The sequence below is a fragment of the Amphiura filiformis genome, chromosome 10 (genome assembly GCF_039555335.1).
Source record: "Amphiura filiformis chromosome 10, Afil_fr2py, whole genome shotgun sequence".
In the NCBI taxonomy this organism is placed as follows: domain Eukaryota; kingdom Metazoa; phylum Echinodermata; class Ophiuroidea; order Amphilepidida; family Amphiuridae; genus Amphiura; species Amphiura filiformis.
Genome location: NC_092637.1, coordinates 24713204 through 24774151, shown reverse-complemented (window position 1 = coordinate 24774151; position 60948 = coordinate 24713204). Strand labels below are relative to the sequence as shown.

At 36.3% G+C, this 60948-nt stretch overlaps 2 protein-coding genes across 2 annotated transcripts; one reads left to right on the top strand and one right to left on the bottom strand.

Annotated features, from left to right (window-relative positions):
• Positions 1-24004: 24004 nt before the first annotated feature.
• LOC140161760 (uncharacterized) lies at positions 24005-24784 on the bottom strand. The gene has a single exon (XM_072185057.1). It carries the CDS (start codon positions 24782-24784, stop codon positions 24005-24007), a length of 780 nt encoding a protein of 259 aa, XP_072041158.1.
• Positions 24785-27237: 2453 nt separating this feature from the next.
• LOC140161759 (uncharacterized) lies at positions 27238-52668 on the top strand. Its single transcript, XM_072185056.1, is given in 4 exon segments — positions 27238-27267; positions 50939-51089; positions 51597-51703; positions 52564-52668. Coding segments are annotated over 4 exon segments (393 nt in total).
• The last annotated feature ends 8280 nt before the right edge of the window (positions 52669-60948 follow it).

Genomic DNA, 60948 nt, shown 5'->3' with positions numbered 1-60948 from the left:
ACATGACTGATGTACCTCTTTTTGGCTTCTACCTTGAAAAGCATGTAAGCTACATTGATACTAGACTATGCCATAGTCGAATTTTATTAAAAATATGTTATTATTAGTCATGATGAACCCATTTCGTTGAACTCAAAATTATACTGATGTTTATTAAAATTAAAGTATTCAATAGTAAAATGGTCATAAAGTGTTAAAAATATCAGACGATTAGTGACAATAAAAGTAATTGAATGCAACATTTAATATCTTGCATAATTATAATGGCTCGCTTTAATACTGAACAATTCTTTTGGAATCTACCAGTTTATTGATAGCGAACCCGAAATTTCGACTATGAACTTTGAATTGTAAGCAGAACTTTACCCCCTGGACTTTGCTCTCTAAAAACACACTGTCAAGCATACTTGTCTATCAGTCCATTAACCACAAGTACTAAGCCGGACGCGCTAGATGTTTGATGAGAGATTAACTTTCGCGTCAACACAAAAGCGCCGCAAATACCACAGACAGTTGTTTACGGTGTAGTTAATGGTAATGGCGCGGGCCCAGACGATTTAAACCATAGCGAGGTATGGGCGACCAATCACAAGGCAGATCCATTTAAAGATGCATTACATCATGGACAATTTTAGTTAGGCCAGAAATTGGCCTAACTCTCCATAGAGTCCCGTGTTAAAAATCTTAACCGCAAGGCAATGTCAGTAGTCCACTTGGGAAGCTAACAAACAGAGGGAGTAGGGTGACTGATCAGATGTGAAAATCTATCAATTGTGCACACATTAATTAAATCAGAGTTTTAAGCTTAAATACAATATCCAGAGTATGCACAATGGGCAAATGGACTACGGGGTAGTCTACATTGATACCGATGCCACCAATAGATCGAGAAGATTTGCCCCTTCATTTTGCATACCATTTTGTCCAATTTTTTTCTTATTTTTTCAAAAAATGCAAAACAAAATGCAATGGGTGTAGTACCCTCTTAATGCGGTGATGCAGGTTTCAGGCTTAGTTATATCACGTGACAATATTTCGACATTTAGTAGCATCCGAAATCCATGGGTATTCTTACGCTAATCTAATAGTGTAAATACATAATTATAATGGACCGGTTGAAATGTTTGATTTGTGCTTTGTTTCTCTAGCAATCTCATAATAAAGTGTTTCTTGAAATGCTCAGTGCACGTTATCAAACTTCTGTTTCCTCCTTTTCAGCATGATGCCATAAATTGAGATCGCCACCTTTAGCACGTTTAAAATGTCAATCCCATTGGGATTTTTTAAGCGACTTGTCCATTAAATGTGTCATTTAATTAACTCATATGTGTCACTGAAGGGGTCGGTCACCCACCTTTGCACTGTATTTTTTTGTGGGGCCAGAGAGTACATCAGATATATAGAATTGCATTCTGAATCCGAAGAATGTCCTTTTGATATCAAATATGTTTTTGAAATTCGTGATTTGTATTATACAAATTGGATGGCAAATTATTAAAAATTGATATTTTTGACATTTAACAGTCCTCCAGTAAAATTTATAAATCTAATGATATATACGCAAAGTATATAGCTGGGAGGAAAGGCGGACGATCATTTGAAACTTTTTGACTATATTATAGATATACACTTTTTTTTTCAAAAGACCTAAGAAATTTGGTCTTTTGGGGAAAAAATGTGTATTTCCAATATGAAAGATCTTCGGATTTTCCTCCAGCTGCATACACTTCAAGTACATATCATTAGATTTGTAAATTTTACTTCGAGGACTATTAAATATGAAAAAAAAATATATACATTTTTAATAATTTGCCATGTGCAATTTTGGTCATTTTTTGTAAGGTAAAGGTAAAGGAGTCGAACCTGTATTTTACAGGACGGAGTGCCCATCTCTCTTTCGTTAGCGGTTATGCCAGACTCCGCCGTGAAATGTTGCTGTGGGCGATCACCACACCTCCTCCACAGTGAGTCTGTTACCTTCCCAGCATTTTTAAAAGAATGCCGTTACCTATTTATACACCTGGGTGGAGAGGAGTAATCGCGATAAAGTGCCTTACTCAAGGACACACCACGACGGCGTCGCAAGCGCTCGAACCCGCAACCTTCCGATTGCGGGTCGGAGCCCGTTCCGTTTGGCCATAGTGCTCCTATTTTTTTTGTATGCCAAGTTTAATAAAATGCCTCGACTAACTCACAATTGTCAATGTTAACTACGTAGGCTCTAAGTATACGTAAATGGCCAACTTAAGAACACCATTCTCTATGTAAATCATGTTTATTCACTTGTAACATCGGTATGCAAAGGGCTGGCAATCATTTTAATAATCACACAAGGATGTACGGGGCAACCTACTTTGTGGCAAACTCTCTGCAGTTGCATCAGCACATGGGCGAGGTCTGCTTGTTCTTTGTTGTCAAGGGGAAGTTTTCTGGGAACGGCTCTTTTCAGAGCCATCAGTAAACAACATGATAAAAAACTTACTAACTGTTATGAACTCCCGTCGTAAAAGCCTATCCCACAATCGCTGTTGTTGTATCTCTGAATGTACAGGGTGTATCCAAATGATCGGTACCCATCAGTTTCCAGTGATTTGGACAAGGCTACCACACCAAATGCAACACAGGAGCCGGGCACAGGAGCTACCGTATTTATAGATGAATGTTATGAAAAGTCATAAGACTATAAATAATGGGCATTTCAAAAGGACCCAATGGTGCATATTGAAGAACAGGCTTGTCAATAAACATCAAAAACTGATGTGTACCAAACATTTTGATACAGCCTGCATTCCTCTCATCATAAGGATTTAGAAAAAGTTGCAATAAACTAACAAAATAAACAAACAGACTTTTATTTTGTAATTATCACCTTTAAAAATGATCTTTGTAACAGCGAATATAATAATATAAAGAACTTTGATTTATGCCGTCAATGCTCTAAAATCTATGATAGTTAACCTTGATACATTAAAACCTTGAAAAAACATTTGGAATTGAGCCTTCTAAATGCAAACTAACACTTTGAAATCACTATTCGGTAGAAATAGTATACTGTGAATTGATGTTTGTCAGCGTCACGAACCCTCCGGTCGCGTGTCAAATTTGCAATTGACAGGTACCAGGTCTTTGAGGAAATAATCCAAATTAAAGTAACTGTTTTCCCAAAATGTCCACAGATCTACTTTGAAGATTAAGGCATTGAAAACGTTGTATCCTATACACTAAAAAAACCGCAAGTTTGCCTTTGTAATTGTGCAGATACAATACAATACAATACAATACAATACAATACAATACAATACAATACAATACAATACAATACAATACAATACAATACAATACAATACAATACAATACGATACGATACAATACAATACAACACAACTGAAATTTATAAAGCGCCTAAAACCAAACAATTGTACTAAGGCGCTGATAAACACTTAAACCAAATAAAATTACAGTCCATAGGCAACATTAAACAAATGGCATTTCAAGAGTCTTTTGAAAATGAGAGTTTGCATTTCTGATATGTTTCGGCAGCCGGTTCCATTGACGAGGTGCGTAGCATGTACAAGCACGGTCTGCAAATGTTCTATGGTGAGTTCTAGGTTCGAACAGTAATGGTGCAGAGGAGGAACGTAACGGCCTGCGGTCAGTCTGTATTTGGAGCTTGCTAGAAAGATATTCTGGAGCCTGTTGGTGGAGAGATTTGTTTGTTAGAACCATGATCTTAAAGTCAATTCTTTGCTTAACAGGCAACCAATGCAAGTTGATGAGATTGTCAGAGATGGGGTCGTATTTTTGCTTTCTGGTGATCAACCTAGCTGCAGTGCGTTCTGGAGTCTTTTGAGGAGATTGTTGTTGATACCTGCTAATAAACTGTTGCAATAATCAAGTCTAGATGTGACTAAGGTGTGAACAGCTAATTTGGCGGCGTCCATGGTTAACATTTTCCTCGCCCTACCAATATTGACAAGTTGGAAATTGGCGGACTTGGTGATATTTGCAACTTGAGCAGCCACTGTCAAACCTGGGTCAAACATAACTCCAATGTTCTTCACTGGGTCAGATTTGACAGCTATATCAACACCCGCGATGTTAACATTCGGAAGATGGATCGTGGCCAGTTGGGATCTATAACCAAGCATAATGACCTCGGTTTGATCAGCGTTCAACTTGAGAAAATTTGCAGACATCCATATATTTATATCATTCACACACTGCTCAAGTTTGGACACAGCAAGATTCACACCACTTGAAGATGTGGGGCAGACAGACACATAAACTTAAAGCGTAGATATGAAACTTCATCCCGTGTCTACGAATAATGTCACCAAGAGGAAGGATGTAAATCGAAAACAACAAGGGCCCAAGCACAGACCCCTGTGGTACTCCATATTGCAGATGTTGTGTAGCAGAGAACTTCCCGTTTATGTGTACACATTGATTCCGATCCGAAAGATACGATGAAAACCAGTACCAAGATGGTAGCTTTTACTCCAAGACGATGTTGTAATCTGACAGGTAACACAGCGTGATCGATAGTGTGAAATGAACTGCTAAGGTCCAACAAAACAAGCAAGGTAACACCTTGGTTTTCCATTGCACATAGAATGTCATTGTGCACCGACAGCAAAGCAGACTCTGTGCTGTGGAATTGCTTATATGCCGATTGGAAAGGTTCATTGAGATTGTGATAATGTTTGAGCTGCTTAGTGACAACGCGTTCAAGGACTTTTGACAGGAAGAAGAGATTGCTGACAGGGCGATAGTTTTTCAAGTTGTTAGCATCCAAGTTCTGTTTCTTGATTAACGGCTTAATCACAGCAGATTTCATTGAAGATGGAACATCTCCTTCTTTGAGGGACATATTCACGATGTATGGGATAATACGCAGCAGCGAATCAAGTAATTTCTTGATTAACCAGGTGGGCATGGCATCAAGAAGCCCAGAGGTACTAGAAGACTCCATAATAATGTCCTTAACATCTGTTTCAGAAACCGTGCTGAACTCTGTCCAAGACAACTCCGAAGTTGCTGTTTGATTATTGGAAGGAACAGGATCACTTGACTCAACCTGATTTCCTGTATCTTAGATGAAAAATAAGATGGAAAGCGATTTGCCAACTCATACGAACAGTTGTGATCAAGCAGTTTAGATGATTTCTTATTCTGAAGGATGTCCCCGATGACAGCAAACATCGACTTAAGGGGGTACTACACCCCTGCCCAATTATGTGCCTAATTTTGCATTTTCTTAAAAATTATAGCGCATTGATGACATGTAAGTTATGTATATTATAGGGGCAAGGACTACAACTACTGCACTGAAAATTCAGCAACTCAAGGCAAGTAGTTATTGATTTATTGTTCAAATATTGGTTTTCACTCATTTTTGACTGTAACTCCACAATTGCTGTCTGTGCTGAAATAAAAGTTCCAGTGCAGTAGTTGTAGTCCTTGCCCCTATAATATACATATCTTACTTGTCACCAATGCGCTATAATATTGAGAAAAATGCAAAAATAGGCACAAAATTGAGCAGGTGTAGTACCCCTTAAAGTCATTACCACAATCAAGGATCTTCTGATTGAAGAATTCACATTTTGCAGTGTACAGAGAAGTATTATATTTGTTTTTAAGCTCTTTGAAATGATCAAAATCAACGGTAAGTCCACTCGAGATCTATTTTCGCTCTGCCATACGACGATCACGTTTAGCTTGATGTAAAGAGTCACTGTACCATGGTTGTTTAACACGAGGGACCACGGTTATAGTACATGATGGTGCATGATGATCCAATAAATCTGACAGTACCTTATTGTACTGATCAGCAGCAGCATTAAGATTTTCAGGTAGCGAAGTGGTTTGCTCACTTGCCACAATGTCGCTATTAAGATTATCAGAGTCAATGGATCTGTATTTCCGCGAAGTGATTGTGGTTCTTGGAACAGGAGGCTTACCGACCTTAAGTGTGCACTCAACAAGTGTATGATCTGAAATAAGGTCATGAACACAAGTGTTCTCTACAAGACTGTCGTTTTCGCGCGATATGACAACGTCCAGCGTGTGGCCACAGCGATGTGTTGGTCCAGTAACAGACTGTCTGAGGCCGAGAATGTTCATAAGTTCACTGAACTTGCGAGTACCGGGATCATTAAGGATATCTACATGGAGATTCAGGTCACCAACTACAACTAAATCACCTTGAGCAATGGATAAATCCTGCATGAACTGGGAAAATTCCTCAAGGAACAATCCTTCGTTGAGGCCATTCTTGGGTGATGGATAAGGTCTATAAATAGTGACAACCGTGAAACATTTTGATCCGCAGGTAAAAGCACTACAAGCAGGATACACTCATCACCTGTGTATGTCTGCAATCATAGATTGAATACAATACTGGTCTTTTCAAAGATACTAATCTTACAAGTGCAAGTAATCAGCATGATATGGTTCAATACAGAGGTATCGCGTGAACGTATCATTGCAGCGCGGTATATTCAAATATTGTTTTCACCTATTGCTATGGTAGTTAATCCGATTATTATGTAACTTCGCCAGCGTATTAGCATGATATAAAGCCAAATAGAAACGGGAACTTACTTATTATGAAGTCTTTAGTTGAATTACTATACACTACGAGGAATCTTAAAAGTTTTTAGTAAGTAAGAAGAATTAGATTAGATCTTCGGTTTAAGGATTTGTAAGTTCGATGTTGTTTGGGGATATTAAAAGCACAACAAAAAACATGTTTCTTCCAATTTGGCTAGTTCAAACCATAGATTGACTTGTCTAACAACGGGAATTATCACTTCCCAGCAACCTACAGCAAACCCCAGAACGAGTTTCGTGAATAAGAATGTATTGATTTATATGAAAACAATAGGTTTGATATTGTTTGGTCTCCTTTTGTTTAATCACCAATATAATACGTTCAGATTTAATTGTGCCAAGTAAAGAGAAAACATTTCGACCTCCTGATTAAATTAAGATGGTACGGGGTAGTATAATACCCAAAAGGAGAATCGTGACAAGATCATAACAAATCCTTCATGAACATGCTGATATGAAAATGTTTTTGCGTGTTCTAAATACTCTACCTTGAATTGATCTAAGAGCTCACATGGAGCTCAACAATATTCTAGAAAGGTTTAAATCTCATCCATGCAGGCTGTTTGGTAATTTCTAAAAATCCCAAAAGATTTATTTTAAACATAGTGTGATTGAACAGCAGATCGTTTGCTCGGTCTAAAGTTAAATAAAATTGATTTTGTCAACACGAATGTGATAAATTATTATTAATTTCATTGCTTTTTTTGTTCAAGTAAAGTTATTACGTGTGGGTGAATCGGTTATAATACACGAGAAAAATGGATTATGTATTAAAATTGCTGAAACGATAACACCAAATCTCACATCAACACGCGAACGACGTCTCTAGTGACTTAAACCTCAAGAAATAGAACATCTTCTTATATTATTACAATTTTAGTTATTAATAAGAGCCAAACACGTCGAGCACAAAAGATTTATTATATAATATATCAGTGGCGTCACATGCAAATAAGAAGAGTCATGTATCCCATTTCTAATGAGAACAGAGACACAACGTCAGCCTTTCCAAAACAAAACCACTTTATGTACATATTTAGGGTTGAATATACGTTAAGGTTGGACATGCTTAATTCTAAATACCTTATCAGATTGATAATAATATTGAATAAAATGAATTGTTCCAGATATTTAATGTACAATTAATTGTTACAAATAATATTAATGTTATAAAAAATAATAGATTACATCACAGTGTAACATTATAACTCATCATAAAGCGAGTGCATGACGGTAGGCGTGCGGCATGCGTATTTATTTTCTGCAACCATAATGGGCCGCAAGACGCTAGTTAACGCTAACCCTAACCCTAATCCTAACCATGACCATAACCAAAACCCGAACCCTAAAGTCTATAGGTTAAGCGTGCGGCACACACAGGTAAGAACCGACACAGACCCTAACCTTTAACAGTCCGGTCCGACTGCCTGATCAGGAAATACTGCCGAGTTAGGCAGCATGTTGCCGAGTCAGGCAACACAGGCTTTGGTAACCCTTCCGAATTATTTGACAGACTAAGGACTAAATTGTTCATGGTGATTTTATAAAAGATCGGTGGAAATTTTACTTTGACACACATGAGCTACATGTAAGTTGACAATTTTTCACCGGGCGAAAAAAAATTTCACCGGGAGGAAAATAATTTAAATAACAAAACAATTTCTAACGATTTTTAAAAAATTTGATTTAAATATGCAAATTAACTTTATTTTAACTAAAATGGATGAAAAATACTACTACTAATTGTACATCCATTGATAATTTTATATATTTTACCTACTTCTTTACTCTAAACCAAGAAATAACGGTAAAGTAAAAGATGCTCTATTTGAAATAGAGCATTGCATTGTGGGCTACCATGTTGCATGAGCAGGCAACATGCTGCCTGACTCGGCAGTATTTCCTGATCAGGCAGTCGGACCGGACTGTTTAATGGGCGCTGTGCATAAATCACTCACTGGTAGAGGTTACATATACTCTGATCAGCTCATAATAAAGCCTTTGCATCGGGGCTTGAGATTGGAATTCCAGTTTCCTTGCTCACGAAGCAAGGGCTAAGAGTAAACTTTGTGTTTGGGTGTGGCCTACTCTCCTTTCTCCTTCTCCTTGCTATTTTCTATTTGCTTTGGTTATCAAAGCTATCTGGGCCAGCATGCATTTTATATTAGCCTACACTGGCTATCCAGACTTGTCCATTTTTATTGTATAAGCTTGGAACGGTGCATGTGTCCCTCACGGACCAACCTGGGTAAACAAACAAACAAACAAACAAACCTGTTTGTACCCAAAGGAAGGCCTGAGCGCAAGAAGACCGTAAGTCCACTTGGCCCCTCAACATGTATACACTATTAAAGTTACGTATAGTTTCTTAGGGTTTGATAATGTGTAATACATGTTCCAGGGTCAAAACCTCATGAAAGGTTGTGAAAGATCTGTTTTGGCCCCTGAACATGTATTAAACATTATCAAGAAACTATACGCAGGTTTAGTGTATACATGTTTAGGGGCCAAGTGGACTTACGGTCTTCTTGCACTCAGGTCTTCAAATCTGGACAGAAACAATAACACAGTAACACCCATATGTAATATTACCGGAAGCATTGACGTTTGATGAACACCTTTATTCTGTAGGGAACGTTTCTGAAATAATGTAAAGTTTATTTTAATTCATGTTTACAGCTCGAATTGACAATGAAAACCCATAGGAACAATATGTCCCTTCATCGCGGTTGATTGTCCACCCGTTTTTTGATCAACATTGCTTCTCTGATCCACATTGCTTCTACTAACATACTCACGACTAGCTACTACAAAGAACTGAACAATCTGGAGATGAGAGTAGGAGTGTTGCTGGTTCATCGCATTTAATGAAGTCTTCCGATCGTTACACAAAACGTCTAAAACGTGACTAATTTATTGGACTTGTAAAACACAATTTACCAATTCGTCGGCTGTATTCCATAGTGGCGTATAGTGATTTTTGGTCATTTTTTGGAAAATTGGCACATATGTTTTTAATGATGTTCTCATAAGTCATAAGTCATAATTAACTAATTAAATAGTAATTAATTAATTAAATGTGGCGTATAGTTACAAAGTGACATTTTTGTATTCCATAGTGGCGTATCGACCATACGCCACTTTTTATACACATTTTATAATTATGAAATATCGGCAAAAATGAAAACATCGTATGTCATAGTGGCGTACGCGTATCGGACCTATACGCCACTATGGAATACGAACGACGAAAAGTAACGCCATAGGGATTACACGGCGACCGAGGTGGCGTACGGTTAACGTAAGGTTAGGGTATTGCGTTTTGTTCGTTTTCCATAGTGACGTATAGGTTTATTATCAGTTTGCCAGCAATAGTATGTATTTATTTCTTTTGAAAACTATATAACAATAAAATCTATTTAGTTTACTACAGATATTTCACATCATTTACAAAACATAATGAATGTCTGATTTACACAACTCGATTTTAAATTGGCATTTCTTCAAACCCGATTTTCTCGAAAAGTTGTTTATTCGCGGCGCCCCACTATACGCCACTATGGAATACGGACGACGAATTGTATGATATCTAACAGTCTTGATGAACTTATTCAAGCAGTTAAGAAGTCGTCATGGCCAAGAGGCAGTACGTGATTCCAAGTCTCATTATATAAAAAGCAACATTCTGGGTTATATTCTGTCTCAACACTATCGCTATGATCGACGTCACCATCAGGAATGTTTTTTAAGGGTACGCTCTCTTTTGGTTCAAATTTTTGGCGAGAAATAATCCCACCAAAATATTAAAGTAATATTTTTCCACAACTAAATATCATAGTCATGAAATTAATGATGCATCTGGTAACTTAGATCATAACGTTCATATACTTAGTTGCAATTATCCCAGCTAATTCTCGATTTGTTTTTACAGAGTCTTGAATTGTCGAGGTTTTTGATCAAAAAAGGTGCACTCAGTGTATTTTGAAACTTGAAGCATAACTCTTCTCAAATTTGCCCCAAATCATAATTTATTCTATACGCGTGTAGCAAACCCCAATGGAAATAATTGGACGTTGTTTAGGGATTCGATTTTATTTCACAATATTTCTAGGGTGAGAATTTTGACCCGACATTTTTTTCGGATTTCCCATTCGGATTTTATAAATATGTGATATTTTGAATACATAATGACTGAGTACGCTTACCTTTCTGCAACACTTCCTGATACCATTGGGCATCTGCTGACAGCCAACATTTTAGCTGAAAACAGTCCCTTCCTATCATTTTTGAACAAAATATAGTTCAAAATTACGTACACTACGCGTACACAGCGAGGTAATGATGAGAGCTATTTAAGGTGGGGTATCTATTGTAAGCTATTAGGGTATAGTTTATCTTCCCGCAAGTATAGTATATAGTATATTTTATTCACACACAAATCGTGGCCCTGAGGCCAAATTACAAGTGGTTTACAATATTAAAAACAATTAAACATTAAAAGATACAGTATAAATATTAACAAGGAAAAATACAGCAACTGCTGTTGATAGAAAATAAAATATTGCACTTATTCAAGACATCATTCAACAACATTATAAATACACACCATTAAAAGGCTAAAATTGGCTCAATGTTACATATTTAAAAAAAGTCAGAATATGCAAAACAGTTCAGGGCACTTAGTTATTCAATAAATTGATAAAGTATGGAATAGCGCTGTTTTTGAAACGATCGGTCCTTGCATAAAGTTGAGAGATATGATTTGCATTGCGAAGGACCCTGCCATGACTCTCCAGTCTGGTAGGAGGGATGAGATCTTTTGTTCGGATAGAAGTAGAAAGCCCTTCGGCCAACTTATGACAATGGTCCTCCCTCCTATCAGCTAGAGAGTCTAGCTGGCACATATTAAGAGCGTTGTCATAACCATCATACAATTTGCCCAGAACTATTTTGCAAGCTCTTTTTGCAGCTGCTCCAAAGTATAATCTTGAGTTGTGGTGAGTGAGGAATGCCAAACTACATCGGCGTATTCAAGTAATGGTCTAACATATCCTTTATAAACTGAACATAATTCCTGGGTATTAAATCCAAACCTTTTTAAAATCCTAAGCATATACAACCGACGATTGGTTTTGGACACAATTTCAGCAATGTTTCTATCCCATTTGAGGTTGTCCTGCATCCAAATACCCAAAAGTTTTGCCTCAGAAACAAAGTTGAGAGGAATGTCATTGATTTTGATAACATTATTGGGTGGATTCCTCTTAAAGCAGACCTGTAGGGCTTGACATTTCAAAGGATTAAGTTTCAGATTATTATTGGCAGACCATTCACTGAATTCATCCAAAACATCTTGAATTTGGCTGGATTTGGGGTGGATGCAGTTCTCTACAATTGTCAGATCGTCGACATACTTCCAACATTTTGTTTTAGGCACACTACTTGAAACAGCATCATTGATTATAATCTGAAAGCCTATTGGGCCTAGTTTTGTACCTTGTGGGAGACCTCCATTTACAGTTTTGTAATCAGAAAGAACATGTTTATAACGAACACACTGTTGTCTATTGCTGACAAAGTCAGACAACCATGGCACAATAGACTCACGGACTCCCATATGGATAAATTTCTCCATAAGCAGAGTATGGTCGATCAAGTCAAATGCTTTTGAGAAATCCGTGAGTACCACTGTGCCAACGTTGCCAGCCTTGTCAGCGCCTTGATGAAGAAAGTGAAGCATGCTAATTAAATAATGTGACGTTGACACACCTTTGACATTACCAAACTGTTGGTGGTCAATTTTATGACTTACATCTTCTAAAACCCACTTGGATATAAAACCCTCCCCGATTTTTGCAAAGCAGTCAGTAAGTGAGACAGGACGTAGCTTCTCAATGCTTGGTGGGTTTGTTTTTGTATTGGGACTACGATGGCCTTCTTCCATTGAGAAGGGACTACTCCTCAATGAGGGAGGTGTTCAAAACCTCTGTTAAGGGAACACTCAGCTCATAGGCAAATTCTTTAACTAACCTTGGAGGGATGCCATCAGGCCCACATGCTTTACCTCGATTTACCTTGCTGAGCTCAGCATACACGTCCCAAGGATATAATTGAGGTGGTGATTTGTAAGCTGGTAAATAAGATGGAAGCTTTGTGTTATCCAGAGGATTGATGTTGGAAGACACATTCACAAATAGCTCATTGATGCTGTTAGCAATACTGACATGATCAGAATTCTGAATACCAGGGACATGTATGTTGTGCTCAGCCTTTGTGTCATTAGTCATGACTTTAATTTGTTGGTGCCATTTACGTGGGTCCTTATTTTGTAAATTCCGGACAGAGTTGGCATGATAATTAATTTTAGCTTTAGCAATTTCACGTTGAACTTTATTGCGAAGTTGACGCCACTGAGTTTTGTCTTCAGCCAGAAAGGCTGCTTGGCGTTCCTGAATCAATTTTTTTAATTCGGGGGTAATCCACTTTTATCATTGTCATGGTTCTTTACTTTGACATGTGGGAAGAATGACTCCATTGCACTGTTAAGATGTTCATAAAAAGCATCCACCTTTTCCTGAGTATTGTTGGCTTCAAACACATTAGACCAGTTTTGATCTTGAATCCAAGTGCCGAACTCCCTGATTTGGGAATCTTTAAAGGTGCGGACAACTCTAACAGCATTTTTATGCTTGCAGTGGTGGAAGGATTGGGTTTCCAAACAATGCATATGTGGTCACTCTTACCCACAGGTGACATAGGTAATGGATCTGAATAAAATTTACTAAAGTCAGTCATAATCAAGTCCAGTATAGCTTGTTCACGAGTAGGAAAATTTACAATTTGTTTTAGATTATAAGATCTTGTTATCAGATTAATGTTCATTCTATTGAAATCACCTAAAATGGCGAAACTAATGTCCGGATATTTAACATGTAACAAGTCCATTGATTCAAGTAGGTGTTGTCGAAGAAGGTGTTGGTTGGGGGAGTCGGTGGTGATGTACACGGCACAAAGTGCTATAACAGAAACATCCCTCGGTAACATTTGAGGTTCAAGCAATACCCAAACACACTCAAGTTCATCAGGGACTGTTATGTCTGTAATATGCATGGCAGATATGTGAGATATAACATAAACCGCAACGCCGCCGCCTTTACTTGTATCACGACACTGGGAGAACAGATTGTAACCACTAATTGATGACATGGAGCAAGGTAATTCTGGGTGAAACCAAGACTCTGTGATTACACCAACATCAATATTCTCAAGTTTAAGCATAGTTTCCATCTCATCCATCTTCTTAACCAAGGATCGTGCATTGGTCAGCAGTACAGCAGGAAAGTCATATTTGCGGGGGGTTGACTGTTCAGCAACACATGCAATAGGTGTTAAAATTCTTGGTCTACAAACGGTAGACCTTAGAGTCAAATCAGAATGAGCCCCGGAATCAACACTGGCATTGGGGTCTAAGACAATGTTACTGTCAGAAACGTAATCTTCATAATGGTATGCAGCTATAGGTCTGTGATGTGAAACATGAACAGGAATCTTACGATGAATATGGGAACCTGCTCTGCGACCTCTACTGCGTTTCTGTATGCCAAGTTCTTTAAGTGTACATTTCACACTAGATGTTACTGCTACAGAATTATCTTTAAGTCGCCAAAGTTCATTGCGAGTATAGCTAATAAGGGGCTGTTTATTGTCATTATGAGGGCTATAGTGTTGGGTTGTTGTGCTAACAGGAGATGTTGAAGTCCAACAGTTTGTGGTACTCGAGTTCAAAATTCTGCAGTCTGGTATGCAAGGTAAACAATCACCAGGGTTCCAAATTCTGCAGTTAATATGGTGGATTTCTTGTCCATGATAAGCTTAAGAAATTACAGTTGTTGGTTCAGAGACAGCATTTTCTGACTGGATAGCAACATTATTATGATACTCACTTACTCCATGGTATGTAGATATAAAGTTGATGATGACCAAAAGACAAAATATTTGGACAAAAACAGAGACAGGGTACAACATATTGGCAGCAGCTGCAACAGCGCCCTCGATTAACCAGATGTGACCAGATGTGTCAAGCAGATGCATATTCATATGGTATTCTCTAGATCATTGAGTATCGATCGCGCAAGTATACACATATACGTATGTGCGTGGTCGTTCCCCAGGTTTTGACATGAATTACAATGACGTTGTGAATGACCCAGCGTTTTCATTTTATTATTACAAAATTAATCGTCGTTTGTCACGAGTCCTAAGAGTCATACCAGTTCAATTCATCAAAATTAATTTGTATTAAATGAAAAACAAACAGACAAGTAGAATCATATGTCTTTCTATGACTGTATTTCTACCTAAATCTGATTTTCAATACACTAGAAACGTGTTGATATGTATATCTTTGAAAATCGCCGAATGTTAACCACAGTCACCGTGGCACAGTAGGCATCTTTAGCATACATAGTGCCTTGAGGGAATAAGTTCAGTAGGGTGACGTCATTGGTTCTCAAGGTGTTTAACATCACAACCCAGCTGAAGGTCAGTGGTACTGGCCGCAACGTTGGTTGCTCCAAGGTACGTGAATCTGGTTGAATAGATTGAACTTATTCCCTCATTGTATGATTCCCAGATGATTGAGAGTATTCACAATCTACATAGTGCCTTGGTAGTGGTTCGAACCCGGGTTCGAACCCTGGTGTGAATTTTAGTATTTTTTATTCTTTTTACTAATGCGCTGTGCCGTTTTTCAAACACGCCCCTGAATGAAATTGATGGGCAAGTACCCTTAAGCAAAAAACGTACCCTTTTTGTAAAATATATCTTCTTATTGCCCATTAATCCAAAAAATTATATTATCATTACGTCGATTTTTAAATCCACGTGGGGCCAAAATAGTTGTTTTGGCTAAATTCAACCTGTGCTAAACTTGAAACAATAACTAACCGGTCCTAGCATGGGTCGCAGAGGTCAATGGTTTTATATGAATAGACTTCATGTCTTCTAACAGACGTGACCAGCACAGATCTTAGCTGAAACCGAGACTTGCTTTTTTAATACTCACTCAGATCGTACTCTCAACGTTATTAAATGAAGCTCACGTAGTTTTCTTCCACCAACTTCGTTATTTTAATCTGCATTTTAACAAGTCGCAAAGAAAGTTATCCATACCGCGATTGCAGCCTTACAGAGTGGTGTTACAGGCATGCACGAGTTGTGTAATATGGGTTGGGGGGTACGCATGAGTGAAGTGGATGACGATTGCAGCCTTAGAGAGTGGTGTTACAGGCATGCACGAATTGTGTAATAGGGGTACGCATGAGTGAAGTGCATATTAAACAGGAGCGATTAGTGAATAGGGTACAACTCTACTAGTCTCTAGACCTACCCCATAAACCATAACCTATGCACGAGTTGTGTAATAAGGGTGAAGGGGTACGCTTGAGTGAAGTTGATATTAAACATCTATGGATTTCAAATGAGGTTTGGAATGTTAATGAGCTCACTTGTACAACAAATCCATATATTAACCCTAGAACTACTGAGCCCTATTTTGTAACACGGACTAAGAAAGGGGAAGGGGCTAATTTTCAATTAAAAAACGTCATATAACATTATATTTGGTACCAATACATAGCTATGGGCCTCTTCTATCCAATGATACCAAAACAAGTACAAACATCCATCACATAATGTCGTCATGACGTCATAATACGAGCGCACTCATGCAAATTTGGGAAATTCTGTCCATGTACAAAAGTATAGGCAAAATTGATTTTCGGCTAAAAATTCTACGAACATGCGATTTGGACCAAATTTTCTCCTAAATATAAAAGGAAAGTAAAAAGTCAGTAGCTCTCGGAATATTTATTCGTAATATGTCGGGCATTGTGAAAAATCTAAACATTTTGCTTTGGACCTCGGAATATTCCTCGGTTCCAAAGGCAAAATGTTTAGATTTTTCAAAATGCCCTCCAAATAACCGATGCGCATTTATTAACCTCTAAATAAAATGTCCCTTTTTATAACCTCAAACAAAGTGAATTGCTACAGACATGTATGCAAAGACTTATTGCAGGTCAAAGACATTAAACAGATAAAGAGAAGAATAGAAGAAAAGGAAGATAAAGGTGCATGTGATTTGATATTGACCCTTAGTATTAAGCGTTGATAGCCTTGAAAATGATACATCGTCGGCTGTATTCCATAGTGGCGTATAGTGATTTTTGGTCATTTTTTTGAAAATTGGCACATATGTTTTTAATGATGTTCTCTTTCATTCATAATTAGCTAATTAATTAGTAATTAACTAATTAAATGTGGCGTATAGTTACAAAGTGACATTTTTTGTATTCCATAGTGGCGTATCGACCATACGCCACTTTTTATACACATTTTATAATTATGAAATATCGGCAAAAATGAAAAACATCGTATGTCATAGTGGCGTACACGTATCGGACCTATACGCCACTATGGAATACGAACGACGAAAAGTAACGCCATAGGGATTACACGGCGACCGAGGTGGCGTACGGTTAACGTTAGGTTAGGGTATTGCGTTTTGTTTGTTTTCCATAGTGACGTATAGTTTTATTTTCAGTTTGCCAGCAATAGTATGTATTTATTTCTTTTGAACAATATATAACAATAAAATCTATTTAGTTTACTACAGAAATTTCACATCATTTACAAAATATAATGAATGTCTGATTTACACAACTCGATTTTAAATTGGCATTTCTTCAAACCCGATTTTCTCGAAAAGTTGTTTATTCGCGGCGCCCACTATACGCCACTATGGAATACAGACGACGACATGTACGCTGAATACCCGACTGCATATGGGTAACGCGCAATAGTTTTATGCGATTGAAATTCAAAGCCAAAAGTAAGAATTGAAATTCTACATGCCAAAACACAATCTAGTCCTAAGAAGGGGGTATGGTATCTTGTACCCTCGAAAGTCAACTTCTAATCGACGTCTCTAGATGAGAAAAAGTGGGTAGAAAAAGATAAGCTATGTTATAAGTCCAGAACAAATCTTAAGTGGTAAACAAGGGTCAAAAGTTTTTTATTCTTTTTTTTTCTTGATCCAAATGATATGAAATTTGACCCATGCTGACGCCTCGGGAATTTTTTTTGTGAATATTTTAACATATCTTATCGATTTCTACGCACTTTTTCTGATCTAAAAAGTTGATTGTGCAGGATACCCGATCTTCCAACTAGACTAATACCTGATACTTGCTATATTCTATATCACGCATACGTTATGCGATATTTAAGCAGTGACTCAAGGGAGTGACATTATATTACATAATACGTGCATATATATAGTTTTCTAATTCCAGTGGCGTAGCTACAGGTTGTGGCGCCCCAGGGCTAAAGATACATAATACCACTCCACATTCTTGAAACAAAATAATGCGCGTGGAGCACGCAAAAATTTGGACAAATAGGGCTTACCGCTAAACAATTGATCTTTCAAATAATTGTGTGCCTATATGCGCATGAAGCGCGCGAAAATGTGGATATTCATCTCTTAGAGGGAGCGCAGAATCGATGCTGAATTGGTCAATTCGGCGCCCCTAATGGTGGCGCCCCCCGTTGCAACCTCGTCTCTGTATACTACTGTCTAATCCTAACAAGACCGTAAGCAATAAGTAGGCAATGATTCACCAAAAACGTTTTTAATTAAAATAGGCTCAGCCACAATAGGTCTGTACACTTTACTAAAACCACAGATACCATTGCAAAAGGTGGTCGGTGGTCTGGATATAAAGTCTGCACCAAAAGTAACGCAGCTGTTATAAACACGCCTATACAGTTAGCAGCCTGGACAACCGATTCTTTTGTTTAGCAAGGCTCACTCAGTCATTTAATGTGGCAATACAAACGATCAAATTTGGTGTTGAAACGAGCTAAATTTTGAGTTGCACCTTTTCAATGTAAAATTAATTTTCTCGGCCAAATGAAATGCAATCATTTTCATTTTTTCAGTAAATGTCAGGTCAAATTGTAGTGCTTGATACTTATTTTTTTTCAAATCCTAGTGTTAAACTTAGGCGTGAAATTCAGTCATTTCGTGTAAGATTTTCGATTTTGATAGGCTTAAACTCTGCCCGCGAGCCTTTTCTTGGATCAACCTTTTAGCTTTTCAAAGTAATATAGTACGCTAATGAAGAATTTTTCACAACTTTCTAACGCACATCACCGTGAGCGATATATCATAGTTTTGTCAGAATTTACGTTTTGGTTTCACCATTTTTTCACCGGCTGAAATTTTTTCAAAATCAACGCGTGAAATATAAGGCTAATAATACTAGCATTGTGGATCGATATCCCTGGGTTTAATAGGAATACCGGCATGATACAGTGTTGCCAGAACTTCAATATAGCAACGAAATTCCCAGGCCTAATAGCGCTCCTATACTGATCATGTTTATAGCACGATGAGGATATTTCATCATCACGTGAGTGATTCGGACCAATATGTTGAAATTTGCTTCTCCTCAAAACAACTTTGCCCGAAGGCTTACATGCAATTGGGCAATATTTTAAACAAAACTTTCTTTTACAAAACATTATATTACGCTGTATGTTTTATGATCAAGCAAACTGTTTGGAACACACTTCCAAAGAAATAACCTTCGTAACGCACCGGCGTAACGCCCCAGACTTTCGTTATTTAAACGCCAGAAATAGATTGTCCTTATAAGAACCATCAGAGATTGTGGCTTATAAGAACCGTTCATTATCATTGTTAACTTAAACAGGTTTTGTTTTAAACATCTTTATAAATTGATTGTTTTTATGTTTGTTTGTAAATTTCGTGCTTTACGCGCTTTGAGTTCCTCATCAGAGATTGTGCCTTATAAGAACCATTCATTTTCATTGTTAACTTAAACAGGTTTTTGTTTTTATACAAAAACCTGTTCAAGCAATTATTTAAAATTGCTTGCCTAAAAACAGAATAACTTGGATGTTAATACTTGACGTAGTGTTTCAATTGTCATGAAGGTGACTGGGTATGGTACCTTTTGTTTGTGTTTGTTTGAAACTGCTTTTGGAAACCCACCGAAAGTCATAGGCCCTAATGAAGCAGCCAAAACAATACCAGGTTAAACATGGAAGTTTATAAAAACTTATTAAATATTGAAAGTCATGGTTAAAGTGTGTTGATTACCACACCAAAGTTTCCCTACATACACCCCCACTACCCACCTTACACACCTCTTCACCCACCCCACCCTATAGGCCTACATGTACATGATATTACATAATAATATATAGCATAGCTATACATATAGGTATAGCGCTTAATTATGACAAATATGGTTAGGCCTATATATAGGCCTACATGTCAAATTAAAAACAAACCCGAACACTGATGAATCTCTACAGAAACCCGAACACAAGTCTGAAGGGTGTAATGAAAATGGCAACCCGCGAGGGGGGGGGGGGGGGGTAGGTCATACAAAATTCACATGGAGATAGGAGGGACAGAAGATTAAAATCCCCTATAATAACACGCTAATTTTTCTAGGTTTGGACCGTGGATTTTCATGAACCTCAAGCGTGCGTCTCTTAATACGGACTAACCTAGGTAAACAAACACACAGACAGACAAAATGGTTTTTATAATCATGGAATCCATATAAATTGAAATTGCAGGCTATCACGGGAGCAAATTTTAAAATTCACCTCATTTACCAATTGGGGATTTGGGCTACCAAATCGCTAGTCGGGCAATCTTCATGATCTTTGCTTTTCAATGGAAAATTGCCCTGGATGACAACAATGAAAATATCGACTATTTCTGCTGGTTGCGCACGAGATAAAAGCACCGAGTTTGACATTTTTAGAGCATGAAGGGAAAAAGGGTAAAATAAAACGGAAATTCTGACAAAACTATAATATATAGACCCACACGATGTGCTTTACAGAGGTGGGAAATATCTTTATTTAGCAAACTATATTAGTTTGAGACGCTAAAAAATCAATTCCGTAAAAAGCTCGCAGGCGAACTCAAGGCCTATAAAAATCAAAAATATTACACTAATAGATCCAAATTGATGCTTAATTTTAACACCAGGATTTAAAAAAAATGTATATCCAAGCACTAAGTTTTTAACTGACATTACTGAAGAAAAAAAAATATTGCTTTATATTTGACCGAGAAAATTAATTTTATAGCAAAAAGGTGTATCTCTGAATTGTGCTGATTTTAACATGTATCGATCGACTTTTAGCGCGACTAAGCATTTCTAAAGAATCGGTTGTCCAGGTAGGTGACTGTATAGCTTCAGAACTAATAATTGTTTTCACTATATATCAACATAAAAAGAAGGATGATTTATTTGCGCGCATTTTGATACCAAATTTGTTCAATTTTGTTCAATATTAACAATACATCATACAATATTTTACAAAATGTAAAAAGGCATGTATAGCCCTATTTGTTTTACACATTTGTAGAGTCACACATGATTGCGTTCAATCACAATGGTTAATTGTGTAACAAAAGAGGCCGTTTTAAAAGTTGCACATGAGTGCATAGCAGTCAGGTTTTCTTTAACAAACACATGAATAGACCTGGCTGACAGTATTGTTTGAGAGTTGAATCCTATGGACTCAAATGCAACCTTTAGCTCTGTTAAAAACTGGGTTTTTTTACACAATGAACCATTGTGACCGAACGCAATGACGTGTGACGACGCTATATTATTGGGCCGTATGTGTAAAACAAATAGGACTACCCATACCTTTTTATATGTTTGCATTTCTTCAAATATTTTTCGATTTATTCTAAAAAGTATTTAGGGGGAAATTATAACTTGTGGACCCTATATTACTAACGACGGAAGAACCATCTTCCCATGTTTATCCCCATGTTACTCCATCGATGGGTAATATCAATAAATAACATGTCCCTTTTTGTAACCTCAAACGAAGTGAATTGCTACAGACACGTATGCAAAGACTTGTTGCAGGTCAAAGACATTAAACAGATAAAGAGAAGAAGAGAAGATAAAGGTGCATGTGATTTGATATTGACTAATAGTATTAAGTGTTGATAGCCTTGAAAATGATACATCTATGAATATGTGTATATAATAGCATGTTGTGCGCTGAATATCCGGCTGCATACAGATAATGCGCAATAGTTTGATCGGGAATGCGATTGAAATTCAAAGCCAAAAGTAAGAATTGCAATTTTTTTCATGGGTCTTTGCTGAATGTTGACAAAAGAGAAGTAAAGTATGGGGTCTTGTGCTTGTTTTTGTTGTTGAAAGGGATTCAATCATGTTTCACCGTTGTTCATCACCATTTAACAACGCGCGTCCGGGGTGCCTGGGTGGTAAGTAAACTTCGCTCGAAGTAAACCACGCAGACGACTCGGACGTTGTTAAGCCGTGATGAACAACAGTGATAACAATGATAAACAATTTATGAAAGTTTAAACTGACAATTCAACTCACCTTGAATTTTCGATGTGTGACACACATCTTCATCAGAAGAAGTCTTATGATGTTGTAATGGCCCTTTTGTTGACCATTGGCGACTTTTGGTCGAATGAGGGCGTTGTATGAGGTTGGCAATTCCAGTCCTTGATCACGATTTAGTTCTGGTGATTGATCTGTTTGATCTGGAGAGCCTTCCGCACTAAACTGGGGTACTCTCTATCATTCTTAGCTAAAACTTTAGTGGATTCCCAATTAATGTTGTGGCGAGATTCGTTTTTATACTCTGCGACAGCAGAGGGTTTGCGGCTGGAGGCAGTTGACTGATCCTTCAGTCTCCGAGGTGTCTACCACTACAACATTCAGTTTAAACTTTTAGAAATAAAAAAATCCATTAGTGCTTTCTCCAGACTCAGATAGCAAAAACAAGCAAATTTCGAATTAATTTTGAAAATCTTTTTAAAGTACATATAGAATTCGCAAAAAAATATGGAAAAATTACTTGCTGTGAAATTGTCAAATTTGGTACTTATATATGCATTTTTTTGTATCGTGACGGGTTTGGTGGAGGAGGCTAATTGAAGACCTGAGTGCAAGAAGACCGTAAGCCCACTTGGCCCCTCAACATGTATACACTCAAGTTGCGTATAGTTTCGTATAGTTTGGTAACGTTTTATATAGTTTGGTAATGTTTTATACATGTCCAGGGGCTAAAACAAATCTTTCACAACCTTTCATGATGTTTTCACCCTGGAACATGTATTAAACATTATAAAACCCTAAGAAACTATACGTAACTTTAGTGTATTCATGTTGAGGGGCCAAGTGGACTTTACGGTCTTCTTGCGCTCAGGTCTTCAATTACACCTATTCCTGTTGAAAGGATGTAAGTGTTTGATGTTACAATTTAAAAAAAATCTTTGTCCATGGGTCATTGCTGAATGTTTACAGTAAAGAAGTAAAATTATCTTTCAAATAAGGGATCCGGAGATGCAATATCCATCAAAATATAACCGGCGGGCGGATTAGAGTGTTTTAATTAGTTATTCGTCTATTAATAAATGGAATATTATTAGATCCGAGATAAATGGAAGCATTATCGTTATTTGTGATGTCCATTAACTGTGTAATTTTTAAAACCTTATACGTTCTGAAAGCTGACCCGTATCACAGGCAAAAGTACACATCCGTAATTTAAGATATGATCTGCAGAAATATCCATAATATAATGTAAACTTTTTAAAACCAAACTCGTAATTTTTCAATGCTTTTTAGGGGAGATTGGTTTCATCCCTGATCCGAGCTGCTGAAGTCAATCAGTGTTGTTTTGTGTAAACTGAAGTACGCATTCATTTCAATTAAAAAAATCATTTGTTAATGAATAATAATGTACAGTTTATTTTGAAGATAAATTGAAACTGATTTTCATTAACATAATAAGCTGCTTTTAAGGTATAAACTTAATATGAGAAATAATCTTCGAAAAGATCTAGGCACAGTCACTTTTATTTACTCTGCTGTTTTACCATTACCAAACCATGGATACGAGGGGGAGGGGTATAACACTTTAATACGAAGACCCTGAATGGTAATCATGTTACCGTGCCCAGGGGCCAGTAAAAGGTAAATCCGGCCCCGTTACAAGCGAATAAAATTCTGCGCCCCCAGAAAATAGTCTAGCGACGGCCTTGCCTAATGATGTTATTCACCCGTAGTATACTTAAGTAAGAAAACATTTGTTAACAATTTTACAATTTCAAATTATAAGTTGAGTATACATATATTCTGCAGTATGGATCGATGGAATATAACGATGATTGTTGAGGTATTATATGTTTGATAGATTCAGACCATCTAATAAAGCCAGGATTTCACTCTATCAGCGCAGCAGACCTTGACCTACCTACCTTGACCTATGGCGTTCACTCCAACTTGGGGTTGAGTGGTGCCATCTGCTTCATAATGTCCTGCCACTTCCTTCTGTCTTGAGCTAGCCTGCTAGCGCTGACCAAGGAGCTGATGTGTACTTTGTTACAGTCGGCTTTCAGGCAGTCACTCCATCTTTTTGGTGGTCTCCCTCTTGGGCGTTTGCCATGGATATGTGCCTCAAATGCTAGTTTTGGAAAACGTGATGGTGGCATTCTCTGTATATGGCCGAAGTACCGGAGTCTTTTTGTTGAGATTCTGTCCAGGATGGTAAATTCCATGTCGAGGGTTTTGCGAATGGTGGTGTTTCGGATCTTGTCGAGGCGTGACACTCCCATTATTTTACGAAGGCACATCATTTCAAATGTTGAAAGTCTGTTTTCATCTTCCTTCTTTAGTGTCCAAGTTTCCGCTCCGTACAATAGTATCGAGAGCGTAAGTACCATATAGAGCTCGATCTTTGTGCTTCTCTGGATGTCTTTGGCGCTCCAAATCTTATGGAGTTTTTGAACAGTCCCTATGGCTTTCCCAATGCGTAATTTTACGTCCTCGGTGCAGGATCCAGATTGACAGATCTTCCCTCCTAGGTATGTAAACTCCTCAACTTGGGCTAGTGGTGTTCCATTGATATTTATATTTATTTGTGTGTTCTTTTTGGTGATTGCCTGTACCTTAGTTTTTCCTATGTTGATTTTCAGACCCGGAAAGGCGGATGAGACTAAAGCTACAGTTGACGAACTCGCATGTGGTAGTAATATATATCTTATGTCCAGCATTGTTTGTAACCACTCAATCGAACATAGTCCTTATGCACTAACGCCCTCTTGGTTGAAAGTTGCTAGAGATTTTCAAATAGTTGCGCATGGAATTACCCAGAGGCAAGTGACATAACGAATAGGAGTGGCACAGAGTATCATTAGGAGGTTTTGAACAGGTAGATTGCTGATTACCATACACGAGCTGGAAAAGGTCTCTCATGGAACATAACCCCTGCCCAGGATCGTAACCGGAGAATTCTTAACCTCAGGAACTGGTTCCACACAGCAGTTAAACTGCATTCCGCCTCCACAATGCAACAGGAGTACACGTGATCTAACATGTGGTCGTCGAATGGTTTAAAAAAAAAAAATTTATTTCATTTCAACTCAACGACGTCTTGCTTTAACAATTCGAAACGTATTGGTGTCTGCATATCACATCTTTAGCAGCAGTTCGAAATGGTGCGTTCACGACAAGATGTACGACAACTAAAATTTGAGTGTATACGAACAAGCCCAAAGTTAGTATGAAATGGGTTTCACGTTGAATGAAAGTTAAATTCAGATTCACATATAAACTGTTAAACATTAACACCAAGATCAAGCGAATAAAATTCTACGCCCCCAGAAAATAGTCTGGCGATGGCACTGCCTAATGATGTTATTCACCTGTCGTATACTTAAGTAAGAAAGCATTTGTTAACACTTTTACAATTTCAAATTATAAGTTGAGTATACACATATTCTGCAGTATGGATCGATGGAATATAACGATGATTGTTCAGGTATTATATGTTTGTTTGATAGATTCAGACCATCTAATAAAGCGAGTATTATCCCCCGCCGTCAGTGTGATTTCACTCTATCAGTAGAGAGGTGACCGTATTTGCCGGAATGGGTTAGGGTTAGGGATTCCGGCAAATACGGTCATCGTCACTCTCCTATCCACATAGTGAGTGAAATCAAACTGGCCTGCCGGAAAGGCGGATGACACTAAAGCTATTGTTGACGAACTCACATGTGGTGGTAATATGTATCTTACACCTTGGTCTGGGCGGACATTTTAAAAATGAATTTAGAAGAGCAGCAACGACATCACTTGCATTACATTCCAAATGTTAAATCTACATCATATGCAAAATTTGAGGACATTCGCACGAGTCCATTTTATTTTAGGGCCATTTATCTATAACTGGTCTTTACATGTAGCCCTATGGAGAGAGTGCCCGTGGAGGGCGCTATAACCCCCATTTTAGGAACAAAAATGTGATTTAAAAAAAACGTAGGCGTGCAAATTTTCTAAAATTTTCAGAGTATGTAGTATGAACATGTAGAAATATAAACAAGTAGTTGCACTACCTGCTCTTCTCCGAAAAAATAAAAAGTCCTATACCTCAATGATAATGAAACCTAGGTGCTTATGTCCAACATTGTTTGTAACCACTCAAACGAACATAGTCCTTATGCACTAACGCCCTCTTGGTTGAAAGTTGCTAGAGATTTTCAAATAGTTGCGCATGGAATTACCCAGAGGCAAGTGACATAACGAATAGGAGTGGCACAGAGTATCATTAGCAGGTTTTGAACAGGTAGACTGCTGTTTACCATACACGAGCTGGAAAAGGTCTCTCATGGAACATAGCCCCTGCCGAGGATCGTAACCGGAGAATTCTTAACCTCAGGAACTGGTTCCACACAGCAGTTAAACTGCATGCTGCCTTCCACAGTGCAACAGGAGTACACGTGATCTTTTTAATTTCAACTCAGCGACGTCTTGCTTTAGCAATTCGAAACGTATTGGTGTCTGCATATCACACCTTTAGCAGCAGTTCGAAATGGTGCGTTCACGACAAGATGTACGACAACAAAAATTTGAGTGTATACGAACAAGCCCATAGTTAGTAGGAAATGAGTTTCACGTTGAATGAAAGTTAAATTCAGATTCACATATATACTGTTAAACATTAACACCAAGATCATTGGTAAAGCAATGGTAGATATCATAATAATGGGTATTAGTGATTGGTAATGTATGCGACGTTTAAGGTGTATGTTTTCGTGTCTTTCTATAAGAATGTCGTAAGCTTTCTTATGTTGAATATTTGCAACGATGCGGATTCTAATTAGACAAAATGCAACGGTCGCGAACACAATTAACATAAATATACTTCGTATTATAGTCATTCCCAGTAACAAGTAAGATTTTAAATTGGAAGATGGAACAAAAACACAGGCATGGTACTCGCAGCGATATTCTGCTGACCAGTTGCAAATAAATCCATCGGGAAGTGATAAAGATAATGCTAGCATCCAAGAAGCAAGTAACAAACGCAGAGTTGTCCGAGTTGTTATTATAGAATAGTACTTCAACGGTTTGGTCACATATGTGTACCGATGAAAATTGAACAACAGTTGCGTTACAAAACTCGCTAATAACCAGAAGTTTACTCCGAAGGCGTACAGTGCACAAAATGCATTACCCAGAATCCATCGGTCGTCAGGTAAAGTTGTCAATAACGGAATGAAGATGAGAACACCAATAATAATGTGACAGATACCAGAAGATATCATCACAATCTTGGTAGGAGTGTGGATTCCTTTGGCTATAAGAGTCACAACCGCAAGGAACGTGTTCCCTAGCAGATTGATTAACGTCATACAACTGATGACAGTGGGCCATTTACCTGTAGATACCTCTTAGCTACTCACCGCTAGATTTGTTACGTCTTCCCAGCATTATCTCTGAATGGTATTTGATGCATTAGGGAGTGCTATTAGAACTCACCGGTATAATAATAATAATATTATCAGTAGCAAACTAACTGATTGATAACATAAAAGATTAAAAATAAATATTCCTTCCAAATATAGATTATTTACATCTTAACATCTTAATAGGATCTCATGGTCATAATAATAATCGGCTACTTCGGTCAATTTTTGCGCACTCAGCAGTTGGTAAAGGTTATGCTGCTTATCATGTATTTCATTTTACATCAGTTTTTGGAAGAAAATAAAGTATCGATAATCAAAAGTCTGTTTTGATTTGTTAGATATATATTTTACGTGGTGATATCAAAGGTGTAATTTTCTACCCAGTTCAAATTTTTCATCAAGAACTATTAAGGGTTGTTTCGAAACATTAGGTTGTTGTACATATACAGCCTGTCTCAAAAAATTGTGCAAGTGAAAAGCGCCCTCTCTGGCAATTAGAAAATACCGTTGTGACATAATGCTTAAATCAACGTCAAGGGCGTAGTCTTAGCTCTCAAATGTTGTTTGTACTGTTCAATTTCCTTGTTTTAATCTCGAGATATGTTTAGTTAAAGACAAAAGGGTAAAATCACAATTGTGCCACTTTTACTAGGGAAGAGGGCTTTACATGTAACAGTGATAGCATCAAGTTTATCAAGAGTTTCTTCGTGAAATCAAAAGAATGCATCAATTACACAATACAACATTTTTGACTGTTTTTACTGTTTTATCATGATGCAGGAATGATGATTCCCTTTTTCCACTTAAAAGAGATTAAAAGATAAATAAATATTTCACATTCTGCTGTAAAAATTAACTGCATGTGCATGTCAATGATTTTATCATGGTAAATGCTGTTCTCTTAGTCACTTAGACATGTTAAAAGACAAACAAATATTGCGCACTTATACATGTTATATGTTAATTGTTGGGAGAGATATGAGACAAAAAAATGCACTCGTGCTGATGTTGATGTGTCTAATGCATGCGCCCCGAAAGGAGGAGTGCATTAGACGCATCAACATCAGCAATCACTGATTTACATGTACAGCTCTCTTCCCTAGTAAAAGTGGCACAATTGTGATTTTACCCTTACGTTGTTAAATAAACATATCTCGAAATTGGAACAAGCAAATTGAACAGAACAAACGGCATTTGAGAGCTAAGACTGCGCCCGTGACGTTGATGTAAGCATTATGTCACAACGGTATTCTCTAATTGCCATAGAGGGCGCTTTTCACTTGCACAGTTTTTTTTGAGACAGGCTGTATGTTGTTATATTCATAGGTGTACATTTCAAAAGACTTCTCCCAGTTTCAAAGCTTTTATGAACTTTGTGAGAATGAAACTAAATACAGAATATAGGATTGCCGAAGGTAAAGGTAAATTGGGCAAACATTTCAAGAAATTTACGTTTGACCTTAATGAAGATTAAAGTCACTTTGCCTGCCAATCTGTTTTTATTTGGATTTCCTCTTTTTTTAATATTATTTTTCTCATTCTGCACCTGATGAAAATAACATGGGAAATTTGTCCTTTTGTCTGTGTCATTGTTTTTTGTGTTGCTTGTGTTCGTTTTGTTTTGTCCTTTTTGGTGTTTAAAATTTTATATCATAAAAGCAGCCATCTTTTATATGTATAATTTGTTAATAAATCATAGACAGTAACACTATGGCTGTCGAAAGATAAAAAAAAAAACCATTAGGTTGTACAATTAAAAATAAATGATATTTTTTTCTAAATAATGAACAATACAATCAAGCAAGAGAAATAAGATTATTGCTTCAATTTGATGTATTGCTTCGATTTAAACACAAATCATGAATTATTTAAAAAACACATTTGTAAGCAAATCTTCCATTTCCAATTGATCTGAGAGCAAATACGGGGTATGAAATTCTCTTGATACCGTAGTTCGTTCACACTATGGTATTGTTTGACTTTAAAATAACCCAGACGGGTGGATTTTATGCATTTCCCCTTTCTTGGGTTTAATACATTGTATTTCCTCTTTCTTGGGTTTAATAAAATTGTTTTTCCCATCTCACACATTAACTCCTTACACACTTTAAGGTAGTACTACACCCCCCTGATAAAATTTGTGACTAATGTTGCATTTTTCTCAAATAATAATTACACACTGGTAACAAAAGTTATATTATAGGGGCAAGGAATCCAATTACTTCACTGAAATTTCAGTGATTCAAGACAAGTGGTTCATTATATATGTTAAGAAATGAGGTACATTCTAGCGGTACCTCTTTTCTTATCATAATAATATCATAATAACTTAAATTCCATTGTGGTAACTGGATTCCTTGCCCCTATAATATACATAACTTTTGTTACCAGTGTGTTATTATTTTTTTGAGAAAAATGCAAAAATAGTCTAGGTGTGTAGTACCACCTTAATGCATTTATTGTATGTGTTATTTTGTATGAGAGGAAACAGCCGATGGAACGTGAAAACATTTATCACTCTACTAGTCGTTGAGTAATACCACAACATTTATCATAAACACGTATTAATCTCCAGTGTTATTTACCTATAGCTATAAAATACCACCCATTTATCATTTTTGTTTGCTTTATGTAAAGTCAATCACTACGAACATGAAATATGTACTTTTATTCCCTAATCTAGATAGTGAGAATTGATTATGTTTGGAGTTGAACGACCATGATTACTGCGTCAGGCTATAAAGCCATAAGATACGATTTCCGTCAAATTTAAATTTTGTTATTCTTTACCCAAATTGCTGAAATAATATTAGTAATAACTGCCGTGAACAGTTTCTGTTAATTTTAAGTTGAAATAACAAGGTGAAGTTAAAGAGCCCCCATTGGCAATTTTGACCGTTTAACATGAAGTTGTATGGGGTACTTAAAGGGACCTATGGGGGACTTCTGTACAAGCAAACCAAATTTGCCTGAAGGTGCAAGTTGAGACATTTGTAAACGTTACAAATTTACCAATTTCATCTAATAATATCGTACATTATGTCTTTAATATGCATCCACCAGTTCACAATAAAAAATGTTGCCATAAGTAAATAAACTTCATAATGAGTAATTTTGGCCTCATAATGAACAGATTTATTCATCAAGTTTTTGCCATTTTAAATATGTACACTTTTATAATACTTAAGACCAACAATTTAGCAGTTATGAGGCCCAACAGTTTCAATAATTCCAACTTAAGACACACTAGGATCTCAAACATGACAATCTTTAGGACACAGTTTCTTGACACTTTAAAAATAATGACCTGTGATTGTAATGTTTTGGGTACACAAGTTGAGGTCAAAATTTGAGCTTTGCTTGTTAAATGGGGTTCATTGAACTAGAGTAAGCCAAAAAAAATTAAGGTACCAGTTGTGTTCACCGCTGTATATCCTACATAAAGATATTATTTCACAATTTAAACAAGCAGCCAATACCTGTACTATTTAGCTTTAATTTAAAACCACATTTGTTGAGATTGGATGAGAATGAAAGAAACGGTGGTCTAAAACCTAAGGAAGAAACACATTCAAAGGTTGCACTTTTGTGTTATAATCAATCAGAGTTTGTACATAGTGATAATTATTTTCGACTGCGCATCACATAAAACTTAAACCTCGTTACTTTATGAGAGCAAAAGCCAAAATGCCCATTTAAGTTCAATGCTTCTAGATGGTAAGCTCTGTACTTTCTGTTATATTCTATCGATCGCTATTTAGTAATGCAAGTCGAAGGAATTAGTTTGTTTTTCTCAGGCTACGATATTTCCAAGTAAAGTATCCCCCAATAGCCGTTATAAATACACAGAGGTATTTAAGAATAGAATATCTTAAACATTATTCAGTAAAACAAAGGAACACAATTGTCATGCAGTGTCGTATTACTTAATTATGGCACGTTTAGTAATCCATAATGAAAATCCGCGTGGTGTTATATGACGTAAAGCATTAACGCTCATTCTAGATCCCTTAAACTGACCTTCAGCACAAAAATTCAACTAACCTTGAATTTTCGATGTGTGACACACATCTTCATCAGAAGAAGTCTTATGATGTTGTAATGGACCTTTTGAGTTTTTAAGTTGAAATAACAAGGTGAAGTTAAAGAGCCCCCATTGGCAATTTTGACCGTTTAACATGAAGTTGTATGGGGTACTTAAAGGGACCTATGGGGGATTTCTGTACAAACCAACCAAATTTGCCTGAAGGCGCAAGTTGAGACATGTGCAAACGTTACACATTTACCAATTTCATCTAATAATATCGTACATTATGTCTTTAATATGCATCCATTAGTTCACAATAAAAATGTTGCCATAAGTAAATGAACTTCATAATGAGTAATTTTGGCCTGACAGATTTATTCATCAAGGTTTTGGCATTTTAAATACGTTAGATACCATTCTTTTGTAACCTTTTTTTAAAATTTAAATAAAGGTATTTACGAATAAAACCCATTCAGTGATCCCAGCGAAAGTGTAAAAAAAATCAAATCAATTATATCAAGCATATAATACCTCAACCACCTATTGTCTAGTGATGTCAGTCGCCCATCCCATTACATAGATCCCTGGTGAGATATTCGGTAATGGCAGAAATTAAAAATTTTTTGTACATACACTCAGTCTACTCTGAAGTACAAAGTACAGACGTGGACGCATACGTTGTGCCGACTTTGAAGGCACGCATACCTGCAGCAGAGACGCAGCACTGCGCACTGTTTACGCGCTCGTTGTCACTTTGTACTTTAGAGTGGACAAACTGTAGTGACAATCTTATTCGACTGCGCATCACATAAACCTCGTTACTTTATGAGAGCAAAAGCCAAAATGCCCATTTGTGATGCGATCAAGCAAAATCAGTCGGAACTCGGGAATATTGATTTTGAGATATTGCCAAAGAAAGGAAATATTTCTTTTTGTTTCCTCTTGTTTTGGAGACTCTAAATTGCTCTTATCTTTGGAACTGGTTGTTCAATTTCAATGGGGTTTTCTGCAAAATGCAGCTATGTAAATGCCTTTTACTATCCTATAAGAAACTGAAAATTTGATATTTCCGAGTTCCGACTGATTTTGCTTGATCGCATCACATTTATGTTCGATGCTTCTGGATGATAAGTTCTGTACTTTCTGTTATATTCTATCGATCACTATTTAGTAATGCAAGTCGAAGGAATTAGTTTGTTTTTCTCAGGCTACGATATTTCCAAGTAAAGTATCCCCAATAGCCGTTATAAATACACAGAGGTATTAAAGAATAGAATATCTTAAACATTATACAGTAAAACAAAGGAACACAATTGTCATGCAGTATTGTAGGTACTTAATTATGGCACGTTTAGTAATCCATAATGAAAATTCTCGTGGTGTTATATGACGTAAAGCATTAATCAGCTGCATAAATTACAGCCGACGTTTTTCCTAGGTTGACTATGGATGGCGAATACCTTCTAAATACGCCTAAGATAGACGTATAAGGTTAAGCGTATTATCTTAGGCGTATTATCCGCCATCTATAGTTGACCAATCACAACGCATTATAAATAAAATAAGATAAACAAATAAATATCGGTATTTATATAGCGTCTTTTCCCAGATCTCAGAGGGTTCTGTAATTTCACTTCCATGGTGAATCATCACAATCAGATCGCATCAACTGGGCATTGTGCAGCCGGACTGGCGCACACCTATTCAAGTATCTAATGTATCTAATGTTTATTGTGTTTACATTTAAAACACTATCATCTGTGCATACATTGTGTGCTTCATGGAGAGGATTCAATGAATGGATGGAGCTTGGAAAATGAACATTACAATTTTAGTAATAGATTATGTATTAAAAAATGCCTTATGTCTTAGAAATATCAACCTAAGACTGTTGTGCCGTCTGAACTGATCGTATGTAAATTAGCAAAATAAGCAATTTTGTACGACAATATTGGCTGCCGGACTCCGGAGTGAAATATCGAATGACTATTCACACAAACACAATAGGTAAAAAACTTAATCTTTCTTATACAGAAAGTCAAAAAATTAAAGTACCAGTTACGTTCATCCCATGTATATCCGAAACAAAGACATTTTTTGTTAAAATTGTTCAAGAAATAAAGACATGACTATCCAAAAACCCAAGGAAGATGCCAATTTAAAAGATGCAGTTTACTCCATCGCATGCCCTATTGATTTGTACACAAATCGTTCGTGAACAAGAAAACTGGCGCCGTGCTTCCTTTGATTATCTATCACGTTAAAACTAGCGTCGTGCTTTCATTGATTAGAACGCAAAAGTGCAACTTTTGATTTTGTTTCTTCATTAGGTTTTAGATCACTGTTTCTTTAATTCTCAATCAATTTCAACAAGTAAGGTCTTAAATTGAGCTAACGAGTACAAGTATTGGCTGCTTGTTTTAATTTTGACATATTTGTCTTTATTTAGGATATACAGGGGTGAACACAACTGGTACCTGAATTTTTTGGCTTACTGTATATAATTGCTGCTGCTGTACGTGTACGTGCTAACTGTGGTGATTTAAAATATCAGAAATACACCGTTGAAACGCTGTTTAAAACTGCTTAACGGGTAAAATGAACATCTTTTGTTTAACTATTGTTAAGCTACTGGTTGTTCAGTTCGACCTTTTAAACAGCGGTTTTCACAGTGTATTATGTATTAGTATCATTATCTTCCACTGCCTTATAATTAGTACAACCTTTGTGCTCATTGTTATCCATAATTGGATTTTAATAAACAACGGCAAACTATTTAATATGATATTTTTTATTATATTTATATTATATTTCTATGGAACAAATTGATGCTGATCTATTTTCTGAATTAGGAATTTTGACACCTGCGATAACTTAGAGATAACAACCTGCCATGCGGCGCTATGCCGAACAAAGACGACAAGGCGTAATGGAAGAAGAAGAGTATGAATTTTGACTGCCAGAATCAGAGAGTGACTGAACTTGATTTTGACATTGGTTGTCTGAAGAAATAGAGCAAACCAGCAGTAAAGAGTTCTTCTTCTTTTTCTTAGCATGTCCACGGCACAAGATTAAATGTGTTTCAGCCAGTGCTGCACACATTTTCAGCATTCTCATTGTACTGGGTGTAACAATAAAATTTATACAATTGCATTTTGACTTCTCAGGAAAAAAATAAAAGAGTTATGGCACAAATGTTATATGCAATACAATCAGTAATATCTTGGCTAGAAGAAGACGTTTAGTTGGTTTCTTTACTAGCTTGGGTTTAAAAGTTACGTGCGATTAATTAAATCGACCAGAAAAGGTGTTGGGCCACTTTTGCCATGTTTGCGCGTATCAAGTTTGAACCGCGTAGATATGCTAATCGTGCATTAAACATCAAAGAACGGACACGAAAGAATTACAAGTTGTGTTTCTGCATATAATTAACATAATAATATATTTCTTTAAACTCTATAAATGAAGTCATGAAATTTCTTTCAAATTATCTGATAAATAAAGTAATTTCTCATATCCCTTAGATATCATTGGTAAAACTGAGAATAGCTTTTGCATCCATAACTACAAAACAATAACATTTTGAAATTAAGTTCAGCTAGGCTTCTAGCTGTTCTGGGGTGATCACTATTGCCAGCATTTAACAAAGTCTAGATACTTCTCATAGTTATATGTAATTGTATGCCTTGTTGGAGTTGGAAAATAAGCTATAAACAATCGTATGGTTTCTGCTTGACCCCATGTGCTACCGAATGTCACAACCATAAAAATACGCTCTTCCACCGTGAATTGGGGTTGAAGTTGTTGAGCTGCAGCCCCGGGCTGCAGCCACGATTTCTAGTAGATGAGGTTGTTATGTCAGTGCTTAGTTGTGACTTTCAAAAACTCAAGGAGATATTCTATTATGTAACCATTTCGACTAGTTCGAATACCCCATTGGTTAAAACTACCTATCATAAGAGCATCGTCCAACTGGTCCATGGTTCAACTCTATCACTCAGTCACTTTTGTAACACTTAGACAAAAGTGGCACAGGCGGTTTTAAGACTAGGTTACATAATTGGCCATATCTTCACTTTTATACCATCGATTTTATTGGAACAAAGTTTATCTGGTGGCTAAAGAAATTATCTTGATAGAAATATAAATATCAAACCAAAAAATAAGCGGCATACTTGTTTCATCCTATTTTCAAAATTGTACAAATTTTATTGTTACACCCTGTAAACTGCTAAGTCAGCAGTTGTGCATATTTGCTCCAGTTGAGGGCAACACAGTAGGTGATCCATTGTTGGTGGTTCTGTTCCACAATCGCAGATTCTGTATTATTTCGATATCCCCATTTGCTGAGGTTGACTTTACATCTTCCTACACCAGACCTTAACCTATTGAGGCATATTCATTCAATCCAACTTGCATCTGCACCAGGTGGTAGTTCTTCGCCAACAGGAATATTCAAAGTTGGTGGGTGATTGGTAGATCTCTCCTCCCATTTTGCCACTCTTTTACTGTTGGCTGATGTTTCAAGTGTAGTTAATGGTATATATTCTTTTACGTGTAATGTCTCTGAACACCATAACAATGTCATCACAACAACGTTATTTTCTGACCATTTTATTTCTTTACATTGTCTTATGTAGTTCAATGGCACAGGTTTATGGACAAATGAAGACTGAAAGAATTGTGTGCGTTTATATTAAGAGGGAAGTAACAATATACACACACTTAGTTCAAAGCTTAAGAGGAACAAATTGGTTAATTTGTTAAGTAAGTTCATTTCACCTTTGGTTTATCAAGTGTAAATATTTCGACATACAACAATAAACAACGGGAAAGCCTTATATCACAGGAACCTCCATTAGCCGCCGTTGCCTTATCGTATACTCTAATTGTATAGACAACAGTAATTGCTAGCAAAAATAACGGCTAGATTGCTATTCACACACAGTTAGTGTTACGGTATCTTCCGAAGTTTTTTGAACTTAAAAAAACAAACAAAAAAACTTACATTGCTTACTCTGCCGATGGTGTACTGACTGCTTCTTTTTCTTTCTCCTGATAGATTGGAGTACACAAGATAGAAATAAAAGTCAACTGAATTTATTTTTTATCTGTATTCTCTTTCTCAAGAAAGAAAACCCTTTTCCTGAAATGTACACATCTGAGAGCGGAGGTAGCGCTCAAGGATGACCAAGTTAACAATTGTCGACCTACAATTTAAACAACGGAAAAATCTTATCACAGGACTTCCATTAGCCTCCATAAACTTATCGTATATACTCCAATTGTATACAATAAGATCCAAAGAATTAATTGCTAGCAAAATAACGGTTGGATTTCTATTCATACACAGTTAGTGTTACTTTATAGTCCAACGTTTTTTGAACTTACCATTGCTTACTTTGCCTTTGGTGTACTGACTGTTTCACTTCTTGTTGTCTATTGTAAAGTAATGACAAACTAGATTTAAAAAACCCATGGTCGATCCGTGCGGACATACGATGTAGTCGTGATAGGACCAAATGTAGGCAATTTGCCGAATCATGTTGAAATGTAGTTACATGTAATATTCAAGGAGAGAAAATAAGATGACACGGGGATAAAAGTACAAAAAATAAAAATAAAAGTCAACTGGTCTTCTTTCTTTCGGTATTTGCGTCATAAGAAATAAGATCTCTTGATCAAAAAAGAAAATCCATTTTCCTGAAACGTACAGAGCCCTGTATCTGCAAGAGGCGGTAGCTGTTTAAAGATGTCAGTTATGATACCGGATTTACATCCTATTTTTCCTACCTTTCATATGATACATACATAAATACGCGATGAAAGTCACAGCACAAACGTTGCTTAGAGAAGACGCCATATTCAACAGTGCGATTTACTAAGATGGAGTCCCGATTACGAGAGACATGAGTCCAAAGTAAATTCTCAGAAATATAGATCCCGTGCGTATATTTCAAACTATAGCATTGTTTATTTAAATTAAACAGCAGGGGAATAGCGATAAAAAGGAGTTAATAAGCAGGTCAGGTTTTGTGCATAACAACATTTGATATTTTATTCTCTGAGGCATTCTAAATAAGAGGGAGCTCACAAATACTCAAAATAGTATCTAGTTTGAAAAAAAAAGTCAAAAACATAGTTCACTTAACATGCTTCAGCCAAAATGGCCCAATTTAAAGCCTTAATAATAACGACCATGCATTTCTATTTATCATATGTGACACGATCAAGTGGAATGAGTCGGATGTCGCTAATATTGATTGTGAGATATTGGCAAAGAAAGTGTTAACATTATTTTGTTTTATATTGTTTTCATCGACTGATAAATTGACGTAACTTAGCCAAAAAAGTCGTATCAACATGGGGTTTTCAGTTTCTGAAAGCACTAAATGTCTTCTTTACAAAAATATGTAAACCTCATTTTTGACCTGGGTCGACATGTGACTTATTTCATTCCCCTTGATCATGTCACATATTTGTTTTCGTAGAACCGCAAGTAAGCTGTAGGCAAAACCATTTCGTTCATGAAATTATGTTGTCAACAAGAGTTTAACAGCAGTAACCAATGATTTATATGGACATTTGTGTTAACACGTCAAACTAAATATCAGCTCGGTATATCACATTTCAGGTAAAAGTCAAGAACAATACTGAATTATTATTATCGATATTAATGAACTTTGATTTGGTGACATAACATGTCATTAAGCTGAATTAAATGCCCATTTTGATGTCCCAGCAAACACAAAAACGTTTTCAAAACGTTTTAAATAAGTTATATTTTGGCTTAAAAAACGTTAAAAAAAGGTAAAAACGTTTTAATAACATTAAAATGTCGGGTTATATAAAGGTCATGAAAACGTTTTAAAACGTTTTGTATGAAAACACATTATAACAATATTTCTAAAATGTGTTCAAAATGGTATTGTAAACTATTTTTGCAAACATTTTTTGCCAAATATTTTGCCAACACTTAAATAACATTATGTCAAAATATTAGCACCCAGCAAACACAGAAATGTTCTTAAAATGTTATTTTCAAAACGTTTTAATAACATTTAAATGTCGGGTTATATAAAGGTCATAAAAACGTTTTTAAAACGTTATTGCAAATATTATGGGCAAATATTTTTCATAAAATATTTTTTCAACCACAAAATAACATTCTGTTTAGAATGTTTTGTATCAAGTTTTCAAAAATGTTTTTGGAATATTATGATGTTTTTATACCCTTTATATAACCCGACATTTAAACGATTTCTGTAAAACATTTTGTGTTGGCTGGGCAGTCGATTATTATAAAATGTTTTTAATGTTATGAAAACGTTTTATACCCTTAATATACCCTTTATATAACCCGACATTTAAACGTTTTCTGACAACCTTTTATAACCTTTTGCGAATGATGTCGAAAACGTTTTGTGTTTGCTGGGGTAATAATTGATGAAATATTTCCCCACTGCTGCTGTCGTGGGTCATTAGCCCTAACCGTACCAAACATCACAAAACCTCAATTCAGAAAGCGTAGGCACAAACAGGTATCCCACGTAATTTTTTGGCTTACTGTATATGCAACAACCTTTTTCCAACTTCATAGTTTGCATAGGCGTAGATCCGGGGTGGGGGTAGGGGGATAAATCCCCCAATATTTTTCCAGAGGGCTATGGTCCATACAATCATTCCCCCCCCCCCCCCTGTTGACGCCTGTATGTGGGTTTCTGAACAAATTTACCTCATATTTGACCATTTTTGCCCCAAAGATGCCAATTTTTGCGCGCTTCCCGCGAATATATTTAACTTTTGCACCATATTTCATCATTTTAGCTTCATTATGGCAAAATATGGGTTCGCGATTTGTTTCCAACCCGATCCCCCCAATGTCAAAAAGAAATCTACGCCACTGATAGTTTGTGTTGCAGAAAGTGGCTTAATCCTGCGTATAGATGCATAAAGTTAGCCGTTTTGTAAGGGAAAAGGAAAGAAACATGAAATGAATCGAGTGATTATGGAAATCCATATCGAAAGAAACTGTAACATATAGATTACATAATTTGTAGGTTAATGTTCTATTACACTGAATTATGGTCATTTCAAGACAACCTGATGTAGCCTTTCGAAGGTCTTTTCAAAATAATAAGCAAATGGGTATCTATTATTTTGATACAGCCGGAACGAGCAATCGCTTGTTACCATAAACATGATAAATCAAAATAGAGAGCTAGACGTAGACGTGATAACATAAATAAAATACATAGGGACAATAGTGTCTGGTGTGATTAACGAGAGTTCGTGAGGAATTGCGAGTTGTCAAATCATTACATTGCATTAAAAGTATACATATCTGGGCCATCTAGAATAACAAATTTAGAATAACAAATCTATTTACATTAAATTTTTCGTTTTTTTAAAGGAGTAAAGAAGTCGGATGTAATCCTGTTGTTTGCACAAGGGGCCATGATATTGTGGTTTATGTGGATTTATATTAATTTCTAAAATCCAAACAAAAACCATAAAAATGATTTTGACAAGTGTATGCAAATTAGCTTTTGACCTTAAATTGGAGCAGCAAATGTGTTATGACATTTATTTATGCGTGAATATGAAAAATGTGCTACCGCAGACAGATGACATATTGATAACATTGATAACAAAATTGAATGAATATGGCGAAATCAATGGGGCGTTAAGAGAGCATTGATGTATTTTGATATTTATCTATTTATTCTCAAATCATAACTAATATATTTCACCATTTCGTATAGTGTGACATGAGTGCAAAATATCAAAGAGAAGTATATGAGTAGGTCACGAATAGAGACGCGGGGCTCTCTGTATAATTCTTTTCTGGTTGATGACAAAGCTATCCCTTTCGTGGAAGATATTTTATTCAAAACCTGATAAAGCTAACAAGTAAAATTTCATTGTACATGGTGTCTCCGAAAGAACTGTACCGTCGTTTCATTCTTGAGCGAAATGGTCTATTTTACAAATTCAAACGTATTATGAAATCTGTTTTTCTGTAACAATGCAAAAGGTTTTTGGTCTTGCTTGATTTGAGCATTAAAATACTCAAAAAAAAACCATCTGTAGAGTTTTTGGGGAAACACTCTGTAATGAAGTGTTTGTTTATACTCATATGTTCTAACTTTTTTCTAGTCCTTAAACAGAGCATTCCAGAAAGAAGTGTTTGGTAAAACCTATAACCAAAAAAAAAACCACTGGACGCAACGTTCCCGGAACCACAGCTAGGTGGCAGTACACGACGAAAGCTTTGATGGAACACCTTAATTACTTTCATATGGAAAAACCAGGTAATGCTCTGAGATGCCCGAGATATCTATGATGTAGCCACAATTTTGACATTGTAGCGCATGTAATGCCTTAGAATGGTTTCAAAAGGGTTGGAAACGCTGATAAATATACGAAACAGCATAGATCTGGGCCAAAAAAGTGCATTTTATCGACAGATATAATAGACCCGTGACGTCTGCGTGACGTCACGGGTCTATACATGTACAGGTAGCCGGGTATAGCCCCCTTCATCTGGCCAGACGCCACCAACGGCATCTATCTCTAGTTCCGAAAAACTCTGAATGAGAAAGACGTGGAATAAATCAGAGTGGCGTCAACTTGGAGAGGCCTTCACCCAGCAGTGGATAATGATGATAACCAAAATATACCTTGGTAGATTGAAGGTTAATTCTAATCATGATAAAAAAAACGAGTACATGGTGGTCCAAAAAGAACCTTATCCACATCCAACGGTTAATTTATCGCAATTTTGACCAGCTATTCACAATATTGTTACATTTTCCAACGATACATGTTTTAAGAACATGTGTTGAAAAGGTGAAAGACAAATTAATTATATTCATAAAATTTGTTAAGTCCTCGTGGTAGTCAATGGGATATATCCGATTACTGTCAGTATTGCGGTAGTCATAGTAAAAACCCTCGGCTTGTCATTCAAAAGCGATAAATGTGACATGTCATGTCAAAAGCAGACACTTTTGGGCAGGATCGTAAATGGAGAAATAGCCAAAAATCTGCCCGGGGGTAATTTTGTCACAATTTGTGTTTGTTGCGAATTTGTGATGGTATCAATGTTAAAAATATTGTCTGATAGTTTCAGACCGGAATATAACTGCCATCTTGTATTTTTTGAGCCATTTTTCAAGCTGGAAATTCCTATTCTCAACATTGGCAATAATATTTTTAAAGGCCGATATCTCAATTTCCAATCTTATAATACCATAACTTACGAACTCAATATCTTCGCTTAGGAATGTCCGATTTCATAGGAGCAAAATATCTCTATATTTAAGATATGTAAAAACCTGCCCAAAAGTGTATGCTTTTGACATGACACGTCACAAATGGTTTACATGCATGAATGAATTACAATCAACAATTCTAATCCTCACCATTCATGTTAGATACAATAATGTACTCGAACTTCCCTCCCGTCATTGACAAAGAATTATGAAATTAACATAACAATTACGGTTTATTTTTGCAATATTTTGTCATCAAATACTCTTACAAGGATGCCCTTCAAAAATATGCAACAACAATTTGAACGTGGTATAAAATAATAAAAAAATAAATAGATAAATTTCATATTTATATAGCACCTTTTTCCAGGTCTTGAAGGATTCAAAGCGTTGTAATTTCGCTGCCATGGTGAATCATCACAATCAGATTGCATCAACTAGGCCTATTGCAGCCGAATCTGGGGCAGACCTATCCGCACTTAGATTATAACATCCACCAATTATCTGTGCAGCTCCCCAAATTCCATTGGGTGAAGGAAGTTTTGATAACCAAACCGAATTTTTGAAATCAGGTGGAAACCGGAGATCCCGGAGAAAACCTGCGAGAGCGAGCAGTCCTTGGGCGAGGCCGGGGCTTGAACCCGGGACCTCCGTGGTGCAAGGCGAGGGAACTGCCGCTGCCCCCAACTCGGTATGTGAGGTAAACTGATGCGTCTGTAACTGATTACGGGTACATGGTTTCATCTAGCATGACTAATGACTAAAGATCTAAGATTATAATTCATTCATGCATGTAAAATGACAAGGCGAGGGTGTTTACCAATACGCATGCATAACGCAATACTGCTCGTAATCAGTATCCTATTGAAATAAATGTGAACAAAGTAATTTACGACCCCTAAAACAATCGCCATTTTGTTAATGTATCTTCTTTTTCTTTGACTTTTAATAATATTGGGGATAGCTGCTGTAATCTCCGACAAATTAACCTTTCAAATTGGGTAAAGTTCTTTTTGGACCACCTTGTAGTATGACATTAGTTGTACATCATAACTAGGCTAATCTGATTCTGTTGGTTGCAAATCACATAGAAAATTGGTAAAACTGTAACCCAGTAAACCAAATTATCTTTCAGACCTTGTGGTATTTGCGCTCAGATTTCATCTTTTCCTGTTTTGCAAAATTAATAAGGTAGACTAATTTCGTCCCATACAGTTGATCTATATTTGATTCATACTATGGGACCCCATAAGGCACTGTCGTCGTTTACGCAACATTTAGATCTAATCCCGCATGACGCAAACCTAATTTATTTGTGACCATAAGGAACGAACAGATGGCCCAAGTGGGAATGTTACTAAGTGATTGCCCGGCAAACTCCTAGTATCGGGAATGTAAGAAAAGACACCCCCATATGAAATATAAAAATGAGAGCACTGTGCACTGTGTAAACAGTCTAGACCACAAAAGAAGGGAAGGGAAAACCCGTTGTCATGCATAACTGTCAAAATAAAATTTAGAGAGCGCTAGACGCAGTTCTATTTTTCAAATTGAGAAACGGACTCCGTCAGCAATAAAGGGCATCCTCGATGCCAATCACTAGTAGACATTTGTAATGAGAATTCGTTCAAAACGATGAGAATTGGACAAAAGTATGAGAATTTAAAATGTTCTCATTTATATGAAACTTTCTCATCCAAATGAATGAGAAATACCAATTAACGTGTCAACCACCTGTCACATTGTTTTGAATGAGAAACTTTACCACTTGTGACAGGTTGTTGACACGTTAATTAATATTAGTCCTGGCCCTGCCCTGTCCTACAGACCCGTATACAATTTTTCAAGAGGAAAGTTTGAATGTTTCTTGAATTGAATTGAATTGAATTCTAGTAAGGTATCCATGGGTCTTCCAAATTCTACTAGGTGGAAAATTCTGTATATAGCCATTTTTCAAAGTGGCCGCCAAAATGTACTTATGAACCAGGTAAAATGACAAGAACTCTGAAACTATTGGACCTACAGGGGTGATTGAGGTGTCTATCCCCACTAAATCAAGGCTGTCTGATTGAATGAAGGATGGCCGTCTTGAGGTCTAGGACACATGAAATCTGAAATAGCCGCCCGTAGCAACCATAATCATCATATTAGCCAGATGAAATGACAATTATTCGGAATTTGCTTGACCTATAAGGGTCATTGAGGTCTCTATCCCTACTAAATCAAGACTCTAGATTCTTAGATGGGCGGCCATATTAGATTGTGGGTGTCCAGACATCAGACAACCATGACAACCATAATCTTTGTATATTGAAATAAATCAATACTGATGTTTCTGACCTTGTTATTATTGGTCATCGGTAAACTTGATTCTACCCGTAAGAACTCGATGGTCAGCATATGTGACCTGTTCTGACAAAACCAGAAACAAGTCGCATTTTTGACATTTCATGATTTGAATAAAAATGTAAGCACGGGACAATAAGCTTCAAAATGATACCAACATTTATATACATACTTTTCAAGATATGGATAATTTTGTAAATGATACCTTGATATTTTTGCAAAACTGATATTCTCCGTAATTGGCTAATTAGTTTTCTGCTTTACACAAGATTGAATATGGATTATCAGAGTTCAACTGTCAATTATTGATTAAATACTCCTCCTTTTAATAAGTACTTCCAAGGATTTGAAAGTGCACTCAGTCTCAAGGTCAAATACCATGAAATTAAGAATTCCAAAATTTGACTTTTGTTATGGGAACCCAGCAAACACAAAACGTTTAGAAAACGTTTTCTCTAGGTTCTAGTTTGGTCTTTTACGTCTTCGTCTTCCAAAACGTTTTAAAAACGTTTAAAAAACGTTTTGACTTGGGTAAAATATTGTTCGTTTTACCATGACGTTCAGAAAACGTTTTTAAAACGTGACAAAATATTTCGATTTTTTACGTTATTTGCCACGTTTGTAATACGTTATTTCAGAACGTTTTCCGAACGTTTTGTACAACGTCAATTAAATGTCTTTCTAAAGCGTTTAATTATTATTTCATATTATCAAAATGTTTTAACACGTAGCCTTCTCTGGTTTAAGGCACTGTATGGTCGTAAATCCTGGGGACAGGGGACACGTCCGCATACACTTTGGGATATCAAATGTCACCCCCACCCCGTTTTCGGCAAACACTTCCCTGGTGTAAGTATATTTACTCTAAAAATACAGGCAATAGGCCTATTCGGTATTATACCTTGATTTTTGGATGAAATAGTTTAGAATTGAAATTTTCTCGCGCTCCGCGTACTTCATCGAATTCAAATTCACCTTCATATTCACATCCAATTCACCGTGATTGGGGGCTAAAATAGTATAACAAGTTTTGTGTGAATAATACGCGCATCTCCCCGTAAACTTGACCGGTAAAAAGCAATTTATCTATGTCATACCCTGATATCTGGTACGTCAGCAATTAACAGAAAGGAAAAGAGGAGCTATCATGTCAGAAGACTGAGGAAAAGGACGGAATCGAAGGATTGAAGATGTTAAAAAAAAGACAAGATACACATGACAAAGCCGACTAAATATTAAATCAACAGGGATTAAATAATTCCTTGAATTCTTATGACAACCCCCCCACATATCAAAGAAAAAAAAAAAGTGAAAGAAAAATTCTTTGTTGTTTATAGATAGCCCTAAACGCCTTGATTTGGTATAAAATAGTGTAAAATTGCATATTTTTTTTTTCTTCGTGGGAAATGAACCCAAATGTGTATCAACTTTCACTTCAAAATATGAAACTTAATGTTCGCTATGCTGTGCGCGCATAAATCCCAGCAATTGTGAAGTCAATGATGTCTGTATATATTGTTGATGAATACAAGTTTAACTGTTTCAGACATGCCAACTTTGAAATCCAGATTTCCGTACTCAGAAGAACAAAAATCCGTATTTTGCACCCTAAAACCGTATTTTTTAAATAAGTACCTTTTGCATACCTGCCAACCCCGGAAACTCCAAAAGTAGAACACATAATTGAGAGGGAGCACTTGTGCGACCGAGCACCAATAACAACCCAGGTCCAGGGGCCCACTTTACAAATTTGCAATCAAATTTAGCAATACTAAAGAACCATTCCATCAAAGTAATAAATCAATACAGAAAGATGCTTCCTTTACGAGTTATCACTCATTGAAAGTGCTACTTTGCTATACTTTACATGGAAAGCGGCCATCTTAAAGTCGTCATATTTCCTTAATTACATATCTGATCAAGCTGAATTCCGGATATATGATGCACAGTGGAAAATTAATTTTTAAAAGATTTGGTGACCTCAGTCGACCTTTGACCTTGTATGTGACCTTTGACCTCACAAAATTGGATAAAGTATCTAGACCAAACAAATTGGGTTTAGTTACTTCTAATGTTGTTAGAAGCATGCTTTGTTAAAGTTCAGAAAATCATTGATCATCATCATCTGAATCTGAATAAACAAAGTGGGAAAGCATCTTGTAGGCCTATTAAATATTTCTTTAATGTGCATGCATGGTGCGAAAGTCGGAAGTAAAAGGAGGGCCGAAACCTTCTTGTAGGTTTATTCTTTTGCACCAATAGAGCTAAATAGTTAACTAAATACCTTCAGAAGACATAGCATTAGGTGGTTAATAAAAAATATTAATGTGCATGAAAAATCTGCAAGTCAGAAGAAAATTATTTCGGAAACCATCTTGTATTTCTTTAATGTGCATGCACGGGTGCGAAAGTCGGAAAAGGAGGTTGGAAACCTTCTTTTATGCCTATTCTTTTGCACCAATAGAGCTAAATAGTTAACTAAATACCTTCAGAAGACATAGCATTAGGTGGTTAATAAAAAACATTAATGTGCATGAAAAATCTGCAAGTGGGAAGAAAATTATTTCGGAAAGCATCTTGTAGGCCTATTAAATATTTCTTTAATGTGCATGCATGGTGCGAAAGTCGGAAGTAAAAGGAGGGCCGAAACCTTCTTGTAGGTTTATTCTTTTGCACCAATAGAGCTAAATAGTTAACTAAATACCTTCAGAAGACATAGCATTAGGTGGTTAATAAAAAATATTAATGTGCATAAAAAATCTGCAAGTCAGAAGAAAATTATTTCGGAAACCATCTTGTATTTCTTTAATGTGCATGCATGGTGCGAAAGTCGGAAAAGGAGGTTGGAAACCTTCTTTTATGCCTATTCTTTTGCACCAATAGAGCTAAATAGTTAACTAAATACCTTCAGAAGACATAGCATTAGGTGGTTAATAAAAACATTAATGTGCATGAAAAATCTGCAAGTGGGAAGAAAATTATTTCGGAAAGCATCTTGTAGGCCTATTAAATATTTCTTTAATGTGCATGCATGGTGCGAAAGTCGGAAGTAAAAGGAGGTTGGAAACCTTCTTTTATGCCTATTTTTTGCACCAATAGAGCTAAATAGTTAACTAAATACCTTCAGAAGACATAGCATTAGGTGGTTAATAAAAAACATTAATGTGCATGAAAAATCTGCAAGTGGGAAGAAAATTATTTCGGAAAGCATCTTGTAGGCCTATTAAATATTTCTTTAATGTGCATGCATGGTGCGAAAGTCGGAAGTAAAAGGAGGTTGGAAACCTTCTTTTATGCCTATTTTTTGCACCAATAGAGCTAAATAGTTAACTAAATACCTTCAGAAGACATAGCATTAGGTGGATAATAAAAAACATTAATGTGCATGAAAAATCTGCAAGTCGGAAGAAAATTATTTCGGAAAGCATCTTGACGGCCTATTAAATAATAATTTTTTAATGTGCATGCATCACCGAAAGTCGAGAGAAAAACGATATAGGCAACCACTTTAACAGGCAAAGAAAGTGGTCAAATGATACCAGTAATTCAGTCAGTAGTCTAATCTTGCAGCTGTTTATCTTTTTAAGACCCAACATTTTATTATTTTAGTCAAAATTCTGGAATACCGTATTTTTTTGGGGTGACCGTACTACCGTATTTATCACGTTTTACCGTACAAAATACGGTGAAACCGTACTAGTTGGCATGTCTGCTGTTTAATTCTTTATATATGTGCATCAATCAGGAAACATGTACCTAATTTGGCAAGTGTTTCACGCAGTCCTTTTTATTATATCTCATCATCACAGCACGGTTCAATTATATGCATTCGACAACATCACTTCTCGGACGTTGACCTCAATTTGTAGAGTTAAGCTTTTGCAACCAACATTTTAAAGTCAGCCTAAGCCTAGCATAAGCTGCTGGTTAGTGAGGAACTGTGTCTTAGAGATTGTGATGTATGACCCGGGTGTTTGACTTGCTTGACATCTTTAAGTGTGACCTATATAAAAGTTTTATGGTTTTGTGAATCGTCTGGCAACCCAAAATTCAAACCTGGAATGTGACAAATTATATGTTTCACACGATCGTTTATGCTGGCATGCTGTTCTAAGGAATATATACATCAAGTTGCTCATCAAAAGGAACTATTTGCATCTGTTTCGTTCAGTTCTACCAAACAAAGGTAAGATTGTATTTTATTATTACTATATTTCCATTAAACATGATAAAGCGTGTATGTTTTTTAGTCCAGTGAGTCAATTTAATCAGTGAAGTACAATGAGTAACATATGCATTGTATGCATGGCATCCACAATATAATGACGGTTGATGTAATTTGAATTCGAGGAAAGTCTTTAAAAGCTGAGGACTTAAACTTAATAAGATGTTTTTAATAGGATATTGTTTTTCTAATTATTATTTACCATTCTTGACTTAAAAGTATGTTGTAAGGTTTGATGATATTCATGGTTTAATTCCGTATTGGTACTACTAAATAAAATACTTGTATGTTCGTGATGCATTCGTATAGCTGGCCTATTCGTCGTGATTGAGCGCTTTATAAAATTGCAATCTCGAAATTGAAAAAGATCGGCGATGTTGTCAGAATTGAAAGGCCGTGCCTACAATTAATTTGATTGAAATTCAAGGTGGTTTATTGACTTGAGTTTTGTCATGTTTGTCAAATTGTTATACCTATTTCATAAGTCTATCTGACATAATGTGTTAGATGAGTATTAGATTAGCATGACACTCATGACACTCGATCATCAGATCGTCGGACAACTTAGTACCTGATTTAATTACAAGTAGGCTATATTATTATTCTCATCTATATCATATTATATTTACACAGACAAATTCCTGAAAGTAGTAAGAGAAGTCATCAAGTATAAAAACAGAACACGTGAGAAGTAACATTAATAATTACAAGTGCAAAAAAGAGTGGCCGTTGTTACCCAATATGTAAGCAATATGTGATTAATAGGGAGTACTTTAGCATGTTTAGCGCCCAAAAAATCACAATTTGAATAATTGCTTTAAAGTCAGGCAGAAGGGAGCTCTAAGGGTTTACTGGAAATCCATTGAAATGATTATCATGTTGCCGGTTATTGCACCCAGAGGTGTATTTTGTGCACCCAGAACTTCACCTGTACCACCTCAGTCTTGACCTATGTTCTGGGTTAGTCACAAACTCCAAGTCCATGGTTAAAGACAACAGATGGTATGACCTATAAATCATATATTACCCATGAAGTTCAAGTACGCTTATTTTTGCCCTAAACAATGGAATGTTGCAATATTTATGAAATGATTGCAAATGAATAATGATGTATATTGATTGCTTGGAAGTGGAACACATTTGTTTTAATTTTTAGTGTAATTATTATTAGGTTTGTGTTGCCTGAAAGCACTGAATTAAAATGGGACGTCTGAATTGCGCTTCTGTCTGAAAAAAATCAAAGAGATCGATGACCAGGACGATTCTTTAGCCCTAGGTATGCATGCATAAGAGTTCAAAATGATTAAAAACAACCAGTAGAATTTTTTAGCTGTAAATTAAGACCAAAATCAAGTTCATGTAGCCCCTGTAGTCATTAATTTATTCAAGTTACACATGCGAAACGCCCTGTTCCCATAGACTTTATGTGCTCCTCTTCCCATCCTTCCCTCACAACTTCGATCAACCACACATCTCCAGTAGTTGAAAAGCTATATTGTTCATATATACAGGGTTGTTACTAATGTTAGTGGTTTTTTAGCTTTCAAATGACACCAACACAACATATGACATTTTATCAATTAAACAGATCACAATTTAAAAATACATAACCCACCACCCTGTTTGGGTGGCGACTGGGAAAACGCATATCCATTAGTATTAGATTACCATCTCTTGTAATCTTAGTTGTTCTCCTTCGTATAAAGTTTTAAAAGCAAGACAATTTTGTAACTTATTTTGTACATGTAACATGTCATAAAATCATATAGGCCTTAAGGCCTGGTAACTGCTAGTTCAGAAGTTCAAGATATTGTCCTTCGTTCTGTTGAAACATTTTACGATGTGCTAAGAACATTGTCGAAAAATATCCATATTCCATATTTTGCAACATTGAAGTTTATCATTTGTTTAAAGAGTGATAGCTAGAGTTACGCAATCTGCTGTTTAGTTAGTTATCAATTAGAACTTTGTAGAGAAACATGACAAGATAGCTTTTTATTGTACCTGATTGAAATACAAACAAAAAAACTATGTCAATATTTTGGTGCACTCTTAACTATAAGTTTTGCTTTTTGCAAAACATGCACATGAGGGCCGCATATGTGGTTTTATATTAAAATTCCACTCAGCCAAAATTATTCCTAAAATATATAGGAATATCGAATAGACACAAGAGGTTCTTTAAATATTTTAATATTTCTCAGGAACTGGCATTTTATACCAAACAATCATAACCTGTGCAAAATATTCCCTTGTCTCCACCCTATACTAGCTTTAAAAACAAAATTATGAATTAAGATGCCATTTTCGTGTGTTCAAAAGTACACAATATGAAATTGTGGTTGATTTACACAATTGAAGTACTAATAATCATGATCATTTATAAATAGGCCATAATTCAAAATATGTTTGACATTTTGCACTTGCGATGAAAATCACAATAACTTTATTCAGTTGTGGGTCAAAGTATCACAAGATACTGAACCATCCACAACGGCAACATCCTAAACGATATTGACTTCCAAATTCCATGCGATAATGCATTAAAATATTTAGCTTTGATTCATATGTCTTTATTCCAGATACGACACCTTAGTCTTGTTGGAGGACATGATCTCAACGAAACCATCAGGAGGATGATGAGGAAGCTGGGAACGAGCAATTTGTGGTCCTCCTGCAGTGTATAGGGAGAAAAGGCAAGCTGAGCATTAAAGATAGCCCTTTTTCTACAAAGTTATCGTCAGTAAGTTTCATAGGCCCAAGATACAATCTATGATTAACATAATATGTCAAATCACGTAGGCCTTTCCTTTTATTTCACAGTATGTTTCCAAACATTGGGTGAGAAAACAGATCCATAAGCTTCCATAGAGCTAAGATCGGCTAAGCCTAAACAGAATGCATATAATTTGTCATGCTGTCTGAACCAATCATAGTGGGTGTAATATACTCATCTCATATTCTGTGATTATAAAATTAAAATATGGATATTTAAATCTGACCCCTAAATCGGACGTCTGTTTCCAACTTGTTTTTTTTTTGTTATTTTAGATTATATGTGTATACTTTATTCATAAACTTATCAAATAAAAAATATTTCCCTAAGACCACAGACCGCACGTATGGTAACACGTCGACATGTAGGCTTTTGGAAAATCCTAATATTGAGATACAGACCGTTTATTTTGATAAAGGAGTTTAATTTAATACTGAACTCATATCATTTCCACCTTTCTATAGAAGCTTGCATGAAGAATCATCCTCAAGCTAAGGAGGTTGAGATAGAGAAGGGACTTGGAGATTATCTGAAAAGAACACCAAATCTTCCAGGTGGAAAAAAGTATAAAGTAAATTCAAATATCATTGCTGAAATGCCAAATTCATTTATTTAATTCATGTAGGCCTAAAACAATGTCTAGGGATTATAATATTAGCACCCATTCTAGACACCACCTTGTCCTCTATTTGTAAACACGTTTAAATGCTAAACATGTTTAGGAATTAAATATGTCTTGTGTTCAGATATTAAACATATGATGTTTTGAAATTTGACATTGGTGTTTAGGTTTTAAACGTATTTACAAATTGAGGACAAAAAAAAGTGTTCAATCTCTAGACACTGTTTTTGCAGTGTATTACTATGTTTCTGTATCTGAATATCAAAAAGTGCATAAAATTGTTCGTTGAATGTAAAATGAAAAAAATATCGCATATCGCACAGCTCATTTTCTTTTAAAAATAATGTTTTAAAAAAATAATAAAGCATAGCACAAAGCTATTTTACCAAATGTATCTGAGACATACTTTTTTGGACTTACATTTCACACACCTACGTGATGTTTCTTTCTCTATGGAGCATTTTTGTTTATTTTCCCTTCTCTTAGGTTTTTAGGGGCACCATGCCCCCCCCCACACACACCCCCACGCGCGCATTATGATTTCGTTATGGTTTATACAGACCTTGAAAGTTACTCAGAATTAATGATACTGATAATATAAATAAGTTGTCTGGATATCTAAGGGTGACCATAACCGGATAGAATTTTTTATTCATAGAATTTCTTATGCCTATTTATATATATTTTGTCAGGGCTGCTATTTTAGTGAGCTGATAGATTTAAGGGTTTCAGTTCAATTTAAAAAAAGATGTTTCCCAAAATGATGATCATGCTTATAAATAGATTGTTTTCCATTTTATTATCTATAGAAAGCTGGGAATGTGGATGCAGCGGTACCTGTAGGGGAATTGGAGGATGATGAGCGCGGCGAAAATGAACGTGGCCCCCAACAGGAAGAGGAAGAACAAGACTAGGGGACCCATTGCAACTGAAGAGTGAAGACCACAGACACTGTACTGGTAAACATGCTAGTTTTACAACATTGTCGGACAAGGTGCTCACTGTCTATTGAAGTATATATATTCGATAAATATAAGGTTTAAGTTTAAAATAGCTGTGATTATATATCAGACTTTTATTTTAAAACATTTCTCATAAGCATGTTAAGATGTTTTTGTTTCTGTACTTATAGCTTTTAACTTTTCCTATCCGATATACGCTGGCGAAGTGACGTCCTAATCGGATTAACTACCATAGCAATAGATGAATACAATTTTTGAATAGATCGCTCTGCACTACAGCAGGTTGCACTCATCACCTGTCTTCAATCATATAATAGATTGAATACAATACCGCTCTTTTTCAAACAGGCTAATCTTACAGGTGCAAGTGATTAGCATTTCTTTGACATATATGGTTCAATGCATCGGTACCGCATGGACGTTGTAGGCCTATACGGGGGATACAGTCAAAATTGTATTCATCTATTGCTATGGTAGTTAATCCGATTAACTACGTCACTTCACCAGTGTATAATCACACTAGTATTCGCTGAGTGCGTTTCCACAATCGCTGATTATTAAGCCTTTTTTAAGTATGGCGGGCACAAAAGAGGGAGTACTTTGATTTGGGTAATCTTTTGTATGCTGAAAGAAAGCATACACAAGATTACCCAAATAAAAGTACACCATCTCCATTTGTGCCCGTCATACTCAAAAAACCTTATTGTTGCAGCGTCGAGGTCCGTTCAAACTACGCCGCAATGCAGTGCGATGCGGTACCGATATATCGATTACTTTTTGCCTCAACTCAACGCTACTCGTCGCATTTCCAAGTTAAAATGTATTGAACTTCATTGCAATATCGTAAGTATTCTGCAGTGTGGCACCGCACCGCACCGCACCGCAATTGCGGCAATATGTACGGGCCTTTGGTCAAAGTTGCATTAAAGGCCATGTATGGCTTGCAACTTGACGCTCGAGGGCATGCTATAATCTGAGCCCGAATTAAAAAGACTACTTTGCGTCTGACATCCTGCCAACCAGACCGAAAATGTCGTACCGGTACTCTGACTTTTAAATTCTGCCTCAGATTATAGCGACTTATCGATTATAGTAACTATACCGTGATTTTAATTTGCTATAAAACTTTTGACGAGAGCATACTTCCGCGATGTTCACAATGCGCCTCCGATCCGAAGCGTAGGCCTACTATGTGTGCTTTACACGCCGTACGTGTTGTTATTTCTGTCGCCATACTCGCAAGTTGCGCCTTGTCAACATCGCGCAAGTACGCTCTTGTCAACGGTTTACAGTTAATCGCTCTGCCCATCAGCAACGGAAGTGATGATATTATTTGTATGTTGCGTAAACAATGTAAACTAGATATGGTTGCGGTCGCCTGCGACCGCGAGCATGCACAACCGCCAGGTATTTTAGAAGGTATTTTGTTTAACACCGGAAGTGACCCCTCATAACCTTTGACCCTAAATAAAAATCAATAATGTAAACGAGATCTGATGGCGTTCGCCTGCGACCGCGAGGATGCACAGCCAGCAGTGACAAATGAGTTATGACTCCGAATCTGTGAGAACCGGAAGTGATCCCTTAATTACCTTTGACCCCGCAAAAATATTACATAGTGCTTAGGATGTCATAAGGAATATTCCTGGTGAATTTTCAGCTGTATCGGAACTTATACATGGATTATGATTTTTTTAAATTTATGATTGACCTTTTGACCCCTTTAATGACCTTTGACCTCAATGAAAATAAAACCTTATATACAACGACAAAATGCATTGTTCCACTTTTAATTAAAAAATTCTACTATGTTTAGTTGTTGAGATAAAACTTCTTGAAGTTATTTAGCTAAAACAGGAAGTTACCCCTTAATGACCTTTGACCCCAAAATAAAAAAATACCATGCATACACCATGTAACACTAATTCATGTATGATGGGTATATTACTCTGGTTTGTTTACATTTTGAGATAAAAAAATTTAAACTTTTTTGATAATTTTGGTTTTTGACCGGAAGTAACCCCTTAATGACCTTTGACCCCAAAACTGTAGGCATCCTAAAGACCCTAGATAATAGCGATGCATGTGTGCTAATGGCGACTCTCTGCTATGTAATTTGTAAAGACAGTGATTTTTTGAATATTTTTTACAAATTTTTCAGACTTTTACCGGAAGTGACCGCTTAATGCCCTCTGACCCCACTCTTGTGGTATAACTTTTAGACACTGGCTATAGATGATGCATGTGTGTAAGTGACGTCACGGTGCTATGTAATATGTGGGAGGAGTAGCATTTTTAGTGAAAATCCAAGTTTTGGCCATTGACCGGAAGTGGATGACATTTGACCGGAAGTTGATCATGTGACATCTGTGGCACCACCAAACGGTTATACTGACCAAGTATGGTCAACATGCCTGAAAGCATGTGGCTACGATGGCTGATCATAGTGTTGACAGAAGAAGAAAGAAAGAAAGAAAGAAAGAAGAAGAACGCGGTAAAAAGAATGCACATCGCCGATGGCGGATGTGCAATTAGTGGTTTTTACGTTGTATTTGGGGACACTAGTAAAGAGGTAATAATTCAATTTGAGGAGTTTTCACACAGCACTTCAATTGAACTTTATTTTATCTTTGAGACTAGACTGTGCGTATTCAAATTATTTGACGTGTTTAATGACATTAAGGGATCTGGAATGAGCGTTTTGAGCGTTTCGACAGTATTTTTGTGAGACATGAGAGCACATCAGACATATCGAATTGCATTCTGAATACGAAGAATGTCTTTCTGATATCAAATAATTTTCTTTTTTAAATTAACGGTATAATACACATTTTATGACAAATTATTAAAATTTGATATTTTTCACATTTTGATATTAACAGTCCTCGAAGTAAATGTTATAAATCTAATGACATATTCTTAAAGTGTATGTAGCTGGCAGGAAAAACACACAATCAATTGAATATTTTGACTTTCCATATTGAAGATATGGAATTTTTCCCCAAAAGACCTATTTTTTGGGTGTTTGGGAGAAAAAATCCATACCTCCAATACGAAAGGTCAAAATTTTCTAAATTGATCGTCGGCTTTTTATCCTAAATAAATACACTTTAAGTATAAAACATCAAATTTATCAAGTTAACTGCAAGTACTGTTAAATTCAAAAATATCAATTATTAATAATTTCACATAAAATGTGTATTACATTGCGAATTTAAAAAAAAAAATCAAAATTATTTGATATCAGAAGGACATCTTCGTATTCAGAATGCAATTCGATATGTCTGATGTGCTCTCATGTCCCACAATAAATTTTGTCCAAACGTTCATACCCCATCCCTTAAAGGAACAACCAAAAAGATCGAGGTTTGTGGGAGTGGGTTTCAAATCTCAATGACGTTTGTAAAAATATTTCTTTTAAGAAGATAATTTTCAACATTTGTGGATTTACGTTTCTGGCAGGGAGGAGATGATGGCCGAAAACGAAAGTAGTTTCGTTTAAAGGACTAATTGCTCGTTAATGCTTTGGGTACCGGTAGTTCCTAGCACTCTGTACTCTGATACCTGTATGATGATTTTCCACTGCGCTCGCTGCTCGCTCCGCTCGCTTTTCGAGAGGCGTCGCGGTTTGAGAACAGGGCTAGTTCCATAAGGAAATGCAGACTTATCACCTTTATAGGCCTACATTTAATAAATTTAGGTAATGAGCCGAGAAAAGGCTCATGAACTGAACATTTGCCAATATTATGTCAAAAATAAATGCATACATGTTCATGGTACTTTTATTTTACAGAATTCTGCCTTAAAACTTGGTCAATCAAAATACGTGTTGTTAATTCCGTCGCCATATATTCGTTGCGAGTTGCGACTTAGAATTAGAGAGGGCTAGACATTATAACTCATTACGAACACAGTAGGCCTATGGCAAAATTCTACAAAATTAAAGTAAACCATGAACAATAATTATGACTTAATTTTAGCAAAGTGTTGGCAAAAGTTACGAGCACTTTCAAGTCTAGTCATCATTAACTCTCTAAGAAATAATTGTCCTCTCAGGAGAACCTGCCCTCTTAGATCTTGAACCTCTAAAAGGTTCTTTAGTTTGGGGCCATTTTCGATAGTCTTGGAACCATATTTGGTTCTTTAGAAAACCTCTAAGGGTTCTCCTGAGAGGACAACATTAGAATCTTTTTAGAACCTTTATTTCTTAGAGTGTTAACTGCGCTTTGTACGTGAGAGTAATCAATTAAGTTTGTCGAATTTAACTGAAGACCGAATTGAAAACATTAGTTTGCGTCTGACGTCAGGGCAAAGGCGCGGTGTGATTGGTTGCTGACCTGCGCAGAACGGCATTTTTGGTCTGGTTGACAGGACATTATACGCAAACTAGTCTTTTGAATATTATTCTGTCTTCAATTATAAATAGTAACTTATATTTGAGAGTTTTCATGTATATAAATCATGTTTTAAAACTTTTTATCCTATAAATGTACAATAATCGGGTTTCATAAGTATTCCATCCATGCATATGTATTAAACAATAATTATTATAAATCGAGTAATAGAGTGTATAAACAGTCATCAATGGTCATGACAATAGTTGACTCGATACATGGTAACACAAGTTCCACATGTTCCATGGGGTGATTTTGCATAGCATGTTTGTATAAAATTAATTTATGTTTCAGCAGTATTTTCAACGAAAATGAATGAAGAATAATATTCATACACAGGAATAAAGTTTAATGAATCACACATCAAATCAACATTAATTGTCTTGTGTGATTTATTATGTGTCGTGTAAGTCGTAAGTATCACTAATTTGCCAAACTAACTTGTTTCATGAATTTTGTATTGGCCTAATTTAATAATATTTGATATTTGTTTTGGACTTTTAACTAATAAAACATAGCACGTTTTCTAAACGTCACTAAAACGTCAAGAAAACGTTCTAAAAACGTAGTAGAAACTTAACATACGTTTTCTGGTGGTGAGTAATGCATCCTCCAATACGTTTTTTACGTTGCTATAACGTTTTCAGGACGTTTTGGACGTTTCTGCAACGTTCTTAGTACGTTAGTTGCGTGCTAGAACGTCCAATACGTTTTCTAGGTCCTGGATACGTCTTGGGTAACGGAAAGATAGGCCTTAAAAACGTCTTTTACGTTGTGAAAACGTTTTTAGAACGTCTTTTAATAACGTTTTTAAAACGTCAAAACCCTCCACAAAATTACGTTTTAAAAACGTTTTATCAAAACGTCTAGAAAACGTCAACGGTACGTTCTCACAACGTTCAGAAAACGTTTTTTGGTTAGCTGGGAATGTCATCTTTAAAGACCTATAACTCAAACACGTGCCTGGCGATTTGTTCCGGGTTTTCTTGGAGCTGGTCACACTAAAGGTTTGAGTGGGCGTTGTCCATGCCCTACACTGTCTAAAAGGCTAACTTCTCTTAATTATTGAAATGCGGGCAAATGCCATACGGAGAAACGACACATCAAATCGACTCTTGTCTTGAAGATTGTTTACAAATCACTCAGTTTACAAATAACGTTTACCCATTTGATGTCCTTATATAGAATTACAACGTGTACGCAGTATAACGTTACCACTGTGCCAGTAGCTGTATCTACAGTTCCTAACTATTCTGGTAATGAAATCTGTGACATCTATGTTACTGTTCTAAGATTGCATTCTCATTGATTGGTTTGATTTTGAAATTCTATAGAAATCTAGATCGTAATGATCGTAACGTAAGTAAATGAGACGAATCACAGAAACGGCACATTTGTGACCAAAATGCACAGTCATGAGACTAGATAATTATAATTTCAATTTGAGTTGAAGTGGTGACTATGTTAAACAACCGCCCTGTACCTCAGTTTGGTGTGCTAAAAACTATCAGCGTCACGTCTAATGGTGCATCTGTAAGACTCTGGGTTAAGGTAAAATTTGTACAGTGTTCAACAAAGTTACGCTGAATGTCGGTTAACTCAAAGTGTTCGTTTAACTTTAAAAAAAGAATAGTTTGTAAAAGCTGTCATGTTAAATTATTCACTGTAGAAAAATAGGCGATATTGTAGAATTCGTGTATTTTGGAAAATGATTACTTTTGGTATGTTTCTTTCAGACATTGCCCCTGTCAATTGCAAATAACGGTTGGTGACAGCTAACAGACCAGGGGCGTAGTTAAGCGGGTTGACAGGGTGGACGAGGTCAAAGGGCACCGAGGGTCCAGGTCCCCGGTCAAAAGCGAAAAAGAAAATAGGGCTGATAAAAAGAGATGTTAAAAGAGCCCCGCACTGCTCATTGTCCATGTACCCCAGAGGCTCTTGCTACGCCCATGAAACAGACATCAACTAACAGTATACTATTTCTACGTAATAGTGAACTCAGTGTTTTTAAATTAAGTCTGTCTAAATCTTCCGTTTGTTGTGTAAACGGGAAATATACAAATTATTCATCTTTACTTGAATCAAGTTCTCTTTCACTAAAAGTCAGTCTAACTCTCGCCAATGATTACATCAGCGTTAACCAAAAGGAAATGTGTTGCCCTGCAGTGTTGTAGTCGAGACCGGCCTATCCGAGACCAAGACCGAGACCGAGACCAGGCAGTCCGAGACCGAGACCGAGACCGAGACCGAGACCGGATGGTCCAAGACAGAGACCAAGACCGAGACCGGCAGGTCCGAGACCAAGACCGAGACCGAGACCGGACTTGAAATAATATCATTAATGAATGATAACTCAGTGACTGCTTTATGATGGGCCACACAATCCAAAATTTAGTGCTAGTTTTTTTAAGCAAGGACACCAAAATTCAATTATTTTTCAAAATATTTGGATCCAAAACAAGAGAAATAACGGTTCAAATGACCCGTTGGTTACATTGAAATGATAATATTGGGCCCAAAAGCTATTAAATAATGCACTCATAAGGCTCTTCATGATGCAATGGGACTTTTATCATGGTGCAACTTAAAAGTTGCATGTAGCGTTATCTGATCCCTGCCAGGGGCGTAGCCAGCTTTCTTGGTCAGGGGGGGCAAAATAAAAATTTTGGGGCACAGACGAAAACAATTGCAGTTGCATCATACAATACATAGAGCCTGTATGTTTTCGAGCCCCCCTCGAGGATCGAGGTCTGAAAATGCACCCCTAAACAAGTATGACAAGTACAATTTCATACCCTAAATAAGTATTGACATTATTTTTGCCCCCATTAGAAGCAAGTAAATCAGTCATATTTTGACTCTAAAACCCTTCATGATAACTGGAAAAACACAAGTTCATAAGTTCAAAACTTTTAACCTTTATTACATACTACATTTGTCTCAAAGGACCCTAAACACTGATTTATTGTACAAGGTATACCCTTTTTCTCAAATTTCCTTGTTTTAGATACCCTATTCACGACACGTAAGTACAGTGCCTGATCATGAAAAAAGACCCTTTTTTACTTGAATCTTTGGCCACGTATGATACCCCCTGGTCAATGACCAGTGGCCCCCCTGGGACAGTGATATACCGGGTGAAATTCTTAAAGGGAAGCAAAATTGCAACGTCGAAGCGCAAATTCATGGCTCGGAATGACGTTAGTTTTGGTCTCAACGTTAAACATACATCAGGACTCTCTATAGTACTCAGGCATTTCGGATCCAATAATCGAGTCAATTCGTCACCTTAATAATTTTAGACCAACACGGTGTAGTAAAAGTTCTTTTTCAATTAATAATAATGCTTTAGGACGATGATATTAACGGTTTATCATTGCATTGTTTTAGTACCACTTGATGGCGGTATGTTGCAGCCTTAAGACTTTATAGATACAAATATAACTCGGCTACCAACCTTTCATATTTTTATGATAAATCTCATCACATGAAATGACAGACAATATGTGATTTCCTGGACTTAAAAAACAAAATCTTTATTGATGAGTCACATGATCACAATGTAATGGTAATAATGGAGTGATGTATTAAGAGGCATTATCTGTTATTTTGGAGAATTTTTGTAAAATGTTTGCCACGGTCAAAAAATGGATTTCCTTTAAACTTTCATATTTGATGCACCTTGACCTGAAACAAACACACATGAAATAAATTTGGGAAAAATATCCCCGTTGCCATGGTAACAGCCAAATTTTCATTTTAGGCCTATTTTCACAATTTTTGCATTTTCAGCAGTCAATTTGTCAAGTTTTGAAGCCAGTGTTACTAATATACACAA

What these genes read in the sequence shown, in the direction of transcription:
- LOC140161760 (XM_072185057.1), bottom strand. Translation starts at nt 24,784, where the DNA reads ATGCTGGACATAAGATATATATTACTACCACATGCGAGTTCGTCAACT.